This window comes from Rutidosis leptorrhynchoides, chromosome 4 (assembly GCF_046630445.1).
Source record: "Rutidosis leptorrhynchoides isolate AG116_Rl617_1_P2 chromosome 4, CSIRO_AGI_Rlap_v1, whole genome shotgun sequence".
In the NCBI taxonomy this organism is placed as follows: Eukaryota; Viridiplantae; Streptophyta; class Magnoliopsida; order Asterales; family Asteraceae; genus Rutidosis; species Rutidosis leptorrhynchoides.
This window is the reverse complement of record NC_092336.1, coordinates 367,123,603-367,195,691: the sequence shown is the minus strand read 5'-3', so window position 1 is coordinate 367,195,691 and position 72,089 is coordinate 367,123,603. Positions and strand designations below refer to the sequence as shown.

The window sequence follows — 72,089 nt, the reverse complement described above, 5'->3', positions numbered from 1 at the left end:
AATACCCTTCGTATCTAGATTCGTATCCTTTGTTATGTAACATTTTAAATATTCTCGTTGTTGGAAGATAACGTCTCCCGTACTCTCGTGTAATTTAAAATAATTCGTTTGGTTAATTCACGCACCCGCACCCGAACTAGAGGGACCATTTTTGCCAAGTGATCAAAGGTGTGACTAGGTCAACTAGTCAACACCCTTTCTCATCCATTCATTCATTTCCATTTTCATTTCCATTTTCCTTTAACACTTTCAACTTTTCTTTCAATCTTCATCATCAAGATTCATCATCCATTCATGATCTAGCAAGCTTCAATCAAAACAAAATACATATTTGGAATCCTCTCTTCATCCTCTTCAATTTGATACCAACTTCATCTCTTTTGGGTAACTTTCTAAAATCACTAATTTTATGTGTTCTTGAGATTTTTGAGTTATAAAGTTGTTAATTAGTGTCTATGGCTCATTGTGATGTCGTGTATGTAATTTGTTTGCTCGATTCGTTGTTTTTGGTGTAACTAGTTCAATATGAAAATTACTTGCTAAATCCTTGATTTTGGATGATCAAATGTTGTTAGATTGTTAAAGTGCATGTTTTAAAAAGTGTTACTAGTATCATTAGCTTCGTTTTGATGCATAGGTTGATTAAGGAAACTCCAAGAACATGATTAATGATTTTGTGAACTTGGATTAGGGTTTGATGAGCTTTACATGAACTTTTGATGCGTCAAATGCTATGAGATATTGTTGTTAAGTGTTTTGTTGCAATGTGTGTTTGATTACCTTCGAAACGGCATAACATACATGTAAATTGGTTGCCCGAATCATAAAATGCGTTTTTGGAACTTGAACTTTGATTATGAATGTTTAATTGTGGTTTTTGGTTGTTTAAAGTGAAAGTTTGATTGATGATATGTGTTTAGTTGCATTCCTCGTCAAAATACCTTTCCAACGATGTATGATAGGCGTTATAAGCGTTTGCGGGTCAAGTGTTGTGTTAGAATAGGTTTTGGCTCGTGTACACTTTTGAAAAACAGAAAATGCCTGCACAGAGGGTGGCGCGGCGCGCCCCTTCCCCGCGCGGCGCGCAATCTGGCCTGGCCAGATTCTGCCCACTTTGTCCCTTTTCACGTAAAATGTTTGACTATCTATCGACCTCCGGTTCACATGAAACTTGTTTTAATATACTTGTATATGAATATTTAGCATAGAAAAATAGTCCGGGACCCGACCCGAACATGTTGACTTTTTCGTTGACTTTGACCAAGTTTGACTTTTTGTCAAACTTAACCAATTAATTATGCAATCTTTCTAACATGATTCTATACTTGTATCTTGCATGAAACTTGACAATTTGACTCACATGCTTCATAATCGAGTCGTAACGAGCCATAGGACTAATTGAACATCTTTGACCGTTTGTGTTTACCGTTATTGATATAACCTATATGTTTAGGTCAAGACTAGCGTTGTCTTTGCACGCATTTACTTGTTGAAGTACTTTTATAACTCTCGCTCTCAAGGTGAGATCATAGTCCCACTTTTACTCTTTTTGAACTTATATTTGGGATGAGAAAACATAAACGATTCTTTTGAACTAAGTGAACACAAGAACGGGAAAACAAACATTCTACATACGAGTTTAGAACAAAAATCCTCAATTCGATTATCATTAGTTACACTTGCCGGGTGTAAGCGAGAACTTATGTTATATGGCCATATGGGTTGACAACCCTCATCTTTGACGGTTCGCTACCGTCTACGGATGAAATATATTTTCGAGAATCAGTGTTTGTTCTAGCACTATGGATGGGGTATACAATGGATGGAATGTTAAGCTTTGATAATTGGGTGCTCGTGAAACAAACTTTTGGAATGTATTACTATTATTTCATTGATGCAAATCTTGTGGTTCACTTGTACTCACTTACTTAAACCTATGATTTCACCAACGTTTTCGTTGACAATGTAACATCCCGCATTTTTCCGTTAAATTTAATTTTAACACCGTCTTTTTTTTTAAAACATAATCTTTTGTATTTAAATTAATAGTTTCCGTGAGTAACGTTCATTATATTCCCGCTATTTAATTTTGACATCACCCGTTTACTCGAGCGTTTTAAAATATTCGTTTGGTTAAATCCCGCACCCGCTTCTAAACTCGAGGGACTAAAATTGACACGGGGCAAACTAGTTGACTAGGTCAACTAGTCCACCCCAATCACCACCATTCAATCACCTCCATCTCTCTCTCTTTCTCTCTAGCAAGAACACACACACAAACACCCAATTCAAACATTCATCATCTAAATTCGGATCGGGAAGCAAACTTCAAAACAAATTACATATTCGTGATCCTCTCTTCATCCTCTACATTTTGATACCAATTTCATCAAGTTTGGGTAACATTTCTAAAACACTAAATTTCTCTAAATTCGTTTTATATACTTGAAATTGTGTTAGTTAGTGTCTATGGCTCGTGTGTAACATGAATATATGTTTTGTTTGCTCGATTTGTGGTTTGGAGTAACTAGTTTGAGTTTTTGAAATGGGTTTGCTTAATCTTGCATTTTGGAAGATTAAATGTTGTTTGATTGCTAAAGTTCATGTTTTAATTGTGTTACTAGTATCACTAGCTTCGTTTTGATGCGTAGGTTGATTAAGGAAACTTCAAAAACATGAATATTGATTTTTGCGGATTTTGGTTAGGGTTTGATAGACTTAAAACGAGCTTTTGATGTTTCGAATGCCATGAAATGTTATTAGTAAATGTTTAGTTGTAATGTATGCTTCATTACCTTCAAAACGGCATATCGTATATGTAAATTGGATTCCCGAATCATAAAATACGTTTTATGAACTTGAAACTTTGAAAATAAACCTTTCTTGATCAATTGACGAGTTTTCGGTTATTGTAAATGATGTTTTTGATTGATGATATGTGGTTAGTTGTATTCCTCGTCAAAATACCTTTTCGACGATATATGATAGGCATTATAAGTGTTTGCGGGTCAAGAGTTGGGTTGGAAAATGTTTTGGTTCGTGCATACTTTGAAAAACAGAAAAGTGTCTGCCCAGATGGTGGCGCGGCGCGCCCCATCCCCGCGCGGCGCGCGGATTGGCCTGGCCAGATTCTGCTTTGTTTGGCGCATTTCACGCGAAATGTTTGACTAGCTATCGACCTCCGATTCACATGAAACTTGTTTTAATATACTTGTATATGAATAACTAGCATAGAAAAATAGTCCGGGACCCGACCCGAACGTGTTGACTTTTTCGTTGACTTTGACCAAGTTTGACTTTTAGTCAAACTTAACCAAACACTTATGCAATCGTTCAAATCTTATTTTATACTTGATTCTTGCATGAAACTTGACAACGTGATTCACATGCTATATTTAATCGAGTCGTAACGAGCCATAGGACTAATTGAACACATTTCGCCCGACCTTGTGTCGTAACCGGTTAATTGATATAACTTACTTGTTTAGGTCAAGGCTAAGCAACTTTCATGCACACGTTTACTTGTTGAAGTACTTTATACTCGTGCACTCGAGGTGAGATCATAGTCCCACTTTTTATTCTTTTGAACTTACTTTTGGGATGAGAAAACATAAACGATTCTTTTGAACTAAGTGAACACAAGAACGGGAAAACAAACATTCTACATACGAGTTTAGAACAAAATCCTCAATTCGATTATCATTAGTTACACTTGCCGGGTGTAAGCGAGAACTTATGTTATATGGCCATATGGGTTTGACAGCCCTCATCCTTGACGGTTCGCTACCGTCTACGGATGAAATATATTTTCGAGAATCAGTGTTTGTTCTAGCACTATGGATGGGGTATACAATGGATGGAATGTTAAGCTTTGATAATTGGGTGCTCGTGAATATTAACTTTTAGAATGTGTTACTATTATTTCAACTTTGCAAATCTTGTGGTTCGACTTACTTTACTTTTACTCACTTACTTAAACCTATGATTTCACCAACGTTTTTGCGTTGACAGATTCTTCTATGTTTTCTCAGGTTCATACTTGGCTATTTGATACATGCTTCCGCGTACAATCATACTTGCTTGGAGTCGAGCATACATGCATACACTCTGATTTCTTGCTTGGGGTCAAGCATACATACATACATACGCTAGGGATAGCACTTTTGGATTCAAACTTTTGTTTACATACTTACGCTATTTATAGCAACTGTGTTTTTCAACTTATATTATGTCGCAAGTTATTTCATTTATACTTTATGATTTTTGTAAACTTAGACTTGTTGTCGAACGGTTTTGTAAACTAAACTTGCAAGTCTTGTACCTTTCAAATGAATGCGACATAATTTTGGTCAAACGAGTCTCATATAGGGACTACGACCACGCAACGGGACCTAAGTTAACGGCGCCGTCAATAACGGTTTTGGTCGGGTCGTTACAAGTGGTATCAGAGCGTTGGTTGTAGAGAACTAGGATGCATTAGTGTGTCTAACAGAGTCGTTAGGACGCATTAGTAAGTCTAGACTACAACCGGATAGTTAATCATTGCATTCTGACATACATTTGCTATAGATAGCACTTACTTGACTACTTGTGCATTATACTTGAAACATTCTTAGGAAAACTTTTTAATGGTACCCAACCTTCATTATACGAACTCGTATCCTGCCACTTTAGTTCGGGAACTCTGACTCCTTGGTTGTTATTCCCCCCGTCTCATCTTACTATCCATGAATATTGTAAAGTCACTGTCACTACTCTAGATGAGTATCGTCATCACCATTTATCACTACGGTTGCGTGCTACTCGTTATCATGACTCGTTACTCTTTTCATACCTGAATACCTTATTGTCTGACTCGAACCACATTGCCGTGAACAATCATTTATACACTTCCCTCGGGGAACGCTTCTTTATAGTTGCACAAATTCTTTCGATTCAATACGAGTCACGTTAGAGACGTTGTTACACTTTGTTTATTTTAAACTTCACGATTACACGAACTTGAATCTATAGAGTGATGTGGGAATGGAGGTATGAGTTAGCGTAATATAACGACACTCGATCAACGTGGTTATATTACGGTAAGACATACCAAAGTTCTAGTGACACGTGATGGTGGTTAGACTCGATCAACCTAAACACCACCATGTGCCATGTACATGACTTCATCTTTTCAGGTTTGGACATCCGAAAACTCCGAGAATATTTATAACAACCATACCGGGGACATACCTTCAATTATTGTCAAATTATATTTATGCTTCCGAATGAATTACCGATTCCATTCGACTCCAACCGTATGTCGCACGGGTATACTAGCTCGTCCTCGCGCAGTCTTATTGACTAACTACAATCTACTCGTTATGCTCACATCGGGGCGGAAACTTCTCTTGCATCACCCTCGTACTTCCGGTTCAGGAGGTCCTTATTCTAAATTCTCAATGGAGAGCGACTCTTCACGTCATACAAGTATTCGCCGCGAGGGTGGATAGTCCTAACAATCGTTTTCAAAACCCGATAAGAACTTGCCCCGACGAACGTTTTTGGAAACCGATAAATCTTCCGCGACGCGAATTTTCTTGAGAAACTTGTCCTAGCTAACGTTTTCAATTCCTAGCAAACTTGTTCAATATGCCTTAGGGAAATGTACCCCGTTTCGGATCGAGATCCTCGTTTCACTTCTAGATTTTGGAGTACCTTACAAAAAGCCTCGGGACCGCGTTTAGACATGAGTACCGCGTACCATCCACAACCCGACGGACCGAACAAACATGCGATTTAAACCTTGGAAACCATAATACAAGTTTGTATTACCAACTTCAAATTTACTTGAGAAAAGTATTTTCCTTTAGCTTAATCCTCGTACTACAATGATTTTCATTCGAGTTTTAACGTCACACCTTTTGAAACCACATGTGACCGGAAACGTCATCCTCCTTTTTGTCAAAACCAAGTAAACGACGATCAATTCACCGGGGCCGAGCTTATTCATGAGCAATCGAGAGGATTTATTCATATTCAGGTAAAACCCTACGCGACTCGTAATCACCAAGAGCTACGCCGATGTTAGACGTAAACATTTCAAATTCCACGTGGGAAACCGCGTCACGTTAAGAGTCGCACCTTGGAAAGGTGCAATCCGTTTCGAGAAAACGTAGGAAGCTAAATCCGCGATATTTTGATCCTTTAAATTCTTGGGGTGTTTTGGACCCGTCGCTAGCCGTTTAGATTTTTCCGACTCATTTTGGGTCTCCGTTTATCCTACATTCGATGTATCAACTCAAAGACGTGTTTTGCGAAACGAGAACTTGTTATCTCCTTTGATGAACTCACTATCGACGATAACCCTCACTTCCTAGGAGGACCGGTTGAAACCATAAATCGTGAAACCAAACCGTAAACAACATATGATCCCGACCGTCAAGTTCGTTGAATTACCCTAGGACGTACTTCTCCCTCATTCGTAGAATTGGCAACACAAGATCTCGAGGAAGATTCAACGACTACTACTTCCAACTAAATTTCGGGACGAAATTTCTTTTGAGGCGTGGATAATGTAACATCCCGCGTTTTTCCGTTAAATTTAATTTTAACACCGTCTTTTTTTTTTAAAACATAATCTTTTGTATTTAAATTAATAGTTTCCGTGAGTAACGTTCATTATATTCCCGCTATTTAATTTTGACATCACCCGTTTACTCGAGCGTTTTAAAATATTCGTTTGGTTAAATCCCGCACCCGCTTCTAAACTCGAGGGACTAAAATTGACACGGGGCAAACTAGTTGACTAGGTCAACTAGTCCACCCCAATCACCACCATTCAATCACCTCCATCTCTCTCTCTTTCTCTCTAGCAAGAACACACACACAAACACCCAATTCAAACATTCATCATCTAAATTCGGATCGGGAAGCAAACTTCAAAACAAATTACATATTCGTGATCCTCTCTTCATCCTCTACATTTTGATACCAATTTCATCAAGTTTGGGTAACATTTCTAAAACACTAAATTTCTCTAAATTCGTTTTATATACTTGAAATTGTGTTAGTTAGTGTCTATGGCTCGTGTGTAACATGAATATATGTTTTGTTTGCTCGATTTGTGGTTTGGAGTAACTAGTTTGAGTTTTTGAAATGGGTTTGCTTAATCTTGCATTTTGGAAGATTAAATGTTGTTTGATTGCTAAAGTTCATGTTTTAATTGTGTTACTAGTATCACTAGCTTCGTTTTGATGCGTAGGTTGATTAAGGAAACTTCAAAAACATGAATATTGATTTTTGCGGATTTTGGTTAGGGTTTGATAGACTTAAAACGAGCTTTTGATGTTTCGAATGCCATGAAATGTTATTAGTAAATGTTTAGTTGTAATGTATGCTTCATTACCTTCAAAACGGCATATCGTATGTGTAAATTGGATTCCCGAATCATAAAATACGTTTTACGAACTTGAAACTTTGAAAATAAACCTTTCTTGATCAATTGACGAGTTTTCGGTTATTGTAAATGATGTTTTTGATTGATGATATGTGGTTAGTTGTATTCCTCGTCAAAATACCTTTTCGACGATATATGATAGGCATTATAAGTGTTTGCGGGTCAAGAGTTGGGTTGGAAAATGTTTTGGTTCGTGCATACTTTGAAAAACAGAAAAGTGTCTGCCCAGATGGTGGCGCGGCGCGCCCCATCCCCGCGCGGCGCGCGGATTGGCCTGGCCAGATTCTGCTTTGTTTGGCGCATTTCACGCGAAATGTTTGACTAGCTATCGACCTCCGATTCACATGAAACTTGTTTTAATATACTTGTATATGAATAACTAGCATAGAAAAATAGTCCGGGACCCGACCCGAACGTGTTGACTTTTTCGTTGACTTTGACCAAGTTTGACTTTTAGTCAAACTTAACCAAACACTTATGCAATCGTTCAAATCTTATTTTATACTTGATTCTTGCATGAAACTTGACAACGTGATTCACATGCTATATTTAATCGAGTCGTAACGAGCCATAGGACTAATTGAACACATTTTGCCCGACCTTGTGTCGTAACCGGTTAATTGATATAACTTACTTGTTTAGGTCAAGGCTAAGCAACTTTCATGCACACGTTTACTTGTTGAAGTACTTTATACTCGTGCACTCGAGGTGAGATCATAGTCCCACTTTTTATTCTTTTGAACTTACTTTTGGGATGAGAAAACATAAACGATTCTTTTGAACTAAGTGAACACAAGAACGGGAAAACAAACATTCTACATACGAGTTTAGAACAAAATCCTCAATTCGATTATCATTAGTTACACTTGCCGGGTGTAAGCGAGAACTTATGTTATATGGCCATATGGGTTTGACAGCCCTCATCCTTGACGGTTCGCTACCGTCTACGGATGAAATATATTTTCGAGAATCAGTGTTTGTTCTAGCACTATGGATGGGGTATACAATGGATGGAATGTTAAGCTTTGATAATTGGGTGCTCGTGAATATTAACTTTTAGAATGTGTTACTATTATTTCAACTTTGCAAATCTTGTGGTTCGACTTACTTTACTTTTACTCACTTACTTAAACCTATGATTTCACCAACGTTTTTGCGTTGACAGATTCTTCTATGTTTTCTCAGGTTCATACTTGGCTATTTGATACATGCTTCCGCGTACACTCATACTTGCTTGGAGTCGAGCATACATGCATACACTCTGATTTCTTGCTTGGGGTCAAGCATACATACATACATACGCTAGGGATAGCACTTTTGGATTCAAACTTTTGTTTACATACTTACGCTATTTATAGCAACTGTGTTTTTCAACTTATATTATGTCGCAAGTTATTTCATTTATACTTTATGACTTTTGTAAACTTAGACTTGTTGTCGAACGGTTTTGTAAACTAAACTTGCAAGTCTTGTACCTTTCAAATGAATGCGACATAATTTTGGTCAAACGAGTCTCATATAGGGACTACGACCACGCAACGGGACCTAAGTTAACGGCGCCGTCAATAACGGTTTTGGTCGGGTCGTTACAGACAGATTTCTATGTTTTTCTCAGGTCTTGCGCGATATGTGAAACATGCTTCCGCTTACTATTTGATACTTGCATCCGATGTCGAGTATACATGCATTTCATGGAGCGTCTTTTGACTTTACTTTAAACCGTGTCGCCTAGATTTCAATCGTACTTATAACGTTGTAACTTAACTTTTGGTTGAACAATTCTTGTAAACTTTGAAACAATCTTTATTTTGAAATGAAGGCGACATATTTTGGTCAAACGTTATCTTAAAGACTTATAATCAGGTAATGGGACCCACGTAGCAGACGCCGTCACTTGACGATTTGTCGGGGTCGCTACAAGTGGTATCAGAGCTTTGGTTGTAGGGATTTAGAGTTCATTTGTGTCCACCCCGAGTCATAGGGTACATAGGTGAATCTAGACTACAACCGGCATATAGACTGAAGTAGGAATTACTTGACTATTTGTGCATTTATACTCGAACTCTTCAATCATATCTAACTCGTATTCGATCTTGATCTTACGTTGATAAATTTTGTTGACGCGCCACCTTGACTTTATGAAGTAATGTTAAATGCACATGAGAATCAGGGTAATATAATTTCCGGGATTATATTACGGTGATTCACATGGACGTTCCGACATTATGACATAAAAGAATTTAAGGCGAGTCAAGGAAAATTTTCTCTCTATCCTTATTCCATACTGCGGTTAGTATTGTTGAAAATACTAACCAACGATATTCTTGTGTCATGAAGGAACAATGGCTCACCAAGGTCAACACAACACTCCTCTCAAAACTCTTGAACAAGCTCTTCAACGAATGATAACCACCGCCGTGGGTACGGCCGTGGCCGATCACTTTTCTAACAACAACAATCATGGAGCCGGTAATTCAAGCGAAGGTTACTCCTACAAGAACTTCATGAAGTACAACCCTCCCACTTTCGATGGAACCGGAGGATCGGTTACTCTCACCCGATGGTTTGAACAAATGGAGACCGTTTTTAACATAAGCGGCTGTCGAGACCAAGATAAGGTCAAGTTTTCCACCCTCACTTTCACCGGCATTGCTCTCTCGTGGTGGAACAAGTACGTACAATCAGTAGGTATCGATGAAGCCCTTACACTCTCTTGGGCCGAATTAAGAGAAAGAATGATCACCGAATACTTCCCGCGCGACGAGACTCGAAGGCTTGAGCAAGGGCTAAGGAATTTGAAAACGGTCGGGAATGACCTCGGAGCTTATAATCAACGGTTTACCGAACTAGTCTCAATGTGTCCGAATCTCATGACTCCCGAATCACTAAGAGTCGAACTTTACATGGATGGCCTCCCTAAGAGCATTCAACACGGGGTAATGGCATCCCAACCCACTAACCTACAAGAGGCTTTAGCAAAGGCCCACCAAACTTTAGAAACGGTAACTGAAATGGAAGCACCGGCACCAATGATCGAGAACCAATCGAGCGGCAATAAAAGAACATGGGAAGCCTCTCAATCAAGCAACCACAACAATAACAACAACCCCGCCAAGAAGCCTTTCACCTCCAACGACAAGAAAGGCTATGCCGGAAAACTACCTTTTTGTAACGAATGCCACAAGCATCACTTTGAAGGATGTGGCAGGTTTCGCCACCGGCGCCAAGGAAGTGGTCACATCGCCAAACATTGTGGAAGTGCCACCCCCGTCACTCGGAAGGGACCCAACACACAAAAGTCGGTCACTTGTTACGCATGTGGCCAATCGGGTCATTTTAGGAATGAATGCCCAAAGAATAAAGCAAAAACCAACGCGCGCCGTTGAACTTACAACATCGACACCTAGGATGCCCGAGACGATGATGGACTAGTCACGGGTACGTTTCTTCACAACAAACCGTATATTTCATACTTATTCGATTCGAGTACCGTTAGACGTTTTATAACCAAGGATTTGACTCGTGCTCTTTATATTCCACCTTTTTCCCCTAGACACTACTTAGGCAATTTAAGTGACCAACGGAAAATATTGTGTGCCTATAAATTTTATTGGAGGATATACGTTAAGACTTTTGACTTGACACCTATAGAACTAGGGAGCTCGGAACCTATTCGTTAAAAAAAAAAAAAAAAAAAAAAAATGTTTCCCCATCATCTTGTATAGATTATTGTGAACTGAGTAATTTTCGGTTGGAAACCGATACCCTCTCCCTCGCATCCATGACCTCATGATTTCTTGCATGAATTCCGTGTGTATTCCAAAACGACCTCCGTTCCGGTTATCACCAATTGGGGGTTAAGGGAGACGATGTCTCCTAAGCCATCTTCCGAACTCGCAACGTTAGTTGTAAATCTCTCTTAGTACCGTTTGATTTATTTAGGACTCCGTCCGTATTCATGAACCTCCTAAACCACGTATGCAACTTATCTAGACAAATCTGTTATCGTATTTATGGATGACATCTTAACTTATTTAAGTAAAGAAGGAAAACGAACAACATCACCATCTTACGCTCGAACTTTTGAGAAAAGAGCAACTCTATACCAAATTCTCCGAGTGAGAATTTCTGTTGAACGAAGTCCAATTTTCTAGACCATGATGTTAATGGTCAAGGCATTACAATCAATCTCGAAATCAAGCCACATGTAATCAGGAAACTCTACCAACTCGGACTTGTATTCGTAAAAAAAAAAATAAAAATAAAAAAAAATAAAAAATCTTAGATCTCGTCTGTTATTACCAAAGATTCATTTCTGACTTTTCTCGTGTTACCCGACTTTTAAACTCGTTAACTCACTAAGGGAAAACTTTAAACCTCTCCGTGTTCGAACCTTGAGCGTGATTCTTCACACCAACATTTCTAGCTAAATTCGTACAACACCAGATGGGACTCAAATATGGAAATATTTCTAGTTGGACGCCGAAAGGCATACTCCCTCGACTCGAAATCAACGGAACGGAAATTCGTTATTTTGCACGAAGAATTCAAATACTAAATTGTGGATCCGATCAATATTCTCGTCATCACGTACCACACTACATACCTCTGTTATTTCACCGTTACCGTCTGATATTACTGGAATTTAAGATAACACACAATCCAACGATACTTCACTCTTCTTTGACTTAACGCCCTTGTGAATTCTGATAATCGGCCAACTATTATTCAACCCCGAACTATACAACTACGTGTACTACCTCGTTTCTCTTTCAGACTTCAACTTTTGACAACTAGAGGCACGTTATGGCAACCTCGAGATGTAAACTCATCCTATTCTAAGTCCTCATTTCACTTCTATATTTATCGCTCGCACTCCCGTATAAGGAAACTTTTTGTAAAATTTCTCATTGGATAGAGAAACTCCTCATATTACATTAGTATTCGCCACGAGGGTGAATAGTCCTAACGAACATTTTTTTTTTCGAACCCTAACTGACTTGTTCAAACATATCTTAAGAGATTCTATTCCAACACGGTGTATCTTTGTCAATTATCCCGTATCGAAATACTCGTTTCACTTCTAGTTTTACAAGAAACCTTGGAGACCCGCTTAGACATGAGTACCGCGTACCACCCACAAACCGACGAACCGAGCAAACGAACGATTTACGTCTTGGAAAGACATGTCACAAACTCGTATTGTCACCTTTAGTAGATCACTCTTACAACAGTAGTCACCACTCGTGTGTTCACACGCACTTTCCGAAACCCTATATGACCGCTAATGTCATACCCCTGCTCATTTAACCAAAGCATCAACCACCGAAATCTGAACTCCATCAAGAAACAACAATTGAGATCGTTCAAGTCCGAGAAGGGCTCGAGACAACCCATTGTCGCCAGAAGAGTTATACCAAACTTAGAGGAGAACCTCACCAAACCCAGTGTGTAACCGCGTAATATTGGGAAACCGCACCTTGGAAGGGTGTAATCCATTTTGGGAAATCGAGAAAGACTATATCCGCAATATTGAACCTTCTGAAACCTTGGGGCGTATTGGAACCGCTTCCTACCGTTTAGAACTCCCGACTCAATTAAGTTTCCGTTTACCCTACATTTCGTGTAACAAACTTAGAAACGTGTCCTGCGGAACAGGAGCGTGCAATCCTGCTAGATACATCAACTATCGATGACAACTTCTCTTCATAGGGAAAACCAGTTGAAACCGGGGATCGTAAAACCAAACCCAAATACAACGTAAAACCCTGACTATCCAACTCATGAGAACACTCAAGGACGTACTTTCACTTATTCATTGCATGGACAACGTAAAGTCTCGAGTAAGAGATATCGACTACTACTTCCAACTAAATTTCGGGACGAAATTTCTTTTGAGGTGTGGATAATGTAACATCCCGCATTTTTCCGTTAAATTATTTTAACGCCCGTCTTTTTCTTTTTAAATAATACCCTTCGTATCTAGATTCGTATCCTTTGTTATGTAACATTTTAAATATTCTCGTTGTTGGAAGATAACGTCTCCCGTACTCTCGTGTAATTTAAAATAATTCGTTTGGTTAATTCACGCACCCGCACCCGAACTAGAGGGACCATTTTTGCCAAGTGATCAAAGGTGTGACTAGGTCAACTAGTCAACACCCTTTCTCATCCATTCATTCATTTCCATTTTCATTTCCATTTTCCTTTAACACTTTCAACTTTTCTTTCAATCTTCATCATCAAGATTCATCATCCATTCATGATCTAGCAAGCTTCAATCAAAACAAAATACATATTTGGAATCCTCTCTTCATCCTCTTCAATTTGATACCAACTTCATCTCTTTTGGGTAACTTTCTAAAATCACTAATTTTATGTGTTCTTGATATTTTTGAGTTATAAAGTTGTTAATTAGTGTCTATGGCTCATTGTGATGTCGTGTATGTAATTTGTATGCTCGATTCGTTGTTTTTGGTGTAACTAGTTCAATATGAAAATTACTTGCTAAATCCTTGATTTTGGATGATCAAATGTTGTTAGATTGTTAAAGTGCATGTTTTAAAAAGTGTTACTAGTATCATTAGCTTCGTTTTGATGCATAGGTTGATTAAGGAAACTCCAAGAACATGATTAATGATTTTGTGAACTTGGATTAGGGTTTGATGAGCTTTACATGAACTTTTGATGCGTCAAATGCTATGAGATATTGTTGTTAAGTGTTTTGTTGCAATGTGTGTTTGATTACCTTCGAAACGGCATAACATACATGTAAATTGGTTGCCCGAATCATAAAATGCGTTTTTGGAACTTGAACTTTGATTATGAATGTTTAATTGTGGTTTTTGGTTGTTTAAAGTGAAAGTTTGATTAATGATATGTGTTTAGTTGCATTCCTCGTCAAAATACCTTTCCAACGATGTATGATAGGCGTTATAAGCGTTTGCGGGTCAAGTGTTGTGTTAGAATAGGTTTTGGCTCGTGTACACTTTTGAAAAACAGAAAATGCCTGCACAGAGGGTGGCGCGGCGCGCCCCTTCCCCGCGCGGCGCGCAATCTGGCCTGGCCAGATTCTGCCCACTTTGTCCCTTTTCACGTAAAATGTTTGACTAGCTATCGACCTCCGGTTCACATGAAACTTGTTTTAATATACTTGTATATGAATATTTAGCATAGAAAAATAGTCCGGGACCCGACCCGAACATGTTGACTTTTTCGTTGACTTTGACCAAGTTTGACTTTTTGTCAAACTTAACCAATTAATTATGCAATCTTTCTAACATGATTCTATACTTGTATCTTGCATGAAACTTGACAATTTGACTCACATGCTTCATAATCGAGTCGTAACGAGCCATAGGACTAATTGAACATCTTTGACCGTTTGTGTTTACCGTTATTGATATAACCTATATGTTTAGGTCAAGACTAGCGTTGTCTTTGCACGCATTTACTTGTTGAAGTACTTTTATAACTCTCGCTCTCAAGGTGAGATCATAGTCCCACTTTTACTCTTTTTGAACTTATATTTGGGATGAGAAAACATAAACGATTCTTTTGAACTAAGTGAACACAAGAACGGGAAAACAAACATTCTACATACGAGTTTAGAACAAAAATCCTCAATTCGATTATCATTAGTTACACTTGCCGGGTGTAAGCGAGAACTTATGTTATATGGCCATATGGGTTGACAACCCTCATCTTTGACGGTTCGCTACCGTCTACGGATGAAATATATTTTCGAGAATCAGTGTTTGTTCTAGCACTATGGATGGGGTATACAATGGATGGAATGTTAAGCTTTGATAATTGGGTGCTCGTGAAATAAACTTTTGGAATGTATTACTATTATTTCATTGATGCAAATCTTGTGGTTCACTTGTACTCACTTACTTAAACCTATGATTTCACCAACGTTTTCGTTGACAGATTTCTATGTTTTTCTCAGGTCTTGCGCGATATGTGAAACATGCTTCCGCTTACTATTTGATACTTGCATCCGATGTCGAGTATACATGCATTTCATGGAGCGTCTTTTGACTTTACTTTAAACCGTGTCGCCTAGATTTCAATCGTACTTATAACGTTGTAACTTAACTTTTGGTTGAACAATTCTTGTAAACATTGAAACAATCTTTATTTTGAAATGAAGGCGACATATTTTGGTCAAACGTTATCTTAAAGACTTATAATCAGGTAATGGGACCCACGTAGCCGACGCCGTCACTTGACGATTTGTCGGGGTCGCTACATTAATTAATTATTTATTTTAGTTTTTATTATTATTTTGTTTAATTAGTTTATTTAAATTGTAAAATTAATAGTTTTATTAAATAAATAATATAAAAATAATATTTTTATAAAAATTGTATTTTTTTACAACTTTTTGTATATTTTTATATTTTGTCCCTTTTTAATCGTTTTAGCGTAATATTTAGCTCATATTTAGTTTTAAACTTAGTTTTTGCCATAGTTATTTTTACTTCTAGATTTTTAGGCTTTGCCGTAGAATTCCTTAAGTGCTTTTTCTTTAGACTAAGATTTAGGTGCTTTAGAATTTTGCGACGCCTTTTTAAGTTTTAGTTTCTTTTTAAGTTATTTCCATTTGGGATTTAGTTTTTCTTGAAAGCTTTAATATTTTTAGACGATTTTTACCTATGTATCAATTATCATTCCAATTAGTAATCTCAATTTGCGATTATAATTTTAAGTTAGTTGTAGTAATAAGGTTAGGTTAGTCAAGTATTTTTAAGTTTTATAAGTTTCTTTTATTTTTCCGTCACCTTTTATTTTTCAACCATTTTTCTTTTTCGACCTTTTTCGACGAACTCTTTTTCTTTCTTATTTCTCGCTATTCTAGTTTTAGGACATAGATTTTTATTCTACTTCTTATCTAAATTTCTTAAAATTACGAAAATTTATTTTAAGTGGTTAAATTGATAGACATCAAAATTTTCTGGTTCGTAGTAATAGTTGGATTTGTACGTGGACCGGGTTATTGGAGCCAAACAGTCCTCAATTATATTGAGACCAAACGAATCCTTCCCCTCTGCTGCATCTTTTGGCTATTCGAAACGTGGGCAAAATCAGAAAAGTCTATTGATTTGATAACTTATTATAATTTTTCTTTCCTTTTAAAAACTAATAGGATATTCAGTGAATGCACCGAGCAAGACGTTCACCACCTGTGACTAGATCAAGACATTTAGCAAATATTACCACCGTTGATTTTTCTTTAGAATCGTCATCCAGTCGACCAAGTACTCCAGTTCAAATTTCCGATAATCCATTTTTTGAACCCGACCTCACAATTGAGAATCCGGAGAATATTCAGGAACGATTCGTAGATCCTGAACCACTAAACTTTCCTCCGGAACCACCAATCATTCAAACAGAGATTGTTGAGGAATGAACCATTAAATCAGAATCCTCTAGTGATTCCGATTCAACAAATTCAATTATGGAGAATCTGAAACCTTTAAGTATGGAAGACCGAATGAGAGCTAAACGCACTGGCCAAGGTCACGCAATTACTCATCCAAACCTTTAAGACTTCAAGGAGAAATTGTTACGTTTACACAGAAACCGAATGAAACTCTATATGAGGCGTGGACAAGATTTGGAAAGTTGTTAAGAGGATGTCCGCAACATGGTTTAGATACCTGTCAAATAGTACAAATATTCTACCAAGGATGCGACATCACTACAAGGAAAGACATAGATATAGCAGCTGGTGGTTCTATTATGAAGAAAACCGAAACTGATGCTTACAAAATTATTGATAACACTGCTTCCCACTCACATGAGTGGCACCAAGAAAAAGATATCTTTAGATCATCTAAAGCAGCTAGAGCCGATTCTAGCCATGACTTAGATTCCATTTCTGCAAAGATAGATGCTGTTGAGAGACGAATGGAAAAGATGACTAAAGATATTCACTCAATACGAATTAGTTGTGAGCAGTGTGGAGGACCACATTTGACAAAAGATTGTCTCAGTATTGAATTAACAATGGAACAAAGAGAGAATATTTCATACATAAACCAAAGGCCTGGAAATAATTATCAGAATAATTATCAACCGCCAAGACCAATTTACAATCAAAACCAGAACTATAACCGAAATATTCCATACAACAACCAACAAGGTCCTAGCAATCAACAAGTATCCAATAATACTTACAATCAGCAAAGACCTAATTTTCAAAACAAACCACCACAACAAACCGATGATAAAAAGCCGAATTTAGAAGATATGATGACGAAGCTAGTTGAAACTCAAACGCAGTTTTTCACATCTCAGAAACAAACTAATGAACAAAATGCTCAAGCATTTAGAAATCAACAAGCTTCTATTCAAAATCTGGAACAAGAAGTAAGTAACCTAGCAAGGTTAATAGGTGAAAGAAAATCGGGAAGTCTACCTAGTGATACAAATGTTAACCCCCGGAATGAAACAGCTAAAGCCATTACCACAAGAAGTGGTACAACACTTAAACCACCTGAAATACCTGTAACTTCTGATGAAGCTATTCCTACTCCACAAGAACCACAACCTGATCAAGATAAGGAAAAAGAACCGGTAGTTGAAAAGGTTAATGAAGATAACACAGTTAAGGCTAAACCTTATGTTAAACCATACCAACCACCACTTCCTTACCCGAGTAAAATGAAGAAAGAGAAACTTGAAGCCGAGCAATCCAAATTCTTGGATATGTTTAAACAGATAAATGTAAATCTTCCTTTCGTTGATGTAATTTCAGGAATGCCTAGATATGCTAAATTCTTGAAAGATCTAATCTCAAATAGAAAGAAAATGGAAGAACTCTCGGCTGTTACCATGAATGCTAATTGTTCAGCAGTGCTGTTGAATAAGATACCAGAAAAACTATCTGATCCAGGAAGTTTCACAATTCCATGTTTTCTGGGTAGTCTTAGTTCAATAGAAGCATTGGCAGACTTAGGTGCTAGTATAAATCTAATGCCGTATTCACTATACGCTAAACTAGACCTTGGAGAATTGAAACCAACCAGAATAAGCATACAACTAGCCGATAGATCAATAAAATATCCAGGAGAAATAATGGAGAACATGCTAGTTAAAGTTGGTACTTTAGTATTTCCAGTAGATTTTGTTGTTCTGGACATGGAAGAAGATTCTCAAGTTCCTCTCATATTAGGAAGACCATTCTTAAACACGGCTAAAGCAATGATAGACATGTTCGGTAAGAAATTGACCCTAAGTATAGAGGACGAGAGTGTTACCTTTTCAGTTGATAGAGCAATGCAACAACCACAATCTGCAGATGATACATGTTATTATATTCAAACTATATATGCACATGCAGAATTATTAGAAGAATTTCCAGAATTACAAGGAACAGGAGAATGTTCTTTAGGAGAAGGTAATGAACCAATTGATGAAGCTGAAATGTTAGCTACACTTATAGCTAATGGATATGAACCAACAACAGAAGAAATTCAAATGCCAAAAGAAGAAGACAGATATCGATACAAATCATCGATAGAAGAACCTCCAAAATTAGAGTTAAAGCCACTTCCAAACCATTTGGAATACGCTTATTTACATGGTGAATCTGAATTACCTGTAATAATATCGTCTTCTCTTACTGAAAATGAGAAATCATAACTCATTTCTGTGTTGAAAGCTCATAAACCAGCCATTGCATGGAAGATTCATGATATTAAAGGAATAAGTCCTTCGTATTGCACACATAAAATCCTTATGGAAGAAGGTCATAAAACGTATGTGCAACGCCAACGAAGAATAAATCCTAATATGCAAGATGTAGTTAAGAAAGAGATTATTAAACTGCTAGATGCAGGTTTAATTTATCCAATCTCTGATAGTCCATGGGTAAGCCCAGTTCAATGCGTGCCTAAGAAGGGTGGCATGACTGTCATTACAAATGAGAAAAATGAGCTTATTCCTACTAGGACTGTAACAGGATGGCGTGTGTGTATTGATTATAGAAAATTAAATGACGCCACCAGAAAAGATCACTTTCCCTTACCTTTCATTGATCAAATGTTGGAAAGATTAGCCGGAAATAGTTACTATTGTTTTCTAGATGGATTTTCCGGATATTTTCAAATTCCAATAGCACCCGAAGATCAAGAGAAAACCATATTCACGTGCCCTTATGGTACTTTTGCTTACAAACGCATGCCATTTGGACTTTGCAACGCCCCTGCAACCTTTCAAAGGTGTATGATGGCGATTTTTCATGACATGATAGAAGAATGCATGGAAGTTTTCATGGATGACTTTTCAGTCTTCGGTGATACATTTGAATCATGCCTAGCTAATCTTGAACGAATGCTTATTAGATGCGAACAATCAAATCTAGTACTTAATTGGGAGAAATGCCATTTCATGGTTAAAGAAGGCATCGTTCTTGGTCATAAAATTTCAAAAGAAGGAATTGAAGTGGATAGAGCTAAAGTAGATGTAATTGCTAAACTTCCATATCCCACCAATGTTAGAGGAGTTAGGAGTTTTCTAGGGCATGCCGGTTTTTACCGACGTTTCATAAAAGATTTTTCTAAAATTGCCACTCCTATGAATAAACTCCTAGAAAAGGATGCTCCATTCATCTTTTCAGATGAGTGTATCAAATCGTTTAATATTCTTAAAGAGAAACTCACTAATGTGCCGATCATGATAACACCAAATTGGAATCTACCATTTGAACTAATGTGCGATGCAAGTGATTTTGCAATGGGAGCCGTTTTAGGACAAAGGATTGAAAAACGATTTCAACCTATATATTATGATAGTAAGACGTTACAAGGAGCACAAACGAACTATACAACTACTGAAAAAGAACTCCTTGCTATTGTCTTTGCTTTTGACAAATTTCGATCATATCTAGTTCTAGCAAAAACGGTGGTCTATACCGACCATTCTGCTCTTAGATACCTATTTTCGAAACAAGATGCTAAACCAAGATTAATCCGTTGGATCTTACTCTTACAAGAGTTTGATATTGAAATCCGAGATAAAAGAGGAGCAGAAAATCTCGCCGCTGATCATCTTTCTCGTCTTGAAAATCCCGAATTAGAAGTTCTAAATGAATCGGCCATACAAGACAACTTTCCTGATGAATATCTATTGAAGATAGATTATAAAGAAATTCCATGGTTTGCAGACTATGCAAACTATTTAGTATGTGGATTCCTTGAAAAAGGATTATCGTACCAAAGACGAAAGAAATTCTTCAGTGATATAAAACATTATTTTTGGCAAGATCCACATCTGTTTAAAAGTTGTCCCGATGGAATAATACGCCGATGTGTATTTGGAGATGAAGCTAGTTAAATATTAAACCATTGTCACGCAGGACCAACAGGAGGGCATTATGGGCCTCAACTAACAGCAAGAAAAGTTTATGATGCTGGATTCTATTGGCCTACAATTTACAAAGACGCACACCTTCTTTGCAAATCCTGTGATGCTTGTCAAAGGGCCGGAAAAATAAGTCAACGTGATGAAATGCCACAAAATGTCATACAAGTATGTGAAGTATTTGACATTTGGGGTATTGACTTTATGGGTCCATTTCCAAAATCTCATAATAATCTCTATATTCTCGTAGCCATTGATTATGTATCTAAATGGGCGGAAGCACAAGCTCTCCCAACTAACGATGCACGAGTTGTAGTCAACTTTTTAAAACGTCTTTTTGCAAGGTTTGGAACACCGAAAGCTTTAATAAGTGATCGGGGTACTCATTTCTGTAATAATCAACTTGAGAAAGTTCTTAAAAGATATGGAGTAACTCATAAAATCTCCACCGCATATCATCCACAAACAAGTGGACAAGTTGAAAATACCAACCGAGCTTTAAAACGTATTCTAGAGAAAACCGTAGGATCAAATCCGAAGGAATGGTCCATTAAATTGGAGGATGCACTCTGGGCTTTTAGAACAGCCTACAAAACTCCAATTGGAACAACACCTTTTAGACTTGTTTATGGAAAAGCATGTCATCTTCCAGTAGAAATTGAACACAAAGTATTTTGGGCTTTGAAGACATGTAATCTTGATTTACATGAAGCCGGACGTCTAAGATTAAGTCAACTAAACGAATTAGAAGAATTAAGACATGAAGCATACGAAAATTCATTAATCTATAAAGAAAGAACGAAGAAATGGCATGATAAAAGAATCAGAAGTTCAAAAGAATTTAAAGAAGGAGACAGAGTTCTTCTTTTCAATTCACGATTCAAGCTATTTCCTGGAAAATTGAAATCAAGATGGTCTGGACCATTCATAGTCAAAAGAGTTTTCCCATACGGAACGATAGAATTAATAAATTCAAATGGGATTGAATTTAAAGTTAATGGTCACAGAGTTAAACATTACATACATGGTCCGATGGAAGTTGACAACGAAGTTAATCACAATTTTGACACCACAGCAAACTAAGTGTGGGGAGAATCAAGTCTTTAAAGGATAATATGTATTTCCGTTAGAGTTAGATTGTCTGTTTGCGTGTAGTTCTCGAAAATAGAACCCGAATGGTCTTTCCCTAGCAGACCCTAAAGAACTAGTCTTCTCCCCTCATTCTGAATTTTTATTTTTTTAGGAAATGAAGACTGCCTGTGAACTAAATCATGGTCTAATGCTACACGCTTTGATCACTAAACGTAATAATGACACACTACCGAGTGAAATAGTATCAGTAATCAGAGAAAGATTGGACGGAGTTAGAAAAGAATCCAGATGCGAAGATAATAAGTTACAATTTGGTAAAGGAAAATCAAAATCCGCAGCGAAAAGAAGAGCACGACACCTAGAAAGATGTCACAAATGCGGAAAATGGTCACATGGAGGTAAATGTTCAAATAATCAAACCTATTCAAACACCGAATTTGTTACTTTATGCAGAGACGGACCGTTCATATGTTTAGAAGAAAAGACACTGAATGCTCGAGGTTACGCCTATGTAGCTATGGAAAACCAATTAAACCGACTATCTTATGAATGGGATAGATCATATAACTAAGAAATCTATTTCACAGGTATGTCTGTACAGTTTTTATTTTATTTTAATTTTTTTTTATTTTTTAACCTTTTGATAATAAACGCTAATTTGTTCGCTATAAAGTATTAAATTGGTATTGAATAAAATTAGGTTTGGCGACCGAAATTATTGATATCATTTAAAAATTTATTACATCACTGCGAAATTTAACATTTATTCTTAAGGTATAAATATCTTTAATCAATCAACCCAAAATATTTTAAAAATTCGTCATGAGTTAAATTAGGTCTTGGAACCGAAATTACTTTACCGAAAAGAGGGGCGCATATTTTTGATAATATGTGATTGATTAAAGTGGGATAAAAAGCCAAAAAGATTTTTAATTTTATTTTTACCATGTTTTTAAAATTAATATTTAAATCTTAAATTAATATTGTAAACTTTATAAAAACAATATATTTAAAATTGTAAATATTTGAAAAATTAATATAAGTTTGGTGTGAATTTATAATATGAATTTTTAAATTAAGTTTGGTGTGAATTTTTAATATTAATTTTGAATTTTATATTTAAATTGTGTGAATTTAAAAACAAAAATTTACTTTATCTCATTAAGTTAAAAATATGATTTTTAAAATTCGTCGTAAGTTGAAGACTGAGTCGTTGAACCGAAATTGCTTTACCCAAGGGAGGAACGAGAACTTTTATTATCATTATTTTTAATCTTATTGAATTAAAGTATGCCAAAAACATTAAAAAACCCAAAAATCTTAGCTTTTAAAACAATCGCTACAAAAAGACAAATTTTAAAATTTTGTCGAAGGACGGACTAGGACATCAATCCGAAACGACCTCGTCCTAAATAACAAGGGAAACAAAATTTTAAAAATTAATTACTTAATTGTTTTAATTAATATAAGATGTTAAAAAAAAAAAAAAAAAACAAACTCCGCGACTCGCGGAGTTTGAAGGTATAAACCCCGCGACTCGCGGGAGGACCAAAATACAGAAAAAAATAAAATCGAGCTGAACTGATCAGTCCACATAAAACTAAAAAAAAACAGCGAAAATACTTCGAAAAAACCCGCAAAAACACCCCCAAAATCACAATTTTTAACCGTTAATCATCAAATCTTTTACTAAAATCATGTTGAGAAGGATGCTATCAAGGAATTAATCAAGAAAAACGACTGAAAGGGGTGAATCTTCATCCCAAGCTCGCAATGCTCCTGCTGAGAATGCGGAACAACAGGAGGTGGATAACTACTACAAGCAAGATATACCTCATCCAGTCATGACATTTTCTGATATGCACTTGGAAGATTTGCACCCGAACCTGAGATTTGACAGACTTTGGATAGATTATCCAAAATACCAAAGGAGTTTGCATACTCTTCATTCTAAAGTCGTTGAGGTACCGAGGGTCATAGAATGGGGACCATTAGAAGCTGTAGAATTGGCCGGGCCAATTAGGGAATTACTTGCACAGAGGTATGGTAATTCTACTTTTAATGACTGGGTACGTTTATTCACCATGCGTAGACCTGTATATAAAGTATGGTGTGAAGAATTGTTGTGTAGTATAGAATTAAATGATCGGGTAGCTAGTTTAACCGATCGATCTTTTATTAGATTTTTGTTAGGAGGTTCGATGCGCCACATGTCTTTACTAGACATGGCTCAGGCTTTACGTATATATATGCCTGAGGAGTTAACATCTGCCGATTATAGAGGGTTGATACTAAATGGTAGAAAGATAGATGAAAATTTTGATACACATGGTGTATGGAGTCAAATGACAAGCCATCACCGATTCAAAGGGGGAAATTACTCTTATTTGGATATAGATAGAGCTGAATTAAGAGTAATTCATAGGTTTTTAGCTAATTCGATTACACAAAGAGGTAAGAACAAGGAAAAGGTAAATGAACAGGATTTGTTTTACCATATGTGTATTCGAGACCCACAAAGCGCTGTAAGTATACCTTATTGTGTGGGTTATTATTTATCAGCTATGGTTAGGGGGATGAGACCGCATAGCATAATAGGAGGTGGTATTTTTATTACTTTGATTGCTGAATATCTCGGTGTGGATATAAGTCGGGGGGGATTATTAGTCGAAGAACCAGAACCCCGCGATACGATAGGTTTAAATGTATACCATGGTGCGAAAGTTTTGAAGAGGCGAAATAACGCCGCAGTACAATACCATGGTAGACATCCACAGGTTGAGAGAAACTAACAGCAAGGTAATGTAGGAGGGGGAAATGAAATGCAAGAAATGCAAAGGTTTATAGCTTCACAGGAGTACGAAAATGCTAGACAGAGAGCATTTGAAGATTGGCAAGTTCATCAAAACCAAATCATAGCTCATTGCCAACATATAGGTAGAAACTATATTCCTACTCCAAAACCCATATTCCCTCCCTGGTCTATAGAGATGCAACCACCGTATCCTACGTATAACCCAGCCGAAGCAATCTATAGCACCTATGGTTATGCATGGAACCCCTATTCGTATCAGTATCATCCCTAGTCTACTTAGTTTTATTTATTTTGTAATTTGTAATGTTGATACGTTTAATATATATGTTAATATTGTAATAGTTTTTATAATTTTCTAACTTTTATTCTTAGATTTTAATAATTTTTGAATGTGGGGTAATATACCAAACTTCAAAAATATGTATATATGTTTGCAGTTTATCTTATGTACACAACAGGGTAAAACAACGCATTTTCAAAGACTGGCATTAAGTTCAGCAAAAGCAACTAATTTTGACGACAAGATGCAAAATATATGTGAAATAACAACAAGACGGAATGAACAAATGATGTGCACCATTTATCATTCAGCAAACAAACGGCAATATATTTGGAAACTTTGGTAAAATTTAATCATTTTCACACAAATCACCCTCAATAATTTAAATTGTTACCGATTTCTTGCAAATGAGGGCATTGCAAGATCTTAAGTGTGGGAAGGGGATAAATTCTTTCGGATTTTAAAATTTTTATCTTAAACACTGGGTTACCATTAAAAATACTAGTAAAGCAGTAGTTGTGTTAGAATCTAGTGCTCTCTGATAATAAAGAACAGCCCTAGTCTTATATACTGACTACCCAATTCTAGTAAAATTTTTCAAAATTTTCAATTAAATGAACTCAAAATCATGTTTATACATATTTATGAACGATAAAACTAGGTGTTAATACCGAAATTATCGTTACCTCGGAAAGGACATAAATTGAGAAACACCCTAAAATGCTTGAATTCATTTAAAATGGAATAGAGGGCAATAAAAAGGAAAATAAAAGCCAAGTGTGGGAAAATTCTCCAAGTTATTCAAAACATATATCACATATTTTTGTACAAATAACTGAAAATACTTTTTCTTTGGACTAAACTAAAAAGTTTTACCTGATTTACTGTAAGAAAGATGGATCTACACGATGAATCAATTCCATCATTAAAAGGAAGTAAAGTCTTCCGAAAAAGACACGCGCTTCTTGATTTAGGTCAAGAAGTTGTCGTCCAGACCAGCTGTAGGTTGACGAAAAATCTAGAAAAGTCATCACTAAAATCAGCAGGAAATCCACGGACCTCAGCATTAAACAGGATCGCCAAGTGGTCAGATTTATCCTAACCATGAGAAGGATTTATCTCGTAAAATGGGGGGGGCACCATGCAAATTAGCTGGATAAGACTAATGAATTAGATCCCCAGAAAGGATAATCTCCTTAAAAGATCAAAAATCAGCTTTTAAGCCTGATATTACTCAATCCTTGAGGTTGACCTTAAAGATTGAGAATTACAAACTCATGGAATTCAATGATATCTAAACTCGAGCTTGAACGAGAAAATATTTTGATCAAAATTATAAACCGATTTGTTTTTTGAAAAACCATTTTCAATGCGTTCATTACCATTGAACGTAAAATCCTAGGAATTCACCTGGAATTCATTAGGTCACCTGGACCAAATCAGGTGTCAACCGTAAGAACGGTGGTTGCATAGCATGGTCAAGGACAGGACCTTGTGCCAGACCGAAAAATCATAAGGGTGAGCTTTACTATTGCTCATACCAAGGATAGTAATTGCGTCCGACACGTTATAGACCATAATTAAAAGCATGTCAGGGGACATTGCCTTAACAGTTGCTTATTCAACGCTTTCCTTTACAACCGGACGGTAGTTTACCGAAAGGTAATATACGGGACAAGTAAACTGGACGTGTTGCTTTCCAAATACAAGGTTAGCAAGTGGATGACACAAAACCGCAAGTTTTGAGCTAAAATTTTCAAATCTGAAACCCACCAAACCCACAAAAATATTTTGCAAACACCGGTAAAGGGTTATTCCGGAAAACTTATCTAGGGTAAAAACTAGATTTAATTTTCAAAAGATCAAATGTTTTCATAAAGATCCAATTTCCTTAATGGATCTAAATTTTTATAGTCATGTGGGACTGTAAACCATATCGTTACTACCATTGTTTATACCACCGTATAGAAACCACTTATGTACAAAGTGTGAAGAATAAAGAAGTGATTCTAGTATTTCAAGACGATATTGCTTGAGGAAAAGCAACGCTTAAGTGTGGGAATATTTGATAATGCTAAAAACGAACATATATTTCATAGCATTATTCCTCAGGAAAGACAAGCTTTTAGTTGTAATTGTTCTATTTAAAAGTGATATTCGTTTAAATAATAAAAGGTGAAGACAAAAGACAGATTCGACGAATTGAAGACGCAAACGACCAAAAAGCTCAAAAGTACAAAATACAATCAAAGAGGTTCCAATTATTGATAAGAAACGTCTCGAAATTACAAGAGTACAAGATTCAAAATGCAAAGTACAAGATATTAAATTGTACGCAAGGACGTTCGAAAATCCGGAACCGGGACCAGAGTCAACTCTCAACGCTCGACGCAACGGACTAAAAATTACAAGTCAACTATGCACATAAATATAATATAATATTTAAATAATTCTTATAATTATTTATATATTATATAATATATTATAAACCGTCGGCAAGAAAGACTCCAAAGTTTGTGAGCTGTATTTACAAACTCCGCGATTCGCGGAGTTTGAAGGCAAAAAATGCCGCGAGTTGCGGAGCCCCAAAGTTTGAAACTCCCTATAAAAGCAAACGAATTCTGATCGCAAAAATATAACATATATCTATCTTTCTCTTCTCCATTCATACGTAATATTTATATTTATAATTTATATTTTAATTTTAATTTTAATTATAATTCTAATAATAAGGGTATTTTAGCGAATGTTGTAAGGGTGTAAGTCGAAATTCTGTCCGTGTAACGCTACGCTATTTTTAATCATTGTAAGTTATGTTCAACCTTTTTAATTTAATGTCTCGTAGCTAAGTTATTATTATGCTTATTTAAAACGAAGTAATCATGATGTTGGGCTAATTACTAAAATTGGGTAATTGGGCTTTGTACCATAATTGGGGTTTGGACAAAAGAACGACACTTGTGGAAATTAGACTATGGGCTATTAATGGGCTTTATATTTGTTTAACTAAATGATAGTTTGTTAATGTTAATATAAAGATTTACAATTGGGCGTCCCTATAAATTACCATATACACTCGATCGGACACGATGGGCGGGGTATTTATATGTACGAATAATCGTTCATTTAACCGGACTCGGGAATGGATTAATAGCCACTAGAATAATTAAAACAGGGGTGAAATTATGTACAAGGACACTTGGTATAATTGATAACAAAATATTAAAACCTTGGGTTACACTCAGTCGACATCCTGGTGTAATTATTAAACAAAGTATTAAAATCTTGTTACAGTTTAAGTCCCCAATTAGTTGGAATATTTAACTTCGGGTATAAGGATAATTTGACGAGGACACTCGCACTTTATATTTATGACTGATGGACTGTTATGGACAAAAACCAGACGGACATATTAAATAATCCAGGACAAAGGACAATTAACCCATGGGAATAAACTAAAAATCAACACGTCAAACATCATGATTACGGAAGTTTAAATAAGCATAATTCTTTTATTTCATATTTAATTTCCTTTATTTTATATTTAATTGCACTTCTAATTATCGCATTTTTATTGTTATTATATTTAATTGCACTTTTAATTATCGTACTTTTTAATTATCGCAAGTTTATTTTATCGCACTTTTATTATTCGCAATTTCATTATCGTTATTTACTTTACGCTTTAATTTAAGTCTTGTATTTATATTTTACATTTGGTTTTAACTGCGACTAAAGTTTTAAAATCGACAAACCGGTCATTAAACGGTAAAAACCCCCCTTTATAATAATAATATTACTTATATATATATTTGTATTTTTATAAAAGTAAACTAATATAGCGTTAAGCTTTGTTTAAAGATTTTCCCTGTGGAACGAACCGGACTTACTAAAAACTACACTACTGTACGATTAGGTACACTGCCTATAAGTGTTGTAGCAAGGTTTAAGTATATCCATTCTCTAAATAAATAAATATCTTGTGTAAAATTGTATCGTATTTAATAGTATTTCCTGCTAAAATATAATAGCTATTTTATATACACCTCGCATAACATCAGTTGTTCAAGGTAAAATCGCTAAAGTATTGGTTTATTTTACGCAGTACCTGAGCATACGCATGAGTTTTGGTTAACTATGCGCATGGGCATGCGGTTAATTCTTTGTTTTGATTCGCGATATATAAACAAATTAATACACTACGCATGCATAACACGATAGTATATACATACAGTTATTACAAATGATAATTGTTTCAAACGCCTGCCCATCACGAGACTTAAGGCCTAAAAATTATATTTACAATTGCCTGCCTAAGCATAGGACTTACGGCGCAATCTATTACAACAACCTAATAATCCTCCTTGAGGAACCCATCAATCGACATGTTAGGGTCCGCCGCAAACGCATTAATTAGGGGGATCGGGATGGCAGTGATGGCTTCTTCCGCTTCCATGAGCACCGCAGCCGTACCCTCCTTCAATTTTTTCTGCACGACGTCGGGGTACGGCGGTGTGAGCCAGCAGGCTTGGATCACCTCTAGCACTGCCTTGTTTATTTCGTGGTCTTTAACCGCGTCAACATAGGCGTTGAACTTGTCGGACATGGGCCCGAAATCCATCACTTTCTGCGCAATGGTAGGAAGGGCGGTGCGAAGCTTTGTCAAGTCCGCCTCTGCTAGCTCGCGGCCAGTCACCGCGTCATCCTTCTCCCTAGTAACGTTTTCTAGCTCCACCCGCAGACGCTCAGTCTCCCCCTTGGACTGGTCAACCGCCCCAACCAGCTCGCGATTTTTCTTTCTCTCTTCAATCAATGCGGTTTTGGTTTCCGCCGCAGTTAACTCTACCGCCTTGCGCGCTTCCTCCGCGGCATCCCTGTCTTTCTTAACCTGATCAACTTTCGCTTGCAGCAGCCCTAGTTCTGTTTCTTTCCGCACGGCCACCTGATACAAGTTAGTGGAACGGCGGGCTTGATCCGCAACCATGCCAAAAAAGACAAGGCCGTTTTGGATGAAGGCGTTGAGCGCCTGATTAAATGGCAGTGCGGCTAGTTGGTTGCGGAACTCAGCCGGGAAGATTTGTTGGAGGAAGGTGGATTGCTCTGCGGCGTTTTCCGCCGATGACTGGGTGAGCTGCGCCAGGTTCGACAATCGAAAGCTACTGTGTGGCGGGGTTGGTGTAGACTCGGAGTCCAGGTATATCGTCTTGTCCTTTGACTCGGCGGTAGCTTCAAGGTCCGGATTGATCCGCGGTGGGGTGTGATGCGTCTCCTCAACATGCTCTGCGTATTAGTAAATGGTTACATAAATGCAAACTTAAGTATGCGGTATGCGCGAAGGGGGAACGCTTACCAGAAGATGGGGGAGGTAGATCCGCAGAACGGGGTTCGATGGGAACGAAGTTGTCATTCCGCTTGTCCTCCCTCTGTTTGGGAGTGAGTTTCTTCTTCTTCTGTTGGGGTTGGGAGGCTTCGGCGGCCTTGCGCTTATTACCGGAGGTGGCAGGTGCATTCTCGCCAGTTTTCTCCTGCTCCAACTGCTGGTTCACATTTTGCTTGCGGAAGGAGATGCCCGCGATCTCCTTCGCAGTCAGTACTTTCTTCGTCTTCATCTCTGCAAACATGCACGCATGCGTTAGCATATATAAATAGCAAACTGTTATGTTAGTACGTGATCATACTATTCCTACCCTTTCCATCCGGTCCGACTATGGCTGGACGCACATCTTCCCATGGCCAGTGTGCGGATATCTTCCCTAACCGCAGCATCACGTTCCCGTATGACCGGTGCACCAGCTGTGCGTTAGCGCACTCCGCCAATAATTTTGTTTCCTCGTCATCAAGGACCGGGGTTTTGTTCACATCCTTCTCCACCTTCTCACACCATATAAGCGTTTGCGGAAAATTGGTACCAACTACAGTTTGGTCAATGTAAAAGAAAGTTTCTTTCCAGTTACCCGCATTCGACTTTGGGGTCTTGGTGAAATTTTGTCGGGCGAAGAAGGTGAACCAGGATTTGTGGTGATTGGCTAAGCGGTATAGATGACAGAAAACTTTAACCAACGGTACCTTGTTGAGTGCGACGCACCACATCTCAAACAGTACTATTTTACCTATGGCATAAGGGCGTAGTTGCCCTAATCCCACTCTGAAGTGATCTAGTACGCCTAGGAAGAAGTCGAAGGGGGGAACCCTAAAGTTTCCATGCTTGAACGCATGTTCGTAGATGGCCACCTTCTTCTCCGGTGGCTCGTGAGCACGTTGATTGGGCAGGGGTGGCACCGGATTGTACTTTGCTAACGGTGGGTATTGTTTAACTAACTGATCAATGTGTTTCTGCTCTATAATCGATCTAACACTATCTACATAGGTCTCGTTAGCCTTAGTCATTTTCTATAGAGTGATTGGAGAATTACTAACCTTTAGACGGTGGCCGGAGTATTTAGGATTTGATCGGAATTGAATATAGCAGCGTATTGGGGAAGCTCGAAGCAGAAAAATGGAAATGTGTGTAAATTGGGGCTATTTATAGTGAAGATTTGGAGTCATGGGGTGGAATGGTGTGATCGTGGCTGTACATGTGTTACGCGATCAACGGGTGGCATTTTAAGTGCGCGCGTGGATGTCAGTTGGGTATGGTTACCTATGAGCGCGTGGCTGACACGCGCCTGCCAACTGCCACTTTACGTCTTGTCAGCCGAATGGGCTTCTGCGACAGTGACAGGCATTAAATGACCTCGAAATGCACGCGAAAAATTAAATGCTAGCCGTTTTCTTGTTTTTTTTCGCTTATTAGTTTGATATCACATGTCTTGCGCCATATAACATCAAACTAGGGGGACATAATGATACCGCAACCCGCATGCGCACCCCATATGTATGCGGGCACTCACTAGTGTGCGTATGCGTGTGCTTATGCGCGTTATGCGGTATGCGGATTCGTATCTAATGCCTTTGTTCCCGGTACAACGATTACTTGGCTATCAAGTAAATATCTTTTCCGTAATTACATCCGTGATTCGGGGGAGTTTGTTATGGAAAGGATTGCCATTATCCTGGATGGTTCTAGACTTAGGGTTTGCCTATATATACAAACCCTAACTATCATTCTAAAGACAATCACATTACGTAACCATCATCTAATACACGTCTTACGTAACCAGCATCTTCTAAAGGTTAACATGTTAGTTTCTTGATTAACTAGTTCCTACGACCTTATTTGGGGCCTTCTAATCGACGATCGTCATTAAAGGTGGACTTAATCACTTGGCCACCCAGCCGACATCATCATGTCGGCCAGGATTATTCACGGTAGCCGGACCGGAGAGCCTTGTTCTAAGATCCTTAAACCCCACCTTTCTAACGTGTTGAGCAGGCATATTAAACCCCGTGGTAAAATATGCATGATCAATTACTCATATTTGAAATTGATTATGTATGCAATTCAAGTTCATGAGTTGTTTTATATGTACCAAATCTAACAAAAATTTCGTAAGTAAAATGTAAAAAGGAACATAAATAATAAATCGTTGTTAATTAACATTATTTAGATAACGATTAGTTGTTATAGAATACACGAGTATTTGCATATTTTATACTTTTTTCAAAGAGATTTTTGTCAGATTTGGTATATATGTAACAACATACGAACATGGATAACCTACAAAATCACTTTGAAATATGTTTGTCTACAAATACGAAAAGTTAAACTTGAGTGACTTGTAAAATCATTTTCAAATATGAGTTACCTACAGTCACAAAACAGTCAATTTTGGTGGCCTCCCAATATATAATCCCTATTTGTTTTATTAAATCTCTAATACTCGTAACCTTTTAGGAAAATGATTGTGAAAGCGATCAAAAGTTCTCTTGAGAGGTTATTTACGTTAAATCGTGTAATGATAATTGATATAAACGGGGAAATTTGATAGCCCGCTTCGATGGGAAATATTGGTTATAGCATACGATCTGTTAGTAAATTTAGTATTTGTTGTAAGATGATGTGTGGATAAAAAAAAAAATAAAGCAAAATGGGCCAAAAATTTCTTTTAGTTAACTTATTGGTATGGTTGAATAGTAAATTGGTGATGGTAGTTAGTATAGTTGTTAATTAATAATTAATGTTAATGTTAATGGCTATACAACTAACGAAAAACATAGTATAGTATATATGAGTATATGAAAAGTGGATAATATTAAATTGAATTTTGTTGATGACAGACTTTTAAGACTATCGTTAATATACACTATATTATTGTACACGATGATTACATGTCACCCTCGCGGTGAAAGTTGATGGATAGTACAAGAACATTATAAGTGGATACAACAGCCATAAGGTAGTAAAATCAAATTAAACTATCATTTTTTTAGTATTTTTTTCGTCAACCTGCTTTGCTGGTAACCTGGTGTCATTGCGAGTAAACCTCCACAGCCACAAATGGGTAATTCGAACTTGAAACGTGCAAGTACATTTCCCCTTGGAAACCAACTAAGCTTTTACCACTAGACCACTACCATTAAAAATCACTTTATAGAGCCACCCCTTTGAATGATTTGTTAAGTTGGGTATTTATTACCCTACTAGTTCAAAAAGAAACATAAAATTGATAACTGTTGCAGTATTTCTTGCATCAAGGATAGAAGTCATCATCAACTTGGTGATTGTCAAAGTATGAGGTATGAAGATCAGCAGACATAAGAGGTTATTTACAGAAAAACAAGCATTACAACCAAAATTTTTATATCCAAATCAATGTCTCCAAGTTAGCACCATAGTACTATATTTGCAAATTGAAATATAATACAAGAGTTAAGAGTTATATAGATGAAACAAAATAGATGGATAACCTTCACTTCAATCTGTCCTTTTGCTACTTGAGATCCGAATATTCACCAGTTACTCTGCACCATTCAACAAATTAAATTCCACTTCTTATATATTGGAGTCATTATATGAAAAATAACTTAGGATAATGAGTTATATATCATTAACCTTAATCAATACATAAGTAGAGGGACAAACTTTCAAAATATGATTCTTAAAGAAAATACTTATATCAAAATCATGTAAATCTTGCTATTGCTATTAATTACTAAAAGAGTAAGTGAGCATATTTTCTCAAACCAACATATCCAAATTCAAGTTTTTTAACAAGTAAATTATTCAGCTGCTTAAGAATCGGATGTAAAACGTTAAAACAAGTAACATACCTATTATACTGCAAGTATGCATCACCTATCGTTCCAGAGACTTTGTTCCGTACCTTCCGCACACAAATCTATAAATGAAATTAAAAAAGAAAGTGTTAAGGATCCACGCGGAAAGCGTATACGTACAATAGCTGAGCATAGAGGTAGCAATTTGATCCATTTATTTATGAAAGGGTTTATTTGGGTCATCCCTTATTTCTAACAGATGGTCCAACAGTTCAGATAAAAATAAAAATATAATATAAAGCTTAAAAGAAAATGAGTCAAATTCGCTCAAGATATATTTTTAATGCATAAAACCTCCCAACTTATTTTACTCAACAACTTAATTTATCACTGAAATAATATATTTTTTGCCATCTTATCAGAAAAGCTAATTGCTAAGAAACATTAGGGGGTGTTTGGAATTGCTTATTTTATAGTGTTATCAGCTAAAAATAAAACATCTGCCAACATGGCAACATGCTTAATTTTAAGTGATTATACATTTAAAATAAGCAAATGAGCAGATTTTAAAAGGGTATTTGGATTTAGCTTATGTGCTATATAAACAAAAAGTGTTTCTGGTCAACCCAACCCGACCTTTCACCAGTGACAAAAATTACCCATTTGGGCCCCTTTTCCAATCCACCCATATTGCCACACATAATGAGAAACCCAGTACCTGTACTAGATCCATTGCACCTGCCTCTGGATCCCTATTTCGATGAACAACAATTCCATTATCACATTTGTTTATAAAGTGTGCACTTCCACTAATGTCGTACATATTTGGAGGATTCCCGGTCCATTGTTGCAACTGTTTGATCAGCAAAAATTTGAAAAGTCAGAATAATGGCCCAAAATCATGCAAATAAAAAAAATTAATAACGTTACAAACCTGTCTAGGATGTGCCACAAACCAAACATGGCATGCGTGATGCTGGGCAAATCGCTTTATGCTTGTCAGCATACGACTCACATACTCCGTCTCAGTCCTATTGTACATAATGAAATAACCAAAATGTGGCTAAAGTGTATATAGAGGATAAAAATTAGAGGTGTAAATGAGCCGAGCTACTCGAGCTCGACTTGTTAAAAACTCGATTCGAGCCGAGCCTAAACGAGCTCGAGCTCGAGCCCGGGCTCGAACATAATTTGAAGTTCGTTTAGTAAACGAGCCCGAGCTTCATATCTCGAACTTGAACAAGCTCCCGAACCTAAACGAGCTTCTTATTTGTATAGAATAATTTATATTTCATTATAATATGTAATATATATAATAAAAAATAAATATAAAATATAAGTATATAAAATAATTACATGATAACTATAATTATAACTATTATATATACTTACTAGTTAAGATATTAATATTAAATCATGTTTTATGAGGATAAAAACAATACACAAAATAAATATGTATTATAATTAAATACTTTTAACAAAAAAATATCACGTAATGAACAAGTGGATCTCAAGCTTCTATAAATATCAAACAAGCCAAGCTCAAGCTTAAGATATTAGGCTTGAATTTTAATCGAGCCAAGCTCGAGCTCAGCTCGCTTACACCCATATTAAAAACATATCCAAATGTCATAAAAATGAAATATATGATTTTAAAACCTATTAACCGCAAACAAAAGTCATATTGCACAATAATAGAACTCTATGTTCAATTTGAAGAAATTTGGTACCAAATTATAAGACAGAATAGTAAAATTTAAGAACAAAAACTTATTGGAAATCCTTCTCCAATTATAGAAAAACTCTTATTACAATCTCCTTATTACATCCCTATTTATAGTTGATTAACCTTATCCATTAAGTTAATCAAGTCTGGTCTAGAATAATCTAGGATAACCAAGTCTAGAATCATCTAGGATAGTCAAGTCTAGAATAAAGTAGAAAAGTCAAGGAAGAAGCAAAATTGAAAACAATGACGGCTAGCCCACTTGTTATCCGTTCACATGTTCCACCTCCTCAAATCCATTTGAGATATAATTTCACAAAATAAACCTCTAACTATTACTTTATGTCAAGAATGGTCCAACAATCACCCCCCCAATCTTGACCTTGAGTAATCATTTATTTCTTTGAGTCTTCAATCCTTTGAACCCCAAGAATCTCTCTCATTTCAGCAAACTTTAACTTCGGCAATGCTTTTGTAAGAATATCAGCCCGTTGCTGATCCCCACTGATGTTTTCAACTTTAATCTTCTCCATTTCAACACATTCTCGTATGAAATGATACCGTGTGTCGATATGCTTACTTCTTCCATGAAATACCGGATTTTTCATCAATGATATTGCTGACTTATTATCAACTTTGATCACGACTTGTTCTTCTTTTCTTCCAGTTATTTCAGCTAAGAGTCCCCTTAACCATATTGCTTGACAAGCTGCTGCAGTAGCAGCCATAAATTCTGCTTCGCAGGATGATAAGGCCACTGTTTGTTGTTTTTGTGAATTCCAAGCAATAGGTCCATCATCAAAGTAGAACACTAATCCAGTAGTACCCTTTCCATCATCTGGGTCCACCGAGAAGCTGCTGTCACTAAATCCAAGTAGGTTATTGCTACCATTCCTTCGATAGTGAATACCCAGGTCTACTGTACCTTTCAAGTACCTGAGAATTTGCTTAACAGCTTGAAGATGAGTAATTTTAGGAGTTTGCATATACCTACTTGCATATCCCACCGAGTATGCAAGATCCGGCCGTGTATGAGTTAAATACCGAAGGCATCCAATTGTTTTCCGGTATTCAGTTGCATCAACACATTTGCTGCCATCATCTTTCATCAACTTCAGACCTGGTCCCATTGGATATTTGGTGAAATTGCACTCCCACATTCCTGATTCCTCTAGGATTCTTTTAGCATATCTTGATTGATGAATTTTTATTCCATCTATGTCTTGTATTACTTCGAGTCCGAGATAATATGAAAGTAAGCCCAAATCACTCGTCTCGAATTTATCTTCCATTTGCCTTTTGAATTGTTTGATTTTCTCCAGGTTATTACCCGTTACAATCAAATCATCAACATAAATTCCTACCAAAAGTGATCCTTCTTGTGTTCTTTTTGTGTATACAGCTTGTTCAAGCTTACACCTTCGAAATCCATATTCCTTTAGAACTCCGTCTAATTTTGTATTCCAAGCACGTGGGGCTTGCTTCAGGCCATAGAGAGCCTTTGACAGTCTGTACACCTTTTGTTCCTTCCCCTTTATCACAAAACCTTCCGGTTGAGATACGAAGACTTCTTCCTTGAGGTCACCGTGTAGAAATGATGTTTTAACATCTAGGTGATGAACATCCCACCCTCTTTGGGCTGCCAAAGCTAGAATAAGTCTAACAGTCTCAAGTCTAGCTACGGGTGCGAATACCTCGTCAAAGTCTACTCCATGTGTCTGGATGTAGCCTTTGGCAACTAGCCGTGCTTTATGTCGTGTGACATTTCCTTTTGCATCCCTTTTAATTTTGTATACCCATTTTAGTCCAATAGGTCGGTGTCCTTGGGGTAGATCCATTAACTCCCAAGTATTATTCCTTTCAATGGAAGCTATTTCACCTTCCATAGCTTGCTGCCATTCTTTATATCTTGTAGCTTCCCTGAAATTTGTTGGTTCTCCTTCAGTAAGAAGAAGATCATATACATCACTTTGATTTTTCCAACCTCGAGGTGGTGTATCATCATATGTCTCCTCTTCTGCCATAGATGGATCTGACTCATTGACTGTATCTGTCGGGAGACGAGACAGCATAGGTCCTCGTTGTTTTACTGTTGTTTCAGGACTGCTAACATCAGAATAGGTTATGCTTTCCTCATTGGTCGATCTTCCTTGACTTGAGGAGTTGCTGCTTTGTGGGCTATATGAGCTACTTGGGCTGCCTGGTTCAGTAGGCCCATTTTCGGAATTTTGATCAGCCGAGACAACTTCACCGGGGTTTATATGTATCACGAATTCTCCTTTGTGATTAGGTTCTTGATTGTATTCTACCCCGGAATGCCAATCCCATTTGCGTGCTTCATCAAATTCCACATCTCGACTGATTACTATTTTCATCTTCTCGGGATCATACATACGATGTGCCTTAGTTCCTGGTTCAGTTCCTAAATAAACCATAGGAATACTTCTGTCATCAAGTTTTTTTACTTGATCTGAAGGTACTTTCACATATCCAACACATCCAAACACCCGTAAATGATCAAGATTTGGTCTTCTTCCTTTTAAAGCCTCATATGGTGTTTGATTTTTCAGAATCTTCGTGGGCAACCTGTTTAGAATATAAACCGGGTGACGTACTGCTTCAGCCCAGAAACTTTGTGGCATATCCATTGCTTTAAGAATACTCCTTGTTGTGCTCATCACTGTTCGATTTCGCCTTTCAACGATACCATTCTGCTGTGGCGTGTAAGGTGCAGTCAACTGTCTTGTGATTCCAGCATAATCACAATACTGATTGAACTCGTTGGATGTAAATTCTCCTCCCCGATCAGTTCTAAGGACCTTTATTTTCCTTCCATATTGATTTTCAGCAATCGCCTTGAATTTCTTGAATTGCTCAAATGCCTCTCCTTTGGTTTTTAACATGAAAGACCACATAAACCTGCTGTGATCATCAACAATCAGCATAACGTACTTGTTTCCCGCTTGGGTGGCAGGGGATATGGGTCCGCACAGGTCTGCATAAACCTGTTCCAGTGGATTTTGGGCTCTAAAAGTCGTCTGGACAGGAAAACTTTGTCGTGAATGTTTCCCTGCTAAACATGCTTCACACATCTGTGTAGGGTGATCAATTATCGGCACTCCATCCACTAGATTGTTGGTCCCTAACCGCTTTATTGTATCAAAGTTCACATGACCGAGACGGGCATGCCACAACCATGCTGGATCATCAATCTTGGCATGTAAACAGATTGGTGTCCCAACCTCGAGATTAATTTTATACAGCCGATTAGGGGACCTTTGAACCTTCATTAGCAGCGATCCATCTACCTCAAACATATATAAGAAACCATGTTTGATCAAGATTACACAACCCCCTTCTTCAGCTTGCCCAAGACTAAATATGTTAGTCTTTAAGTATGGGATATAAAGTATGTCGGTCAACAAACGTTGTTCACCATTCTTACATGTTAAAAGAATAGATCCTCTTCCTTCTATATCCACACACGAGTTATCCCCAAATCTCACTGTACCACCAATATCCGTATCAAGTTTTGAAAACAGTCCGTTGTTTCCTGTCATGTGGTTTGTTGCTCCAGTATCTAAGTACCACATGTTTTCTCCACCATCATGTGACTCATACTTTGCTGGAAAAACCTTCTTTTCACTTAGATGAATTACTTCCTTCTCGCTTCTTTGATTGGCTACGGACATCAATAGTGCAGGTCTGTCATCATTAGCCACTGGTAGTTCGGTTGATCTAGCTTGAGTCAAATTTGCTTGTTCTCTTTTCTTTCGTGTTGGACAATCGGATGAGAAGTGTCCAAATGCATCACATCGAAAACACTGCAGCTTTGATCGATCTTTAGTTAAGTTTTCAGTTATTTGTCTACCAGCAAAAAAGTTTTGTCCGCGGCCTGAACCCCTTCCTCGACCACCAAACTGTCCACGACCTCGGCCCCTACCCCGGGTGTCTTGGCCATTCCCTCGACCTCGACCAAAGTTGTTTTCCCTTTTCTTTCTTGAGTCCCATCCTTCATAGGACAACAGAAGTTGGTCATGGCTGTTATTTGTAGTCTTTAGACTGGTTCGTTCTTCGTAAGCTTTTAGCCTACCCACAACTTCCTGGAATTTCACCGTTTTGAGATCAACCAGTTGTTCGATAGTGGCTGCCATATTTAAGAATTTTTCTGGTATGGCAGTTAATATTTTTCACACCAACGTGGTTTCCTCAATGACGGTTCCAAGTGCAGCTGATTTTGAGGCAATTCCAGAAAGTTTTGCTGCAAAATCATCAATTTTTTCGTTATCTTTCATCCTTGCTGCTTCAAATTCAGCTTTAAGAGTTTGAAGCCTAGCCTCCATTACTCGTTCAACTCCAAGGTGACGGGTCTTGATTGCATCCCAGATTTCCTTCGCATGGGAGCAACTTGCAACTTGAAGAATCAAGTCTTCAGGTAAAGACTGATACAGATAAGCGATTGCAGCATTATCCTTTTTCTGATCGACATCAGTTCCAGGTTCAATTGATTCCCAGATTCCATGTGCCTTAAAAATCGCTTTGATCCTAAGAGACCAAATGGGATAATTGGTCGCAGTTAGGATAGGGCACTGGAACGTAAGATGGCTGGTATCCTTGATTGCATCCGAGGTATTGACAATATCCCCCATGAATCTGGTCTTCGATCGACGCTCGTATTTTTCTGTCTTAGAATCTAGTGATTGATCTAGTCCTTTTGATCAACAACACGATCCCTTTTGTAACTCAGCTCTGATACCAATTGAAGAAATTTGGTACCAGATTATAAGACAGAATAGTAAAATTTAAGAACAAAAACTTATTGGAAATCCTTCTCCAATTATAGAAAAACTCTTATTACAATCTCCTTATTACATCCCTATTTATAGTTGATTAACCTTATCCATTAAGTTAATCAAGTCTAGTCTAGAATAATCTAGGATAACCAAGTCTAGAATCATCTAGGATAGTCAAGTCTAGAATAAAGTAGAAAAGTCAAGGAAGAAGCAAAATTGAAAACAATGACGGCTAGCCCACTTGTTATCCGTTCACATGTTCCACCTCCTCAAATCCATTTGAGATATAATTTCACAAAATAAACCTCTAACTATTACTTTATGTCAAGAATGGTCCAACACAATTTGTTACAATGATAGGACCGCATGTTCAATTTCTTACAGTTATAGGACCGCATGTTTAATTCCGTTACAGAAAAGGTAAGATAAGAATGTTCAGTTTTGTTAACAATGGTATCAAATATGAAATCAAGTTCTATTATTGTGCAATTTGAGTTTTTTTGTCTCTATTTGTAATTTTATAGTTATGTATCTAACCCTCCGTTTTACTAAATTTTAGTCCTAAAAACACCATTCACTTAAATATCATGAATCAGTCTGAAAATTATCTTTTCCAAATCCAATTCCTTATAAAACCGGACTAAAAATAGTTAAAAAGCATATCCACACATCAGAAAAGAAAATTCAGAAATAATTAATTTGCATGAAATATATACTCACTGGTTTGAAGGTCTCTGGTGATCAAGCTCGTTGTACGGATCAATAACAAGCCCATTAACCCCATGTCTAAGAACAGCTGCTTTAGCAAGCCCAAGTACCCAATTAATACTTGGTAGGCAATCATTCTCGCACCTATTCCATTAGCTTTTTAGCATAAAAATATATATATATCCTTGCCATTTTAGTCATCAACAAATGAAACATGCAATGGTGCATGTAGGAACTCACCGTATGAGATGAAAAGTATCGTTCAACCATTTCTTTCCTTCTTCTAGATCCTCCACACTCATTCTTTCAACATGTTGTCCATACCTGGGTTGCATCATCACATCAAACAAACAATTTTTTTTACAGAAAAAAGAAACAAAAAACATACAACAATGGAGAAACTAGAAAATACAAATATCATGTCTCTTCTGTTCATATAAGTGAGCTAACCTCACATCGAAGAACGGCTTTTTCAAGCGTTTCTCAAGTAGTTTCCTTGCATGTTCTCTAACCTATAATAATTGACACATCACATTCATGCGCCGTTGGATCAATAACTTGTTTAATGAAAGAGGTCAAGGAGTCAACAAGATTAATTACTGTATGCAAATGATTATTATTAACTACAAGTCAATGGTAAATCTTAATTTACAAAACAAGCGTACCTTGTTCTCCATAGAACAAAGTGCAAATTTCCAACCAACACTTGCGTTAAGATTGCATAGCAATGCATCAATCCACTCACTCTTTCCCGAATTGGGGACTCCGGTAACTACAGTCAACTCTCCCGGCACAACCTGGATTAAAACATCAAATTAAAATTAAAACAATAATAAGATATAAGATACTATTAATACAGTAATAAATAATAAAAACATCAATCTGAAGTACACACAACCATAGTAAGTTTTTATTTTAGGTTTATTAAAGAACATACATTATATAAATCATCTATAGTCCTCCATCCAGTTGAGACTCCAATATCTGGGCCAAGGACTTGATGGTAATATGCATCGATTTCACCGAAGTAATCTTTGAAGTTGAATAAACCTTTAATAGGGTACAATTCTGCAGACTCAATAACTTCCCTTAATACAGCGGGCCCCATGAACATGAGAACCTCATTAGCATCTTTAAAATGCTCATCTTTGTTTTTACTTGGCCAGGTGACTCGCCAACACCTATTATACAAAAAAATTGAATGGTTTTTGTAAAATTAGGAGCATAACCAACAATAGCAAGTAGGTCAAGGTCAACCAGTCAATAAAATTGACCTTTCTCTTCCAAGTCGGCGTGCGAGCTCTTCAGCTAGGGCTTGACCAGGCTCATCACCATCAGTGGCAAGTATTATACGAGAGGCCTGCAAGATACGAAGAACTATGCTGACCTAAAAACTATGGAATCTTTATCTCATTACTATTATTTAAATGTGGTAATATAAAAAGGTTTGGTTTGTGTTGACCGGCAGCCACTTTTGTATATAATATCCACATTCGTTTAAAAAGCACTTCAAAAGATCAAATGCATTATATTTGACACGTTAAATCTTATCGGCTCATTTTACCTTTTACATATAAAAAGACACCCAGATTGACCTATATTCTGAATGATATATATGACTGCAAAACCTATGTTACACGATAATAATAATGATAACGACCTCAATTATTTGGTAAAGCTATAGGAAGGCTGTATGGCATTATAAGCAACTTTGCACAATTGCACCACCTTTGACCTGTTTACGGTTCGACCCATTTCACCTATTTTGGATGACACAGACCCATTCTTAAGCAAATGGGTTGAAATTGCCACTTCAATACAGATATAAGATAGATGCATAGTAAAAATATAAAGTAATTATACCTTTTCTAAATACTCCTTGCAGTTCCATAAATATTGGTACTTTATGTCCTGCATTCATAAAAAATACAGTACATGTGTGTTACACATGTCCAACGAGTACATATTATAGTTGTTGTAGTTGCATCAAATAGAAAAAGTCCATCAGTGTAAAATGAATAAACTCTTCAAAATATAATTTTAATACTTACGATGACTTTATGTTATAAATTAGGAAAATTTCAGTACCGTGACAAAACATCCAGTAAAAAAATCCCAACAAATTAAGAAAACAACAACAACAACAACAACAAAACCCAATACCACAATGAGTGGTGTATGGGGGAGGTAAGATGTAGACAATCCTTCCCCTATCCGAGAATAAAGACAAGTCATTTCTCTACCCAGAGTAAAACTACCAAAGTAGGGAAAGTCATCCCTCTCTCTATTCGATGGATAGAGAGATTGCTTCCGAGTGGACCTCCGGTCAAAAAGTAGAAAATTTTTATTTTAAGAATAAAATAGAATTAAAAAATTAAATTAAATTAAAATTAAAATTAAATTAAATTAAATTAAATAAAAATCAAATAAAATAAAATAGAGACAAAATCAAATTTCCATGGGTTTTAAATCCTGCCTGAAATTTACTTTAAGCTCTAGGGTCAGTCAAGTCGCCAATAAATCGACGCTTGTTGTCGACTCAATAACTAGAGCCGTCCCAACAAATTAAGAAGTTAAGCAAAATTAAACCTGTTCTTGAGACGGTACATCCTTAGAGGAAACTTTAGCAGGAGCACCATCGGGAACACTCACACAGTTCCTAAAACCAGCTTCTTCCATTGCAAGTTTGTCCATTTCACCCTCAACCTGTTATCAAAAAAATATATACAAATCAGTTAATAGTAATAAAAATAAAATCACAAAATGATGAAGTGATATAGATGAAGTGATATAGACTTATATGTGCTGCAAGATGATAATAAATATTACAATGATGACATCACTAGCTCCTTCTATGTCATCGAGTCCGTATAATATTTTTTGACAATCACTCTCCTGCATATTACAAGTGAAGAAACCGTTATAACTCATAAAGGGTATTATGGGAATATAACATCTTATATCATACAAATGGAGAGAGAATTAGAGATAGGACCTGCCAGAAGACCTTTTGAAGATCCCGGTACTTGCAACTAACAAGTTCCCCTTGTCGTTTATAAGTAAATGCAATAGCAATCTGCCAACATGATAGTAATCTTGTTTTCAGATGTAAGATAAGATTTATGTGTTAAAAACACACTTTGAGCAACTATCGACCCATGTCCTATTAAGGGGGTTATTTTACCCGCTGAAGATGAAACGCGACCCAAATTGAGACATAAATAAGTAAATGGGTCGAAAATACCACCTTTTCTAAATAATAACAATATAAACAAGCATTTAACATTACGTGTAACAGGGTATTGTCTGTACCTTGTTTTCAAATCGTCTTTGCATAACAGAGTTTCTTTGCAATGTTTCTTCAGATATCATTCTTTCAGCAAAATATTCACGCAACTGAGTCAAATAAATAAGATAACATCAAACAGGACCAGAACAAAGAGGAACATTACATTCTGCAATTTACCATTAAACTAAGGAAGTATTTGAAAATATGTTTTGGATCTAATAATCACATATTTCCAACTGAAAATCACAATAATAAGTTATTATAATTAGTTACATATATAATGCTTTTGATAACTAGGGTTCAGATAATCAGGTTCATACCATATTTAATAAAAATAAAATTGCTTATCCAGGGGTAAAATAGGAGTTGTATTTACCACTTCCTATTATACATATAACGTCTCATTTTTTTTTTCTCAAAATGGTGTCCTGTTTGGCCTTTTTTGTATAATCCCTTGGATATTCAGTTTTTACTAGCCCTCAAACATCGAAATATTGTAATTTTAAACATATTATTCTAATTTATAACCCAAAACACAACTAAAAATATATATGCCTAGAGAAGAGAAAAAAAAAAGTTACATCACGGCACAAAGGCTCTAAATTCAATTCCTGCTCGGTGATTTCCCTATCTCTTTTTTTCACTCTAGTGAGTTTAGTCATCCTATTGTAACTCGACTTAACATCTGCCGAACCCTGCAAAACCACTCGAATATTAAAAACGCTCAAATAAATAGGATTCGGTAAAAAAAAATTTAAAAAAAAAAAAAAAAAAAAAAAAAAAGCGACTTGTTACCCACCCGTGTACTGCCACTCCATCCACACTTTGCTCGAAAACAAGTCCACACAGCAGCATTACTACAATATTTAAAAATAAAGCCAGCCCATTACAGAAAATAAATATGACAAAGTAATAGTGCGAATCAGTGTTGCAAAATTCGGAATTACTCGGCGAGTACTCGTTTTTGGCAGCTCGGGGAGTACTCAGTCAAACTTGGTCAAACTTGACCAAGACACGCGATTACTAGGATAATCGGTGAAAACTCGAAAAATCAGTCAAAATTGGTCAAAACTTGGCCAAAATCAGTCAAAGTCAAACTTAATCAACATCCGAGTACTCCCCGAGTTTCCGAGTACTCCCTAAAAAGTCTCAACCGAGGTGCGAATAAGAGGCAACTTACCCATCCTCTGCAACAAATAGAGACAGTTTCTTCTCTACAGAGTCGCCACCTTTACACTATTGTTTAATTAGAAACAAAATCAGTTAAATACATAATTACTTACATATATATACACACACACACACACATACATACAACCTAAAAAAAGAAATACTAACAACCCGAAAAAAAAAAACAAGTATGAGCATACCATGGGGCAAAGCAAGCCATAAGTCTGGCCCGGCTTACATGATTTACAGGAGATACCAATCTCCTCCAATTTTTCTTTAAGTCGCTCTAACTGAGGTGAATCGACTATTTCCTCTATTTCCTTATCTGGCTTCTCCAAATATATTTGAGAAACTATAACAAAAAGACATACAATACCACTATTATTCAAAAAATAAACATTCTTCGTATAACTCAATAATGTGATGTTTCAAAAATTGGATATATTACTTTAAAATACTTTAAAATGACTAAATAAAATGATACCAGAGAATATCTATCTATCTATTAAAGTAGTAAACATTAAAAAGAAGGGTATAAGGTGCAAATCATAATTCTTAGTGTGACATGAGATACTACATACTCCTAATTTAAAGCCATAAGAAATTATAAACATTGACCATGAACTGTATACTTGTAAAAACTATCAAACAACCGCTTTACTATAGCCAAACTATGAACTTGAGCAAATTGCTTACAACTACATCTATAGAACTCTTGTCAAATGCCCTGTATCTAAATAATGTCATAAGTCATAACACTAAGAGACTTGTTTAATAAAATATATGCATCAGTCTCTTTGAAAAGATTCACACATTCCAAGCATAAACAACTTAAAAACTAAAACTAAGTATCAAAACACAAAAAAAATACTAATAAAAAAAATGCAAGATTGTACGGAAGTGCCGTTGAATATATTGGGGATAGGGTGTGTGTGGGTACTTGTATTTCTAAAAAAGCAAGATTCTTTAGTTAAATTCTAAAAAAATTGTAAGAATAAAGTGAGTACCTGGTCTGGGGATGCTGGCATGAGTAGAAAACGACAAATGATAGGGTTTAAGAGGTAAAGGGTGTAATTTGGGGACTAAAGATGAAGAGGGTAAACTTAAAAATATGATTTTTGTAGCAGGTTTGTTGAAAAGGGATGGTGTGTATGTGGGTTTGAAGTGAAGAAAATGGTTCGAGCCCATATTGATAATGGTTTTATGTAATGGAATTCGATGTCGGCCAAGCATATCGGAAGAAAGAAGTATTAATTAGCTTGTGAGTTGAATGAAACTTGAGTTCATTGTGGGTGTTCTGTTTTGAAGGTTTAGAAGTTGCTGTTCTTGAATGGCTGAAAAATGGGGTTTGGTTTAGGGGTTTTTGGGGGGGAGAAAGAAGAAGACACAATGTCAAGTGGGTTGAATAAAAATTTAGGTTTGTCTTATTTTATATTTTCCGGGTTTATCTTCTTTTTAAGTGGTTTTCTTGTTAACCAAGTAGAGATAGAAATAAAAATTACACTTTACACTTCTACATGAGTTTTTTTAAGATGAAAAAAAAAAGAAATTGAGCAGACCAAAAAATAATAGGCATTCGCGAACTTTTATTTATAATGAAAATGAAAAGAAATTAGAGTATTACTAAGGATAGTACATAAGATGTTGTAAACAACACTTTTCGCTCATATTTGATGGATTAAAAAGGAAATTGGTATATTATATTGATACGATCTCTACTCATCATATAGTCTCTCATAAATTAACTAGTTTGTTTTGTATACTATTTCTCATGTTTAAAAATTAAAATGTGAATAAAACTAACAATAAAATACCTACTAGATGTTATATATGGTTCATATAATTATTTACAAATAAATTTAGTCAAAATATTGCAAATGATATAATTATAAAAATGTTTATTTTGCTTATATTCTTTTCCTTTTTTTTCACTCTCATTTTAACTCATTTTACATTCATTTCTATCTATCTTTATTATATTTCTCATTCCATCCAATTCTTTTCATTAACAAAAAAAAACTCGAGAACACGTAATTCTACATTTTTGTTTTTATTACTAATAGACCAAGAAGTATTTTGAGTTGATTTTTGAAGAGAATAATAAATAATAAATGGTAAATGAAATGATGGGTGATAATAATATCTTAAAGAGTTGATAATTAGATTATAGTCTACTTCAACCTTGTTTCTTACTTCGTATGCATCATAATATTTCTAAATACTTAGATAGTTCAACGCTACCAATAAAACAAAAGATTGAATAAAGAAACTCCAACAAACTCAAAGCTATAATAAGATAGGAAAATTAAACTAACACAATAAGTCCAAGAAAAACAATAAACAAAACAAGGCGCAACAATTCTAACCAAAAATCAAATCAACATAAACAAAAGCATTGATGCCTCGAGGATCCATCAAAACCATTCATAAAAACGTTGAACTGCTCCGCATCTAACTAGCTTTCTTACTCTTGAGAACCGTTTTTAAAGTCTCCCATTTTCTTTGACCGAGCGGACAGACTTTCCTGATATAAGAGAACATAATTCCCAAACTAAATCAGGCGACAGAAAAGCTTTTTTCTTAACCACATCACAACCATCCGAAAATGAACGCATCACCTTCCACAATGTGACCATCAATATTGACCCATTAGATGATGAATCTATAACATTTGAAACCCTCTAAATAGCCTTCTTATCTTTGGACTTCGGGCTTCCGACTGATGAATCATCAAAACTATTGCCTGAAGCAAGCGGTCTTTGTGAAGTTGAATATTCATCCTAAACATGTCAAAAGAAGGTTCATATCCTTTACCAATGGGAAAAATGGGACACGAATCACCCTCAACACCACACTTAGACCCACCAACGGAACAATGAAAGAAAACAAAAGGTGAAGGAAGAACATAATCGCAATTTGGTAATAGACCATCTTGAACAATGGACAGTTTAGAAGAAGATCCGTCAACCCAAGCGGCATTATTAAGCGCGACTTTAATAGTCACACAATGATGAAAATAGACATTGAATTCGATATAATTCAGATTCGCCCTAAAAGCAGCATCACCCGCATCCAAACCAAGATTAAAAGCGGAAACCTAACCCTCACCATCTATGGTCACATGACAATTAAGAGAAATCTAAGACACCAAGCTATCTACAAGAGCTAACGGCGGTAAGTCAATGAGCACATCCTGATTAGAACGGGCAATCAACTCCAAAGGAAACCCCTCATCAAAAACCCAGTCTAAATCCAATACTTCTAACCTACACCTCAAGACTATCATTAACCGTACCAACCATCTTTGCTTCTACCATACCAATAATTCATCCCATAATGGACTCAATGAAGACAAATACAGAACCTAATTTTTTCAACTCGAGCGACGTCTTAGCTACACGAAAAACCTCACCAAAATCAAATGCCACATCCTTAATGCTAATCCTAAAAGCAAAATCGATATGAATTTCCCTAATTCCACCCAAACAACTCTAAAAACTTACAGCCCCTAAACGCATAAAAACATGCTTAAAAAATCATCACACGGCGACATAGGAGATGTTAGGAATTTAACGAGCCCAACAAGAACTTGATAATCCTAGTTTTCACCTACCACACAACAAATAGATAAATCACAAGAACACTTAAAGTGAAATACCCTGTTTTTTTTTTTAAATCACGACAGAAGTACATACGCTTACTTAAATAACCCTGGATAATGTTTACAAAACATTATTTACAAACCATCATAGTTAAATACAGTACAATACCACACAAAACGGTGTTTCATGAAAATAGTACAAAACCCTGGTCGCAACCAGTTTTAAAACAAGTAAGAAAATATCAGAGTTAAACTCATAGTCAAACATGTCTTCAAACCCATCCGTAACACCCTTCTGGACAGCAATACCTAAACCTGCAAGGGGTAGAAATGTGAGGGATTAGCACAACTGCTAAGTGAATGATACTATCTAACAGATCAAGCATAAGCATCTGAACATGCAAGGGTCGCAAATATGCTAACGTCATGTACTAGCATATAACAACAACTGAAAATATGAGGATCGACGGCTTGTACGAGCACACGACTTAGTTGATCAGGCTACAGTCTACCGATAGTCCGCTTTACTGAATCTACTGCATAACTGTCCAGACGCAACAGATGCGTCCTTCTATGCTATACAGAACAGACAGTAACATCATGACCCGACCAGGCTACCACGGTCGACCTCACACAAACCCTACCTTGCCGCCTCGGTGGGTTACCAACCTTGCCACCTCGGTTGGTGTCCAAACTAACAGTGCGCACATAAGATCACATATAATCAGTCATGCAATCATCCTAACTAGCATGGCAATAGATAATAAAGAGTTTGAACATAATAATATTGCACATAAACATAATAATAAAGAGTCTGAACAAGTAGCGTGTCAGCTACTTAATACTCTATCCGGAGATAGACCCACTCACCGAATACCAGCAACTAGCTCAGATAATCTATTACTGAGCTGCTTCCTTATCCTTATCACCTGAACATAAGGCAAATCAAGTTAGTACAGTGTTCTAATCAAAATTAGAAACGCCGGACAGCATAACGGCTAGAAAAACAACCAAATTAATCAACAAGCACAGTACTGATCTACATCCATACGGTTGCAGATGCATCCGTATGGTTACAAGTCCATTCGTACAGTTACATCATGTATCCTATGGTTACATGCTCACAGCCCGGTTGCTCAAACACTTCTGCATCCTTACGGTTGCACGTACTCCTGTACGATTGCATGTTGTATCCATATGGTTGCAAGATGCATCCGTACGGTTGTGTTCTTCAAGCAACAGCAACAGAAACTGATGGGTTTTGAACCAAAATCACTCAATCTCATTTCCAGACATGTTTTTGACCCAAAATCCAAACATAACAAGTTAGGAAAACGTTTAGGGACTTAAACCCTCTAATTTTAAGCATCAACAACATCAAAATAGCTAGATTTGACTCAAAATCCAATTTGATAAAACCTATTTTAAAAACCACATAAATCCATCAATTTGATTCTGAAAATCTTGGATTGTTACCTTGAAATGATCACGAAATCAGTAATAACAAGCCTTACAACACGATTTCAAATCCAAAAACGAGATTAAGACTTTAGGATTTCAAGAGGTGCGAGTTTATATACGGTGCAGTTTAGAAATTTGAAGAAGAAATGAGAAAATGAGCTGCCCTATACACATAAAAGGGTTAAAAACTCATACCCCATCACACACGGGTATTTAAAGTTACCTGATAACTTTTGTACTTAATTTGACTACCCTAACGGAGTCCAAAATAAATAAACGAACATGTTCTGTGACTCTTGTCACAAACTGGTCTTAACCAAATAATAAAATATCATTAAATATTTAAATAGAATAAAGGTATAAATAATCACATAATTATGGCTAAGGGCAAAAAGGCCAACTTACATCTAGGCCCAGTCTGAGGATGTTACACAAAGATAACGATTAAAATAAGTTAAAGGAACGTAAAGAACAAAATTATTTAATGTGGTTATATCCAATATTTCTATTGGTTATATCCATGACCAAACAAAGAGATTTTTATTATAATTTTCGGAGGTGTTAGGTTACAATGTGGTCGAGGTTTTAATTTATAGAACAAATACAACAATAAACAATTTATGCGACTTGATGGACACGCCAGGGATCGCGTTTCGCGACCCTAACCTTGCCAAACGCGATATGCACCAAATCAAGAGCTCGGACAACTTTCTCGCATTTTGAAAGCGTCCTATTTCTTGGCTATCGCGTCCCATGAACACCTTCTTGCCAAATGCAATGGTGGTGGTCCTCCTCATAGTTTCTTCCTTTTGTTTACAATCTACAAACTTCGATAGGAGGACCTGTATGATAACTGACGTGATCTGCAAAATGGACAATTAATATGTTTAATATTATTATATTTAATATTAATATATTAAATATTCCACATATGGAAGGGACATGGGATCTCTTTCATGAATACCTCACCCAACCCTTCGTTTTCCACCTTCCGGCCAAGCTACCGTAACTCAATCCCAGTTTATAGTCAAACTGTCACCAGAAAATTCAACACAAGCACCGTCTATATCGGTCAATTACCCACTTCCACTTCTCACACCATCATCTCCAAAACCTTCAATCGTTATGGTAACATTCAAGGAATTTCATGGCAACAAAACATAAACTTTGCCTTTGTAAGATTCGAAAATAAACAACAAGTTGTAGCCGCTATTTACAGGATGAACGGAGGATTCTTACAGAGGTATAAAATAATTGTGGATTTCGCAAAAACTGAGCTCCAAATTAGAGGAGTGAAACAACAACCATTCCGGGGAGATTTTCCAGTAAGCAACCAGGAAAATTGGTTGCACGATTGATCAGTTAAAATGTGACATTTTCACCCCGGTATTAAGGCCCAAAAACATGAAAGATTCGAACTTTATCGGAAAAATACCCACTTCGTTGGTTATAATTGAAGAGCAAGTAATTACGAAGATGATGCAAAAAGAATCAAGAGAATCGGAGCTAAAACGAAGATTCTAGAGCGAAAACGGTGAAAGACAAGAAATCAAGTTACGATCCAGCGAATCAGCAAGCCAAACGGCCTGCCAAATGGCTTGCCTCGCTTGCAAATAGCCTGCCACATGCCCAAGTTAAACGGCCCCTGCAAACGGTCTGGCCTGGCAAACGGCCCCTGCAAAAGGCCTGCCAGCCGTTTGGAGGCAAATTTCAAGCTTATTTAAAGGGTCTTTGTCATTCATTCCAACACACACTTCAATTCACTTCTTTCTCTCTCTTGTACAATATTAGTCACACTTTCAAGGTCTTTGACTCCGTGCGGGAAACCTAGTACCCAGAGAAGAACGCCGAATATTGTATTAGGAGCGGTCTGGAGTTTGAAGTTGTCACTTTTGTATTCGGAACTCGTTTAATCTACTGGTACTTCTATCCTTTATCTTTATATAATGTATTCTATCATTATGTTATGTGATGTTGCTGCCATGATTAGTGAGTAGTTATCTTTAGTGTATGCTATGACGTAACCAGTTATAATGCCGAAATAATGTTATGGTTTGTGTATGTTGTTAAAATGCTTTTCGATTATGCTTTAAACTCAATCGCTTTTCTAACTAATAGAACGTAGTTATTGGCTCTGTTATTGAGAAGTCATGAACCCCGATTCAGAGTACACTATCTGTGTCACCCCTTGGTAAGAAAAGTCTATCGGATACAATGTAAGATCGACTGAGGCACACCGGTTGTAGTAGGTCTATCAAGCTTTGGACTCCGACCGAGGACTCTTTCATAGTGAAACATCTGACTAGACCCTTAGTACATTATCGGTCCCAGACCATGCTAGTGTAGTCACCAAGCATATAAACTTCGTACGTGCATGCTGAAGCACAACGGTTGTTGTAAGCTGTACTTATGCTAAGTAAGGCCATGGAACCCGGTCAGTGCTGATTAGTACACTGCACCATAACGCGGTCTCAAGCATTGCACCCCGCTTGAGGGATTCTTAGTTAATTAAGGAACTGTTTATTTAAACACATAAAGGATTGGACCGTTAGGATAACCGAACGTGTTCATGGAAGTCAACCTGACTTGTCCATGGTGTTCGTTATGGTTGAACTATTTTTAATGGCCTAACCACCTTTTAAAACCAAACATTAACGAAAGCATTGAAACACATCACGTCTCTCGGATATGGTAAAACCTGTATTCTATTATGCTTAAGAAAGTTTAGACCTTTATGGAATGTTAACACGTCACCCAACCGAGTCGCTCAATTGGATGAGCCGTCTGAACGTGTATGCCTGTAGTAAGACTGCATGGGCGTCAGGGGTAAGGGACGTTGCTGTCTATTCAGAATCTTCAAGCCTATCGCATTACCCAGTGACATATCTTACGACAGGGGTGTTTAGGACCAGTGTAATGAATACAAGGCTTCTGCCTATTCATGAGCCAGTATTTCATAATCTCGGCAGAATAACTAATGAAATCATAGTATGTACTTGTTTTAACCTTATCTGAATTATGAATTTTAATGCATTTACTTTATCTGTCTTATAAACTAGAAAAACCCAAAATTAGGTAACCACTACTCCTTCATAACTATCTTAAGCTTTAAATAACATTCGATTCTACTGATATCTTAAAAATACGACTCTAGTTCATACTTCCCTTACTCATAATAAGGAGTAGTACGATTTAGGCCCCGCTAAATATAAATTTAAAACAGTACCCCCTCTTGGTAGCTGATTCTGACATGTTGCGACCTAACGACACCGCACAAATAAAACCATCCGTTTCTGCCATATCAACGATCATAATGATATCTCTCCCAACCAATCTCTCGCAGTCATGATTATCGATAAAGTTCCAGTCACAAAGGATAAACTTATGATTTGGTTGAGGAAACGAGAGGCTTTGGTTACCTAGATCTCCATGTGGGGTACCTATGGGGCTATTGTTCATTGCAAGGATTTGGTCAGTTTCCATAATGTCAACTCCAGCCCTACTCTTGACGATGATGAGTTCTTAAAAGTTCAAAAAATGAAACAAAGAAATGGGGTATTCTCAAGATTTGTTTAGATTGAGATAAGAGGAATACCTTTCGATCGAGCATGTAGGGGAAATATTATTATTGTGGCTAAAAATGTCAAGGAGGTTATCTACATGGCATCAAGATCTCACAAGTTTTACCAAGCTGAATCACCTTTGCCTTTGTGGAAGTCAAAGATTTCAAACGAATTGCTAGGTACGTTTAAACGACTTTGTCAAATAATAATTCGTGTCAAGTATGGGTGGAAGAGTTTAATGGGTTTCCTACATTCAATCATAACCCTCTTAATGAAGATGCCATTAAGTCACACAATGATTCAATTACTAAGATACCTAATGCCCCTCTGTTCGAGTCTATGGAAAATGTAGAACACATTGACATTCCATTGGAAAACCAATTGGAAGAGGGTGAGTTGTCAAATGGGGTGGAAAATTCAAATTCACAAGTAAAATTTGCCTCAAATATCCAAGTGGTAAGTCAAACAATGGGTGAAAAGGTTATGGGTGTAGGAGTGGTATCTACTTCTTTGGGTGAAACAAATGAAAAAAGTACATACTATAATGATGTTTATGGGGCCACCATTGGACATTGGACAATTGCATCAATTCAAAGACAATATTGTGAAGGAACCTGAGGGTATTGTTTTGAGTAAGGACAAGGAGATATTAAACTCTTATCTAAGTTATTGTGAGGTTGTAAAGTGCACATGTAAAATCAATATTCTAAACACATCTCCTACATCACCATCACCTTTTAACAAAAACCCCTTGCTAGTTCAAAAGTTGTTCCATCAATTTCTTTTTCTAGTCCTGTCAACTCAAGCAACTCAGAATTTAATTCTCTTCATTCAAAAAATCTATCCACTGACCAAACACCTATCGAACATGAAGAGTGTAATGGTAAAGATTGTAGAGCAACTTGTTTTATCATTCACAAAAATATCCAAATGGATAAACAATTAAATGGAGACTGCAACTCTTCTTCACCTACAAAAAGTCCAATCAAATTAAACAAAACAAAAGCAAAAAAGAAGGCATTGAACGATGAGATTGTTGATGCCTCAATGTTGTATGAGATTGATGGGGTAATAGACGAAGATAATGTTTATGAAGTCCCAAAAAACTCAAAAACTTATAAAGACAACACAAAACTTGCTGTTTCCAAAAACGAACAAAATAAAGTCGATTTTTGTTTATTTGGAGAACTCATGAACGGTATCGAAGGTGACGGGTTAGAATAATTCAAAAATAAAGTATGACGTTGGGTTCGTGGAACACCCGGGGTCTCAGGAACAAGTCTAGCTCGAGCAAATAAAGTTGGAACAATGGCCAATTTTTACCAATTACAATTCATTGCAATTCAAGATACTTAAGTGAAAGAAGTGTCTCAAACAATTTTAAATGAATTTTGGATACATTCTGTATATCAAAATGTTCAAGTAAGTTCGAATGGAAGATCCGGAGGGCTCGGAACGATGCGTTTTTCAACTCACATTACTTGTTGGTCCAATTTGGTTAGAGAATTTAAGATGAAAGTGTTCCTTTGGGCTTCATTATCAAAGCTATGTTATGGACACCACGCTTATATTTGGGATGCTAATCCGAAGTTCTTGATCAAGGATGCTTATAGGTCAACAAGTTAGTTTTCAGTTTATGTTCACTTGTAATTTGTCACTGTTGTAATGCAATAGTACTTTAAAATGTCAATTTCCTTTTCCTAGTCTTGTAATCCTTCATGTTTGATCAGCTTTTTGCTGATGAATATTAACAAGACGATGGGTCACGCGCTTCGCGGGTAAGAAATGTTTGCAATTGTTTAAATGCATATTCATTATGCATTAACTTTATATGGCAAACCATTTTACGATCCAAAAATTGTATATACATGTATACATACATTAAAAGGAAAAAAATTAAAAATAAAAGAAAATAAATTAAATAAAGGGAGGGAACATGAACACGCGCTTCGCTGGTACAACAAAAAAAATTGTAAACAGCAAAACGTTACTACACCTAAAAACAAACGTGTAATGGTTCCAAATACACAAATATTCCTAGCTCATTATATTAATCATATTAACACTGAAGAATTATAGAACTATCGTTGGTCAGCCTAACTATCCATATACACAACCCGTTTTGAGTCATTGACCCAACTCTCCAATTATTCAACATAGTAAGAACCATGCTTTCCTGAACAAATAATGATGCTTTGAAAAATCATCATTCCATCTACATCTTATTTACTATTTCTTGCTAGGAGGAATGGATAATTATAATTATAATTATTATTACAAAATGTTAACGGCAATTACCAGGATCAATATGTTTCAATTTAAAGTTCTTAACGGCAAACTTTTCAACGTATATAGATTCTCTACCACGTCCATCACCACGAGTAAAGTCACCTCCCTGAATCATAAAGCTCGGTATGATTCTATGAAATGTGCTCCCTTTGTAATGGAGCGATTTTCCACTCTTCCCAATTCCTTTCTCATCTAAAACATTTAAGAATATTGGTTAAATAAATATCCTTTACAATATAGTAGAATACTAATACATAGTGAGGTGATCAGAAGTTACCTGTGCAAAGAGTTCGAAAGTTTTCTACAAAAAGTCTTATTTTTCATGTGTGTTTCACGTTAGCAAATCTCAAAACATACAAACATTTAACATAGGAATGTTTCTAATACGATTAGATTATGTACCTGTTGTCTTTGGCACTGTCTTCCCATAGAGGCCCACGACTATCCGTCCTGCAAGTAAAAGTGTTCAAGTGTAACTGATAAATCCTTATAAAGAACTTAACATACAATACAACATATTTATGTCAATTGAGCCACGTTCCAATTCATAATGATGTTCGAATCTGACAACTCTTGAGAGAACATTAAGAAGTTGATATCGGCCAAAAAGTCACATTTTTACCCCCGAAAATTAAGCCCTAGAACAATAAAGATTCAAACTTTGTTGGCAAAATTATCGTTTTTTCAGTTGATTTTGTAGATTAAGTAATTACGAAGGCGATGCAAAAAGAATCAAGTAAAACGGAGCTAAAACGAAGATTCTAGAGCGAAAACGGTGAAGGACAAGAAATCAAGTTACGATCCAGTAAATTTCAGCTGACCAGGCAGCCAAACGGCCTGCCTGGCTCACAAACGGCCTGCCACACACCCTGATCAAATGGCCCCTGGAAACGGCTTAATCTAGCAAACGGCCCCTGCAAACGGCTTGCCAAACGGCCTACCAGCCGTTTGCAGGCAAATTCCAAGTCTATTTAAAGGGCTCTCTCCATCCATTTCAATACACATTTAATTTGTAATTCACTTTATATTTTCAAGTTTTTAGATAGTTTTTAGTAGTAGCTAGCTTAGCTTTTATTTTCCGGAGATTATCCCGGCGAGTCCCTGCGATCTCGGGCAGATTTCTTCAGCCTTTTCAGGTTTTTATCCGAAACGCTTGTCCTTTGTATTAAACATGTGTTCTTACTTTTTATGTTTAATAATGCATTCCGATATTACCATGATTGCTTAATTAATCTGTATGTTTCCATGATAGAAGTTTGGGTTAACGTAATTATGTTAATTTAGTACGATTACTATCGTAATACTGAACTAGGAAGTTTGATAGATTTGTATGCTAGCATCTTAAGGATTGACCAACCTAGGTTGTGATCAGGACTTGTCCATCTATATGAAATTAGCTACTTCATAGGATTAAGACCCCTGGTTATACTGTATCTGAAGATTCTATGAACTCGGTATGGCCGGAGTTCCCGAGAGGCATCTAATGCGCTTTTAGGACACGGAACTTAGGAATTGAGACATGAATGACCTAGTATGCCTATTGACTATTTCGAAGAGACTTCTTAGGAGCTGTTAAGGTCTATTTAGTGCCTTCACTGTATGACCAAAGCCTATTACATGTTCTTGTTTGATTGTTGCCTTAGGAATAAGTCATATCAACTGTTTAGGTATTTATTAGGTTTCTATCTGCTTTACTTTCAGTATATCATATGTAATGCGGTATAATGTTTGAACTGATATGATCTCATTAGTATTATGGAATGGTTATTAGTTTTCATTTATGGTTTTGCCAACTTAAACTGTCGGACTCCTTCCGTTTGTGATCAGTGTTCAATCAACACGGCACGTTGTTATTCAGTTAACCAAACTGACAACGAGGGTTAGGATTAGAGTTCAACTCACTGATAAACCTAGTACTTTACTGAGGATAACCTTCAAGGTATAGCTACCTTTCAATTATACAACCAAGTGACATACTTCTCACTGCTCAAAGAGAACTCCGAGAGTTCAGATACAAGTAGGTCTGTGTAATTGGCTAATCCAACCAGATCTACATCATTCCAAGCATAGCCTTAACATAATGCATAATTACCTTTCCCTAACCCAACACTGATATCTTGGTCAACATTTTCTTGATCTGCATACTCCGGATATCCTTCCACTTATTTACCTTTCCACACTTAGGACTTTTAGCTTAAACCAACTACTATCCTTATCTAGGTAATTTAAACAAAAGACAATTATCCGCTTGATTTTCAATTCATTAATCTATTCAAAAATATGACACTAGGTTAACTTACACCTTCTACACCTTAGAAAGTAAAAGTAAATTTAGGCCCCACATAATATAAATAAACACAACAACTGTGCGCTACCTTGATCAACTGAATCTAACGTCCTGCGCCCTAATGACACCGCACGAATAAAATCGTCCGTTTCAAACCATATCTTTGTAGTGACATCAGTAGTTTTTCTGGCGCCGCTGCCGGGGATCGAATATTTTGATTGAGAAATATTTTAAACAGACAAAAGTATTGTTTGGTGGTGTCTAAGAAAGACAATTATACACGGACTTGGTTGTTGGATTTTCCGAACAGTCTCCAATTATATTGGAACCAAAAGGATCATGCCTCTCCGTAGTTGGCCTGGCCACCTAGATACAAGTAATCTGTAAGAAATCCTATCAGTTGAGATATCCGATAAGGTTAGCGACCGAATTTCAAGAATAATTTTTTTTATTAAATTATCGATCCTTTTAGTAAATTAATATTTTCTAAAAGTTACTTTTAAGTCTTTTTAAACAGAAAAAAATGGAACAACAAAATACCCTTGCTTCTATGCATAAGTCATGCTTGGAGGGAAGAGGAGGACCAATCACATTAGGAACCGAAGGAATTCCTGAGATCAGTTCACACATGATTAAACTAGTCAGTATGATTTGTAAATTTCAAGGATTACCGACTGGCGATCTGAACTTTCACTTAAACAAATTTATCAGTCTGGTTGACTCTTTTAAAAAGGAAGAAAACGAGAAAAATATTTTGAAACTTCATCTTTTTCAATATTCGCTGTCTGCACACGCTTTAGCATGATTTGATGAACTTAACCCGAATTCAATGCATTCATGGGAGGAACTAGCCACTAAATTTCTAAACAAATTTTATCCACCCTCCCTACAAACCTGTTTAAGAAATGACAACACAAACTTTTCTCAAAAAGAAAACGAGTCATTGTGTCTAACATGGGATAGAATGAAGATGATGCTTAAAAGATGTTTGAATCATTCGTTAAGTCGGGAAGACATAATCTGTACGCTTTACAATGGTTTGATCAAAGATGATAAGTCTCTCCTAGACATGGCCTCGTAAGGCAATTTCTTGTCCCGAACAGCGGACGAAGCATGGAATCTCTTGAATACAATAGCCGCACAACAGGAAGATTGGAACAATGAAGCTGCTGAGAAGGATGACGTCTTCGCACATACGGTAAAAATGTTGGAAACCAGGTTACAAGATCTCACCCTCACTCTTCAAAGTTTACCAATTCCTAAAAACTCCGATGCTACTAGAACCAATCTAAGGTATCCATACCTTAGATGGGCACATAACAGGAAAATAGCTCGGATCATAATATAATCTTCCCATTACACGAACCTACTCTCCACTCCAAGGAAATTTTAGTTGAATTTATGAAAAAGCAATACATGATAAACCTTCAAGTCATAGAATGTCAAAATAAGTTCGACACTTTGATAAAGACTTTTGAAGAATTAATAACCAATTTTCAGCTTACGCTTAAAAGTTTAACCATTAAAGTTGATATAGAGTGTAGTGAGTTTGATGCCCTAGTAATCACTAGAGGAGGGAAAGAAGCAACTGTTAATATACCCATACAAATTTTCCAGATAAGCAACCTGTGTCAATTGACCCAGTTGTTAATCCACCGGAACCTATCTCTCCTAAGGCCCCGGAAATTATTCCGCGCGCCCCCATACCTTTCCCATGTAGGCTTAGGAAGGAAAAACAAGAAGCGCAATTCGCTAAGTATTGAGATATTATCAAGAACTTGCATTTGAATGTACGACTAGTAGATGCTTTATTAGAAATGCCAAACTGCGCTAAATTTTTCAAAGAACTGTTTTCAAACAAAGAGAGATTAAGAGAGATAGTTAGCTTGCCCTTAAGTGAAGAATGCTCATTAGTGTACAACATGGTATTCCCCCTAAGTTAGGAGATACAGTAAGATTTACGGTACCTTGCTACCTGCAAGATGTCCAAATTAGCAACGCGTTAGCAGACTTAGGAGCCAGTGTAAACCTAATGCCCTATTCATTATTCAAAAAACTAGGATTAAATGACTTAAGGCCTACCAGAATGACTATCCAACTCGTGGACAGATCAGTTAAGATTCCTCAAGGAATAGCTGAAGATGTCCTAGTCAGAGTGGATAAGTTCGCATTTCCCGTTGATTTCGTCATTATGGATATTGAGGAAGACACGAAGGTCCCACTCATTCTTGGCAGACCATTCCTAATTACTGCCAAGGCCGTAATTGAGGTGCACGAGAAATCACTGAAATTAAGAGTTGGAGGAGAAGAAATCACATTCAATGTTGACCGTCTCATGAACCATCGTCGCGAAGAAGATGTGAATCTCTCCGATTCTTTTCAAGAACTCGTCAATGAATACTGTAGTGACCCGAACTTTTCCATGATTATATATTAAATGAAAACCATATTTGCATGATTAAATGTTTCCAACATGTTAAGCAATCAAAATTGTTAAGACTTGATTAATTGAAATGAGTTTATGTAGAGAATTGACCACCCAAGTTGAACGGCGATTCACGAACGTTAAAATTTTATAAAAACTATATGATATATATATATATATATATATATATATATATATATATATATATATATATATATATATATATATATATATAGTTAACATGAGATTATGATAAGTAAGTATCTCACTAAGTATATTAACAATGAGTTATATACATAAAAAAAAAATGAGACTACTAAGTTATGAAACTCGAAACGATATATATAACGATTATCATTATAACAACGTCTTACTAAATACATATGTATCATATTAAGATATTGTTACACTATAACATGATAAAATGATAATTATATATATCATTAAGTATGTTAACAATGAACTACATATGTAAAACAAGACTACTAACTTAAGGATTTCGAAACGATTATCGTTGTAACGACATTTTAATGTATATATATCATATTAAGATATATTCATACATCATAATATTATGATAATGTGATAATTTAACATCTCATTAGATATAATAAACAATGGGTTAACAACATTAAATGAGATCGTTAACTTAAAGCTTTCAAAACAATACTTACATGTAACGACTAACGATGACTTAACGACTCCGTTAAAATGTATATACATGTAGTATATTATGATGTATTAGTACACTTTTGAAAGGCTTCAAGACACATATCAAAACATTCATACTTATCAAAGTTGGTCACAATTACATTCTCATTTGTTTTCATCAAACAATTCTACTCGTATCCATTCGTATTTGTACTCGTACAATACCCAGCTTCTAGACGTATTTAATGTAGAGACCCGTCCTAATCCATCCAGACGAAGTCCATATCGATTACAAATGATTCACAACAGTTGATTACATCGCGAGGTAATTGACCTCTATATGATAAATTTTACAAACATTGCATTCGTTTTTAAAAGACAAACTTTCGTTACATCGACAGTTGACAGGCATGTAAAGCATTTCATAATATATCCAAATATAATTGACTTAATAATAATCTTGATGAACTCAACGACTCGAATGCAACATCTTTTGAAATATGTCATGAATGACTCCAAGTAATATCTCTAATATGAGCAAATGCACAGCGGAAGATTTCTTTCGTACCTGAGAATAAACATGCTTTAAAGTGTCAACCAAAAGGTTGGTGAGTTCATTAGTTTATCATAAAGAATCATTTCATAATTTTAATAGACCACAAGATTTCATACTTCCATTTCTCATAATCATACGTCCCATGCATAGAGACAAAAATATCATTCATATGGATTGAACACCTGGTAACCGACATTCACAATATGCATATAAGAATATCCCCATCATTCCGGGATCCTCCTTCGGACATGATATAAATTTCGAAGTACTAAAGCATTCGATACTTTGGATGGGGCTTGTTGGGCCCGATAGATCTATCTTTAGAGTTCGCGTCAATTAGGGTGTCTGTTCCCTAATTCTTAGATTACCAGACTTAATAAAAAGGGGCATATTCAGTTTCGATCATCCAACCATAGAACGTAATTTCGATTACTTGTGTCTATTTCGTAAAACAGTTATAAAAGTTGCGCATGTATTCTCAGCCCAAAAATATAAAGGGTAAAAAGGTAAATGAAACTCACAATACTGTATTTTGTAGTAAAAATACATATGACGACATTGAACAATGCAGGGTTGGCCTCGGATTCACGAACCTATATCAAGTATTAACGCATTATAGTATAAATTAATTAAGTTTATATATTTGTTATGTATTAATTATTCTTATAATATATTATGATACTTATTTGATATTTAATTAATGTTATATCAATAATATTAGTTGAAACATAATTTTATGTAATATTAGTATATTTTATGTAATAATATATTTACATATATATGTTTTGTAAAATTAATAATTGTAGAAATACCTAAGGATAATAATAATAATATTAATAATAATAATAATTTTTAAAAGTATAAAACTACCTTAGGAGTCAGTTTTAAAAAAATTGCACCAAGCCGGGCTCGAACCCGAGACCTCTCGCTCACTCATCAACACCCTTAGCCATTCCTCCATTTCAGTTTATCTGATTTATAATACAAACCCAAATACTTATCTATTACATGTTTCAACCCACTTCATCTTCTTCACCAAAATCTAAACAATCAAACAACTTCATTCTTAATAGTCAATCATCAAAATGGTTTTAGGACTTCTAAACAAACATGAAACAAAAAATAAAAATGTGTTCATGATATAAAAAAATGAGGAAAAAAAACAAAAAAATCCTACTGCTTGCTGGTAGCCAAGAAAAAAAAAATTTTGTTTTCAATTTTGAGTTCGTTTTGGACAATCTTTACAACATGAAACATGTTTCAAATCATTCCTAAAAACTATTGAAATCGTCAATTGAACTTAAAACATCAAAACAAGCTCTAATTTCTCCAAGAACAAAACAGTTGACTTTTGACAATTTAACTTTGACTCGCAAATTCGAATTCGTTATCAAGAATTGGAACTTGAGATTTTGCAGGAAGTTTAAGTAAATGATTCCTAACAACTCTACATTTTTAGTTTTTGAAATTTGTTTCGAATTCACGTTAGTGTATATCACTGTGAAGAACTCAAGAACTCAAAAATTGATTTTTAGATTAAGAGTGTTATAGGTTATGATTACAACATGAATTGTGTTGCAAATCATTCCTATAATCTTTATGGATCATCAAATTAACTAGAGATATCAAAACAAACTCGAATTTGATTCAAGAACACTTAGTTGACTTTGAAAACCAAAACTTTGACTCTCAAATTAGAAATTAATAGAAAGAATTGAGGATTGAAAACTTACAGATAGTTTAGATAGACGATTCCTAACATGACTGCATTATTACATTTTGAAAATTTGTTCTAAATCAAAATATGGTGAAAAAGATGAATGTACAGAGTGTCGAGCTTATTTTCTGGGTTTTCTTTGTTTTCAACTCAAATTGCAGTTTGTAACTTATATAGAGTGATTAGGTACATGATTTAACAGTTAAATTGATTTCTAATTGATTTGTGAAGTAGACTTGTAACAAACTGGAGACATGAAGTACGTAAATTATTTTCATGTGAAGAAAAAGAAAAAAAATTGATAGTTACTTCTAACAGAATGGGATTCCCTATTTTTATTTTTAATAAATATTAATAGTAAATACCCTAATAATATTAATAATAATTCTAATAAAATAACTAAATAATATCATAAAAATGATAATAAATAAAAATAAGAATTCGTTTAAATCATAAATAAATTTTAATCTTAATTATCTTGTACATTATTTTACATTTTCAATTCAAATGATTATTTTGTATTTTATTAATACAACTTAATATGCACTCTTATATTTATATATGTATATATATTTACATATTTATTTACACACAATTGTTCGTGAATTGTCGGAAATAGTCACAGGTTAAATGAATCTATATAAATAGTTCAAACATTTCGAGACTCAACATTACAGGCTTTGCTTATTGTGTTGGAACATATAAAGATTAAGTTTTAATTTGGTCGGAAATTTCCGGGTCGTCACATTTAATATTGTTATATACCAATAATAAACACTACTTGATCAGCCATAATTGACTACTAAAACATGATTTAACATGTGGGGTTTTAATTTTAACTTATACCTTGAATTATTATGCTAAATTACAAAATAAAATCTCTTTATAACTTATCCAAAAATCACGAACTAGATCACCATCTATACATCATTTTTCATTTCAATTTTTGCTCTCTAATATCTCTCTAATATCCCACTCTTTCAGGAACATATGAACCTTCATTATCTTCATCATAATCTAATTCAAAAACTAAGTTAGAATCATCAAAAGAAAATCCTTCAAGAACACTCCAAGAATCCTTTCAAGATTACTTTCAATCCTCCAAATCCATTTCAAGTAATCATCCAACATCGAGAAATCTTCATCTATATCAGTAGGTGTTCATCCTAAATCAAGGTAATAACTATGTTTAAGCTTTGATTTAAATCTATACACATAACTATCTTAATTCGAGTGATAATCTTACTTGAACTTATTTTAGTGTCATGATTCTACTTCCAGAACTTTCAAGCCATCCGATAATCCTTTGAAGCTAGATCAATTTTTATCACTTCCAGTAGGTTTACCTACTAAACTTGAGGTAGTAATGATGTTCATAACATCATTCGATTCATATATATAAAACTATCTTATTCGAAGATTATAACATGTAATCACTAGAACATAGTTTAGTTAATTCTAAACTTGTTCGCAAACAAAGTTAATCCTTCTAACTTAACTTTTAAAATCAACTAAATATATCTATATGGTATGCTAACTTAATGATTTAAAACCTGGAAACACGAAGAACACCGTAAAACTGGACATACGCCGTTCTAGTGAAACCAGGGGCTGTTTTGGGTTAGAAAAATAAAAACTATCTTAATCTTTGAAATGGAGGTTTGTTTTCTGGAAAAATGATATTTCATATGAATATTGATCATATACATACTTATGTATATGTATATTTTTAGTGCGTAAGGCCATTTAAAGGCAAAAGCATAAGACAGCTAAACCGCGGTGAATCCTATAGAACGCAGTAGGATTACGCAGAATATTAAAGAGTGCGAAGGATTCTCGCAGTGTTTGTGCGAAATGCCTAAGTGCCCGCACATCTTACTTCCGCGTAACTCCTGAACCTATAAATAGGGAGCTTGGCCTCTCATTTTAGGTTGTTGATTCTGGAAGAATTGCTCTAGCCATATTGATCTCTCTCGTGACTTTGCCCGAGACTTGATCATTGTTTGGTTAAGGTAATTTATGAAGACCGGGACATGGTTTTTGATCGTTTAGCACTTAACGAAATATGACAATAAGGTCCCAAAACCATAATCGACATCCATTATACCCCCTCATTGCACTCAATCCTTGATTAACCCTAATAGGATAATCTAGGATTGATCAATTGGCGCCATCCGTGGGACACGAATAGAATTGAAATGAGAAATTTGTGTTCGTTATAATCGAGCTATTAAACTCATTTTCTAATTCTAATCGTGTTTCTTTCTATATTATATTGCAGGAAGGTGTTCTTAATCCAAAAGAAGTGAAAATTTAAAGTCATTCTTGAATAAACATGACTACGTGCAACAAAAAGAAGAATACAAGCACTATAGGTGCATTGGATCCTAAAAATGCTCCGAATTTTGACTTTCAATCAAGTCCTGAAGTTAGTCAGCAAAGTAAAGAATTGCTTGTGAAAGCATCTGCAAATGCTAAAGTAATGGAAGAAACACAATCAAATGTTTTAGCTGAAAAAATAAATGCGGCAAGGCGGAATGTGCCGCAGACGCGTGAAGAGCAGAGAACAGAAGAAATAAATTTCAAATTCACATCTGCAAGTGCGCAGACAAAAATGGATAAAATGTCAGTTAATGAAGGTAATGCGCATAGTGGCGCTGAAACCGCAGAAAAAGGAATGTCAAAAAAGAATGAGAAAAAGTGCTCACACCTTTAGAGGCAAAGCAATTGTTAAAGGAAAGAGGTTTTGACCTCCGTATTCCAAACAATTTTGAATGGCCACTCAATGAATCATCACCGAATGCGCAAAGGTTAGTAATACAACATGATGAAGGTGTACGAGATGAAGTGCAAGACCAAAGAGCTTTTGGTTCACCAGTGCTACTTTTAAAGAAAGCGAAAAGTGCTAAAGTTGTATTGTCAAATTCTGATAATTCTGAAAATTCTGAAAGTGATCCTGAAGTGGTGGAAATTGCAAAGTTAAAATGCAAAAGGCCTTCCACGCCTGTTCTGCGTTACTATGAAGAAGGAGAAACATCTCAGGCTGCGAAAATGGAAAATGCACAAACATTTTTAGCAGATATGTTTAAAAAGTTGGCACCAAAGGATATGCAACACAAATTTGAGCATCCAGATGTTATACAGTAAATGATTGAGAAATATTGCGCAGAAAATAAAGAAGTGCGGCCAAAAAAGGCAACTGAAATTATGTGACGCCCCGTACAAAACCATCGTGTACGGATCATCAACAACAGGATCATTACAAGGTCAAACACTATATGCTGTTTGAAAACCAGTTTTGCATTCATAAAACGATAGCGTTTACAAAAGATAACGTGACACAAAGGTCGTTACAAAGTCATTATTTGAAAATAACATAAATTACGAATGCAAAAGAAAAGTTCCATGATTGAGACATCTCTAAATAATACAGCGGAAATCTAACACAGCAGGTCCGTAACAGCAAGTCTATAACACCAAGGCAGCAAGTCTAATAGCGGAAGCAATAATGTTCTAAGCACCTGAGAAATACATGCTTAAAAAGTCAACACGAATGTTGGTGAGCTATAGTTTGTTTGTAATCAGTAATGTAATGTAGGCCAAGAGATTTCAGTGCTTCAAACCAGCATTTTAAATTAGTATTTCAAATCAGTATGATATAGTATATGCTTATCCGTAGGCACCCGGTAACTAACTTAACGTAATATTACCCCCTAAAAGTACACTTGGCGAGTGCGTAAGTTTACGAAGTATTAAACACCCGTTAAATGCTAGCACGACTAGCCCGAGTGGGGATGTCAAACCCTATGGATCCATATCTAAGATTCGCGTTCACCGGTTCAGAAACCAATGACTAAACGTTGCCGAACTAAGGGGAAAGTTTATGCCGTTGTATAACCCACACATATATAGAGTTTAAGTACTCGTGCCTAGTATGTAAAACGTAAAAAGCACATGTATTCTCAGTCCCAAAATAATTAAAGTAAAAAGGGATGCTATAACTCACAGTGACAAGAGCGGTAAAGTCGATAATGAAAGTATGCAAGTAGTAAGTCGGTCCAAAAGGTCGTTAACCTAAGTCAAAGGTTACTAGGTCAGTATGTTATCCTCATAAGTTATAATAGTGCATAAAATAAGTTTAAGTGTCATCATCATCATCATTCATCATCATAAAAGCTAAGTAAGTTTGACAAGAATAGAGATCGAAACAATAGGCTGACTTTGGTCAGCTGCTACTACCTCTATACAAAACGAAAAGAAGCGTAGTCAGTGGCTATGGCTCCGTATATGAGTCCCCTAACCGTTGAACAAACTCGTCTTAGTTTGACCGTGGCGACGGTTTAAGTGCGAGTAGGTCAGAAATTTTAGCACAACGTTAATAGGGTGTAGTGACTTTCGGAAGGCCATAAATCCTAAATCGTAACTCGGATTAAGACGAGGTCTAAATGGAAAATAATCTACTCGAACTGAAATAACTGAAAATAAACTTTTCAGTAGCCCAGGTGGTCTGATCAGTTCCCGAAAACAGTAAGCAAGGTGCTCCGGTGGGGTTCTTAGTGTTTGATGCTCATCACGGTTCTCATCCTTGATGCTTGTAGCTTCAAGTGTACAACTCGTTGATGGGTTAGCATCACCTTGACTAAGATTCTACCATCAACACACAATATGTTAAGACCAAGTAAGAACACAACTCATTTAAGAGTCTTAGATGGATGATGAACCAATGTTACATCATATCCTTAGTCTTAACACAATTACAAGTTACATTTTCAACTAAAGCTACAAACTTTACTTTAATTAAACAAGTATGAACATAATCTAAGTCATATAAAGTGATGGAACCCTAAGCTAGAGAGCTTGAATCCTTTTCACACAAGTTATAAGGTCACAAAGCCAGAAAGCTTGAATCTTTAGTGTTCTTGAAGAACTTGAAGCATAAAGCTTAGATCTTTAAGTTATATGAAGACCATAAACACAAGTTTTGATTTTTATAACAAAATAATGAGATCATAAGTTAGGAACTTAGATCCAACAAAAGATATGAAGATTCAAGCTAGAAAGCTTGCATCTTGGTTATTCTTGAAGATCTTGAAGCATAAAGCTTGGATCTTTAAGTTACATGAAGATTACAAACACAAGTTTGAATCTTTATAATAAAATAACAAGATTAAAGTTAAAAGATATAGATCTACAAAGTAGGTGAAGATTCAAAGCTAGAAAGCTTGAATCTTCCATGTTCTTGAAGGATTCAAATCCAAGTTTGAATCTACAAGATGTAATCAAGATCAAAGCTAAAAAGCTAGACCCATGATGATGATGATGATGATGATGAATTCATGAGAGAGAGAGAGAGGAAGAAGAAGAAGAAAAATCAATACTTACACTTTTTAGAGAGAGAAAGAACTAGAGAAAGAATTAGAGAGTGAGTGTGTGTGAATTACAAATGAAAACAAGTGTAAAATGGATGGAATAAGGCTTGTATTTATAGGAGAATGGGGTGTGGGGAGGCTCTCAAAACTGTTGGCATGGGGAGGTGGCAAAGGAACACCTTTTTGCTTTATGGTTAATGGTTGTCTAAAGTTGGTGCTTATGTTAGGATCCCATGCAACATTAAGGATAATACTTGACAAAAATGCTAGCATGTTCCCTCTAATAAATGGGCATTTGTCTTATATATTAATAGGTCACTAGCTATTAATAATTGGGCTAATTAAATTGTCCACTAACTATTGTAGGGTGGGCTAAAGTCCAACAAGGTAGAAAGTCCAATAAGACTAACTAGTAAGCATAGGTAAATTACTAAGCGTAATTAAGCATCCAAAAACCCAAGTAATTGCTATTATAAAATAACAATTAATATTTTGTAGTCATAATATTCCGATTATGACAAAAGTTAAACGTGTACGCAGTACGCAGTTTGTTCGAAACGTCAAGTGACACTAACGGTCATAAAGGTTTCCGGTGATCAAGTTAAGTATCCTACCTACTCAAAGGCACGTTTTAACATGTAAATGAAAGTAAACCACGTGTATTAAGATTTCAGAGTATAAGATAGCACGGTACGCACAAATACGCAGTTTCGCAAAAACACAAGGCACAAAAGCAAGTCAAAAAATTCGGGTCGTTACATTACCCACCTGTTAATGGAAATTTCGTCTCGAAATTTGAGGAGTGACTAAAAATGGTACCGTATTTAAATAAGAAGGAGCGTATCAAAGTTCCGTGAGACACGTGGGCTCAGAACTGAGCTATTTACCTTGAAAGGTACTCGGGTGTATAAAAGTAATAATAGGTATATGCTATTAATTAAGTCTCTTGTCCTAAGAGATCAACTAATTGATTTCGTTTCTTGCTATCATGAATATGCCATCCGAATATATACCCACAAAAGGAAATATGACGTTTTTAGCCTTACAGGCATCTTCAGTAAGCTGGATGCGTAAAATGCATCATGAATGTTACCAAACTCATCTAAAACATTGAACGCTTATGTCGCTATACAAAGCTGACTGATAGAATGGGAAACATGGTGATCACAACATACTGCGTGTGAACTTATCCTTGGATGGAATGAAAGCACAGTTCCATAATGTAACTTTATCCTTTCAGTTACATGTTAAAGTTATGGTTAACATCAACTAGAACAACATATAGTTGCAACCAACGGAGGAAGGAATACGTAGAGTAACCATATCAGTGTCGTAGATGTTTTAAGCAGTCCTTTTCCAAGAGGATAACAAGATTCCTAGATTCCTAAAGTATTCCACATTACATTTCCGAAAGAAATTTGCACGAAAGGTGTGATCTTTGAACCAGGGTGAACTCTTCGAGCGATTTGTTCTAAATTTTTCCTTATACTTAAGGGGATGAGCGGATGAGAAGATATGTGAACCCTAGGTCATAAAGAATGGTTTTCTTCGAGTGAAAAGAATTTCAAAAATGATTCTTGTACCTCAACATACCGATTCATAGAGATGATGTTTACGAGAGTGTTGCGATTAGCCAGGAAATATTGAGAGTAGAAACCCGCCTAGTGCCTTTCCTACGATAGGGTGATCACTGAGTGTTTCTCGGAGAACTGATTCATCGACCCGCATTTTTGCCATATCTAACCTTAAAAGGAACATTTCATGAGCGCAAAGACTTCTTAATAAATTTTATAAATCTGCCATCCAAAGTAGTTCAAGAGTTTTTAACAAAGATCTTAATAGTAAGGTTCATCCCTAACGGAGGGCGAGAAGAAGTGTGATCCATACATGGTGTAGTCTAATACGAAAACCTTTAATAAAATCAACAAAGGAAGTTTTGAAAAACCTTTAAACGTTTGATGTAACAACATAAACGGAACGAAGTTCCTAGTAAATTTAGAAGTATGTACAACGTGTACCATTTTGCACAAAACTATTTGACTTAAGTTAAATAACTCGATAAAGGAGCGATTTTTTTTATATATAATTTGCAGGCATAACTTAGTATGTTCTAACCAAAATAAGTAAGGGTAAATTATATACATACATATATGATTTTATAATTCGCATAAGTGAAATAAAATTTTTTATTACTTTCATTTGTCCATAAATCTCGTGAGGACCGCACACATAAACAACGTGTAAAAATCAGCGTGTAAAAATTTTGATAAACATAGTTTTTCGCATTTCAGAGGTTACGAGTTGAAAAAGATTGAGTAGAAAATCCTTGAAT

The 72,089-nt window shown here is 36.0% G+C and overlaps 1 protein-coding gene across 1 annotated transcript; it reads right to left on the bottom strand.

Moving 5' to 3' along the window:
* Nucleotides 1-33,654: 33,654 nt before the first annotated feature.
* Nucleotides 33,655-47,223, bottom strand: LOC139843851 (twinkle homolog protein, chloroplastic/mitochondrial). Its single transcript, XM_071834014.1, has 20 exons — nt 46,846-47,223; nt 46,039-46,190; nt 45,849-45,904; nt 45,468-45,525; nt 45,250-45,363; nt 44,692-44,775; nt 44,375-44,455; nt 44,209-44,274; nt 43,969-44,085; nt 43,243-43,290; nt 42,654-42,739; nt 42,317-42,560; nt 42,045-42,176; nt 41,830-41,891; nt 41,620-41,703; nt 41,392-41,523; nt 35,087-35,183; nt 34,871-35,005; nt 34,207-34,274; nt 33,655-33,897 (listed from the first exon to the last, which is right to left on the bottom strand). The coding sequence occupies exons 1-20, from the start codon at nt 47,069-47,071 to the stop codon at nt 33,867-33,869; spliced, it is 2,073 nt and encodes a 690-aa protein (XP_071690115.1). The 5' UTR covers nt 47,072-47,223; the 3' UTR covers nt 33,655-33,866.
* Between the last annotated feature and the right edge of the window lie 24,866 nt (nt 47,224-72,089).

Bases quoted from the DNA above. Each gene is read 5' to 3' on its own strand.
- LOC139843851 (XM_071834014.1), bottom strand. From the start codon at position 47,071: ATGCTTGGCCGACATCGAATTCCATTACATAAAACCATTATCAATATG. The intron at 44,086-44,208 runs GTAATATTTATT...TTTTGATAACAG, and splicing joins GAGCTAGTGATGTCATCATT to GTTGAGGGTGAAATGGACAA. The intron at 34,275-34,870 runs GTACTGGGTTTC...TTTCATTTATAG, and splicing joins GTGCAATGGATCTAGTACAG to ATTTGTGTGCGGAAGGTACG.